The 67,825-nt window shown below is 39.4% G+C and overlaps 3 protein-coding genes and 1 long non-coding RNA gene across 6 annotated transcripts; all 4 read left to right on the top strand.

Moving 5' to 3' along the window:
- The first annotated feature begins 7,282 nt into the window (after nt 1-7,282).
- Nucleotides 7,283-19,135, top strand: LOC132110019 (stress-70 protein, mitochondrial-like). 2 transcript variants are annotated; one of them, XM_059516575.1, is made up of 18 exons: nt 7,283-7,529; nt 8,403-8,452; nt 8,525-8,612; nt 11,387-11,568; nt 11,895-12,019; nt 12,098-12,171; nt 12,248-12,354; nt 12,547-12,709; nt 13,249-13,341; nt 15,245-15,454; nt 15,679-15,906; nt 15,985-16,089; nt 16,167-16,284; nt 16,572-16,666; nt 16,740-16,832; nt 16,912-17,052; nt 18,410-18,441; nt 18,478-19,135. In XM_059516575.1, exons 1-18 carry the CDS (start codon nt 7,458-7,460, stop codon nt 18,551-18,553), a joined length of 2,052 nt encoding a protein of 683 aa, XP_059372558.1. In that variant the 5' UTR covers nt 7,283-7,457; the 3' UTR covers nt 18,554-19,135. The 2 variants fall into 2 exon arrangements, with proteins under 2 accessions (XP_059372558.1, XP_059372557.1); XM_059516574.1 differs by having other exon boundaries at nt 18,410-19,135.
- Nucleotides 19,136-20,236: 1,101 nt separating this feature from the next.
- On the top strand, nt 20,237-24,636 carry rhogd (ras homolog gene family, member Gd). 2 transcript variants are annotated; one of them, XM_059516576.1, is made up of 3 exons: nt 20,237-20,353; nt 20,971-21,103; nt 23,641-24,635. In XM_059516576.1, the coding sequence occupies exon 3, from the start codon at nt 23,665-23,667 to the stop codon at nt 24,238-24,240; it is 576 nt and encodes a 191-aa protein (XP_059372559.1). In that variant the 5' UTR covers nt 20,237-20,353; nt 20,971-21,103; nt 23,641-23,664; the 3' UTR covers nt 24,241-24,635. The 2 variants fall into 2 exon arrangements, with proteins under 2 accessions (XP_059372559.1, XP_059372560.1); XM_059516577.1 differs by lacking the exon at nt 20,971-21,103 and having other exon boundaries at nt 20,257-20,353; nt 23,641-24,636.
- Nucleotides 24,637-25,550: 914 nt separating this feature from the next.
- LOC132110231 (uncharacterized) lies at nt 25,551-26,001 on the top strand. Its single transcript, XR_009424625.1, has 2 exons — nt 25,551-25,695; nt 25,738-26,001. It is a non-coding gene; the product is annotated as an uncharacterized LOC132110231 (long non-coding RNA).
- Nucleotides 26,002-30,869: 4,868 nt separating this feature from the next.
- On the top strand, nt 30,870-32,212 carry kctd12b (potassium channel tetramerisation domain containing 12b). The gene is made up of 2 exons (XM_059516573.1): nt 30,870-31,024; nt 31,317-32,212. The coding sequence occupies exon 2, from the start codon at nt 31,328-31,330 to the stop codon at nt 32,150-32,152; it is 825 nt and encodes a 274-aa protein (XP_059372556.1). The 5' UTR covers nt 30,870-31,024; nt 31,317-31,327; the 3' UTR covers nt 32,153-32,212.
- Nucleotides 32,213-67,825: the final 35,613 nt, after the last annotated feature.

The raw sequence follows: 67,825 nt of genomic DNA, 5'->3' as shown, positions 1-67,825 counted from the left end.
CATGTGGCATATTCCGTCCGCGTTAGGCATTCCGTTTTTATGACTGGATTCTACGAACCAGACTGTATTTCCGCATCCGGAAATTATTAGGGCGGTATGTCTCAGAATAGTCAGTGCAATTTGGGAAAGAAATCAGTTAAATCTGTATGTGGATGTGTGTAAATATTCAAATGTAATCCCCTTTGTAATCGTAAAAAATTTCATAAGTAACTGTAATTTAATTACTCATTTTTTCTTAGTAACTGTAACTAATTACAGTTACAATAATTTTGTAATTAAATTACGTAACGCCGTTACATGTAACTAGTTACTCCCCAACACTGCTGGTTATCACCATGAGCAGGCGAGGCATAATTTGAGTCTTCTAAACACTTAAAGGGTTAGTTCACCCAAATAGCAAAATTATGTCATTAATGTTGCCCTGATGTTGTTCCAAACCCGTAAGACCTCTGTTTATTTTTGGAACACAGTTTAAGATGTTTTAGATTTAGTCCGAGAGCTCTCAGTCCCTCCATTGAAGCTGTGTGTACGGTCTACTGTCCATGTCCAGAAACGTAAGAAAAACATCACCAAAGTAGTCTATGTGACATCAGAGGATCAGTTAGAATTTTTGAAGCATCGAAAATACATTTTGGTCCAACAATAGCAAAACTACGACTTTATTCAGCATTGTCTTCTCTTCCGTGTCTGTTGTGAGAGAGTTCAAAACAAAGCAGTTTGTGATATCCGGTTCGTGAACTAATTATTCGATGTAACCGGATCCACCAAATCGAACTGAATCGTTTTAAACGGTTCGCGTCTCCAATACGCATTAATCCACAAATGACTTAAGCTGTTAACTTTTTTAATGTGGCTGACACTCCCTCTGAGTTCAAACAAACCAATAGGCTCCATGCACGACACAGTTCCGGGTTCACGTGTACTAGGCTACCAACTTCCGGTTCAACTTCCCGTTTATACACGGACAGATATGGCTCTTTTTATAGTCGCTGTCTTCAGGATTTACCCCGTCTCACAGTAAATGACATTAACCGACTCGTAACAACATCATGTGCCGCTCCCAACAGCAAGCGGGAAAAGGGATTTAAAATGTATATCGGCAGCTATATCGACAACTATGAGGGTAAGTAGCTAACTTATCATACTGCATTGTAATCAAGAACTGACGTGACTGAACTTGTTAACGTTAGCTATTTTCTTTCACAATACTCTACTATATTAAAAAAGACAAACAAGCACAGTGTAAGAGCGAGTGTAATCCAGTTTAGAAATGTATGTTCATCTTTTTCCGTAACAGTGTCAATGATAAACAAGGTGACAGGAGAGGTCAGCGTGAGGGCAGTCTGTCATAGATCCATGACGAAAAATGAAAAGCCACCTGAATTGAAAGTAGGGTGACTAGGGTCAATGTTAGGGTAATGGTTATGCCTGCTGATAAGTTGCCCAGCTGATAAATAACATTATCTAAATGTACATGGTAGGGCTGAACGATTATGACAAAAATCATAATAGTTGATTATTCCCTTGAAATTGTAATTGCAATTATAAATTACGATTAGCACAATTTACATTTCTTTTCTAAAGCATTAAGCCTAAAATATACATGGTTTCTTCACACACACACACACACACACACACACACACACACACACACACACACACACACACACACACATATGAGATGTAGAAAGAACAACACCACATCTTAAGCACATAGAATAATGTAAGTGAACTTACAATACAACCGTATCCTTTTATTGGTTATATATTTTTATTAGTTATATTTTTCTTTTGTTAACAGTTAAGCTCTTAAGGGGTATTACTCATCTAAGCTTCTATTTCTCCCTAGATGGTGTTAAAAGACTTGAAACCTGTCTTTTTGGTGAGCACCCACTGCTCCTGTGTGGCGGGGTGTGCTTTATGCAACCATTTGGTTGCACTACTATATCAAACACAGAAACGGAGCAGACCTGGCATAAGCCAAGGACCTTGGTAAGTCATCTGTCTGTCATGTGAATTGTACCTATGCACATGTAACTATAGTGATGCCATGTCAAAATGTCTCATTGCTGACAGGGATGTTAGGCCAGGTCCGGTGGGAGACATGGAGGTCCACAAACCCCAAAATTCTACCGCTGTTTGTGTGAGGTGAGACTATACTACCTTTAGTTTAAGCTATGTGTTGATGTGGTTAATATGTATGCAGTTAATATGTTGGAGTTTTTTTTTAAACATCTTTTTACTTCAACATTTTCAGAAGTTCTCTCTACAAAGCACTGGACGGGGCAATGCCAGATCTTGCCACATTGAGAGTGGCAGAAGTATAAAGGGACTTTCCCCCTTTGCTTGCACCTCTGGTGACCACCTCAGGCATTGTCAGCGGAAGTCCCATTAGTTCAGTCAGCTTTTGGGGCTGTCCAGGCTGGGAGTGTGCTGTCATTTCAGAAAAAAAAGCTCTACCTACTGAAGAGTTTGTGTTTAAGTCATTTCAGATTTCAGATGTTGCTTCATTTAATGACTGTGTGAATGTGGCGACATACCACTGGTGGTCTATTCAATTAACCTGAAATTATTTTACAGTATTATATTTATGGTTTATGGTATCTTATTTAAACGATATTTACATATATACACTCATGTAAATATATATATATATATATATATATATATATATATATATATATATATATATACAGTACAGACCAAAAGTTTGGAAACATTACTATTTTTAATGTTTTTGAAAGAAGTTTCTTCTGCTCATCAAGCCTGCATTTATTTGATCAAAAAAAAAAAAAAAAAAAACGTAATATTGTGAAATATTATTACAACTTAAAATAATAGTTTTCTATTTGAATATACTTAAAAAAAATAATTTATTCCTGTGATGCAAAGCTGAATTTCCAGCATCATTCCTCCAGCCTTCAGTGTCACATGTAACATCAGTCGATCACATGATCATTTAGAAATCATTCTAATATTCTGATTTATTATGATTGTTGGAAACAGTTCTGCTGTCTCATATATTTGATGAATAAAAGGTTAAAAAAAACTGCATTTATTCAAAATAAAAAAAAAAAATTCTAATAATATATATTCTAATAATATATTTTCTTTACTATCACTTTTTATCAATTTAACACATCCTTGCTGAATAAAAGTATTGATTTTATTTAAAAAAAGAAAGAAAAAAAATTACTGACCCCAAATTACTGACCGGTAGTGTATATTGTTATTACAAAAACATAGCTTTTTTATTTTCTTTTTTTACTTTTTATTCATCAAAGTATCCTAAAAAAGTATCACATGTTCTGAAAAAATATTAAGCAGGAGAACTGTTTCCAACTTTGATAATGAATCATCATATTAGAATGATTTTAAAGGAACATGTGATAATGATCCTAAAAATTCAGCTTTGCATCACAGAAATAAATGATAATTTAAAGTATAATACATTTAAAAACAATTATTTTAAATTGTAATAATATATCACAATATTACTGTTTGTCCTGTATTTTTGATCAAATAAATGCAGGCTTGATGAGCAGAAGAAACTTCTTTCAAAAACATTAAAAATAGTAATGTTTCCAAACTTTTGGTGTGTACTGTATATATATATATATATATATATATATATATATATACATATATATATATATATATATATATATATATATATATATATATATATATATATATATATATATATATATATATATATATATATAGATGTACATGAGTGTATATATGTAAATATCGTTTACATATATACATAGCTGCTCGCATAAAATTCAAGGCATTGATGTTTGCCTACAAAACTACCACTGGCTCCATTTACCTAAATTTGTTACTTCAGACTTATGTGCCTCTAGAAGCTTGTGTTCTGCAAGTGAACGTCGCTTGATTGTGCTATCCCAAAGAAGCACAGTCTCTTTTACAGACTTTTAAATTAAATGTTCCCTCATGGTGGAATGACCTCCCCAACTCAATCCGAGCAGCTGAGTCCTTAGCCATCTTCAAGAATCGGCTTAAAACACATCTCTTCCATCTTTATTTGACCCTCTAACTTTAACACTCACTATTCTAATTCTATTCTTAAAAAAATAATAATCTAACTACCTTTCTAATCTTTTTGTGTTCTATTTTCTTTTCATTAATTATGCAATTGTATGTGTGTGTGTGTATGTGTAAAGACCTCTAACACTAGCTTGCTCTATTCTTTTTTATTCTGTTTTCTTTTTATTTAAAGCATGTCTGTGTGTCTCAAAATTGTGATTAAAATCGAAATCGCAAAATTGATCAAAAAATCGTGATAGGTTTTTTTTGTCCATATCGCACAGCCCTAGTTTATATTTAGCTATGAAGCTATAGTTTATTGTCATACATATTAAACAAAATATTAAAGTTCTTCTGTAGTGAAAATCAAGTTTTTATGCAGTTTTTTGTCTTTGTGGTATTAAATATGGCTACATCACAATCCAATAACCAATCGCATCTAAGAATAATTTCCTATAGCATGCCAATACCAGCACACAAGCACAAAGCTAAAGATAAATCATAGCAAAAAAATAAATAAATAAAATACCCATTAAGTTGTAGTGTGAATTTAGAAAAAACATTTGACTACAGTGGACTTAGATTTTTTTTTTTACATGATATGAAATTTTCACCAGTCTGTTCAATGTGATAATGAGATTTTTGAAAGTGATTATCTTTAATAATTCAGATACCTGTTGAAATGCACATGTAATTATATTCTTGCTCGGATCTGGAATGTTGTGTTAATATAACATTATGTTGAAAGAGAATGTTGCAACAGTGCTAACCTGAAAATAACATTTTATTAAGCTACACTTTGTAATGTTAAAATGAAAGTTTATACAATGTTTTATTTTTAATAAAATGTAAGTGGCAAGAACATTGTAGGCACATTATGCTGACCATAAAATAAAGTTCCAACATTGTAACGTTCTTGGAATGTTCCAAATAAATGTTCATAGAATATTGTGTTTAAATGAAAATTAGGTTGAAGGAACGTTATGCTGACCATATTGTAAAATAACGTTCTAGCAACGTTAAGCAAACTGGACATTTTAACGTTATTGGAATGTTCAAAATAAATGTTCATAGAATGTTATATTTTATAAGAAATGTAAGTTTCAAGAACGTTGTAGGAACGTTATGCTGACCATAAAATAACATTCTGGGAACGTTAAGCAAACTGGACATTTCAACGTTTTTGGAACGTTCTAAATAAACGTTCGTAGAATGTTATATTTTTTATTAAATGTAGGTTTCTGGAACGTTGTAGGAATAAAATAACGTTCTAGGAACGTTAAGCAAACTGGACATTTTAATGTTTTTGGAACATTCTAAATGAACGTTTATAGAACGTTATATTTGTAATGAAATTTTGGTTTTAAGAACGTTGTAGGAACGTTATACTGACCATAAAATAACGTTCTGGGAACATTAAACAAACTGGACATTTCCACATTTTTGGAACGTTCAAAATAACGTTCACACAACCAAAAGGGAACATTAGCAAAACGTTCTCAGAACATAAATTTGTTAGCTGGGAAGTACTCAACACTAGCTTGCTCTATTCTTTTATTTATTCTATTTGTTTTCTTTTTATTTATTATATTATTTAAAAGCCCATGCTACGTGTATGATGTTAACCCAACTGAGACTTGTTATAGCACTTATATATCATTGCTCTTTTTGTTGTTTTTGATTGCTTCCACTGTCCTCATTTGTAAATCGCTTGTAAATGTGTGTGTGTGTATATATATATATATATATATAATCCATATACCTATCTATTATAACAATACACATGTATATATACATATATTTATTGTATTATTCAGTTTTTTACACTAAACAATATTTACATACACATACACTATATTTCTACAATATATACCTATTTATTATATTACAGTATATATAGTACACATTATCTTTATACAGCATTATATATATATATATATATATATATATATATATATATACACACACACACACACTATATTTATACAATGTATACCTATCTATTATACTACAGTACACATGTATATACTATATCTTTAGATTTTTATTGTTTTTTGTGTTGTGTATTATGGAATTATAATAACATATATGTACAAGGAAACACTGTCTTAGTTTTGTCTGTTGATCAGAGGTATGAATACAGAACAGAGTGTGAAATTCTGTTTGCTCCAACTGCTTCCGTACATCTTCTATCTCCCTTTTTAACTCCTCGTTTTCATGTAGAACCATGTCCACAGCTGCAGCTTCGGGAACTGAACAGTAATCGTGTCTAGTCCTCTCCACATCAAAGTCCATTATCTTCTTGGTCTACGTCCGAGTCAGGATCAGGGGTCAGCGGTCTCTCTCGACGTTGCCAAACTCTCCTGTTACCGGCTGCTCCTGGTAATGGTCCCACTCATTACCAACAGTGTAGGGAAAACACCTTTTTTTTCAGACAAGCCCCTTCCATAAAGTCATCAGGTCTGAAATGAACGCTACACTACTTTGTGTTTTTGTTGACTTGGAAGTCATCTCTCCTGATCTGAACGAGCCACTTTTTTCTGAGATCCTCTTCTCTCCATAAATAAATGTGCTCAATGCGATCAAAGGCTTTCTCTTAATCTAATGATATTAGCCCATAATCTAGATTTAGTCTCTTAGAGACATCAAGAAGATCACGAATCAGAAAAACATAATCAAAAATCGACCTCCTGGGGACGCAGTATGTCTGGTCAGGATGAATTACCTGGTCCATAGCCTCTACCAATCGATTTTATTCAACAATAAAATTTCAATACATAATTATACATAATGTGAAAAATTATAAACTACCATATATAAACAATAGCCTATATTAACACATAAAACATGAAGCCCCCAAAGTAGAGCTTATTAAATAACATTCAATAACATTATTTAATTAATGATAATAATAAAATATATTTTATTTTGTAGTACCTGAAACACAATGTAATAATAATAACAATTGCATGAGAGCGCTATCTGATGTAATAACTACCAAAGATTTTAGTATGATCCCTCCAGGATTGCACTCTTTGATGTCCACATACATGCTTTATTTGAATTTTGCCTCTCAAATATTATTTATTCCTATATTTTTCTCAGATTAATATAATAATAATAGCATAATACACAGTGAATAATTGCATTAAAAAACACTGCTATTTAAAAAGAAAGCGGAATGTTGTATTCTGTTCAGGCGCTCCGTGAGCTGCTATGGGGTCCTTCGGAACAACATGTGGTGTTGGATAATTCTAGAAGAGTGTCAGAAAGACTTCAGTTCTAGCGCTACTGACAGCACAGGGTCTGAGTTTGGCCACTAGAGCTCATTTAATTACCTCTAAGTGTCTAAACAAGAGCTGTCACTCAGCGTTCATCTGAATTTAGTGATACATAAGTCAGAGATGTTGTCAGCGGTGAGGAGTGTGTCGCGCGCTCAGAGGTCCTGCAGCGGTGTGTCTGATCTCATCCAGAAGGTGAGAGACTACTACACTAACTATTACTGAGTGCCCTTAAACAGTGCAGAGATCAGAGCAGTGGGTTTACTAGCAGGATCTGCGTGTGTGTGTGTGTGTGTGTGTGTGTGTGTGTGTGTGTGTCTCAGTGACCTTCATCAAGTGTCCTGAAGATCTGAGGAGCATCTCTGTATCTGTGTCTGTCTGATGAACGAGTTATTCATGAGTGTGATACTTACAGACTGCATTTTTTAAGCGATGTCGTCATCACAGCCAATTATTGTGACCCACGTGTTTCTGTTTGCGTCAACATGGCTTTAAGTTAATCCTCATGGTCAGAATTAACTGTGTCCTGGAGAATAACACAGTCTGGGGTGTGTAGAAATGGAACACAATACACTGTATGGGACAGCATGATAAATTTCTCTTTTATGCGAAAAATCATTTGGATGTTAAGTAAAGAACACGTTCCATGAAGATATTTAGTAAATTTCTTACTGTATATATACATAAACTTAGTTTTTGATTAGTAATATGCATTGCTAAGAACTTTACAGATGTTTAAACTTTAAAGATGATTTTCTCAATATTTAGATTGTTTTACGCCCTCAGATTCCAGATTTTCAAATAGTTGTATCTGAGACAAATATTGTCATCCTAGCAAACCACACATCAATGGAGAGATGATTTATTTAATAAAAATGACCCTTATGGTTTTGTGATCCTGGGTCTCAGTTCTGTCATTTTGCAGTGTAAAGTTATTCAGTGCACAGCTCGTATAGCCTTTACCCTCTTAGTATATTGCACATTGCTGCTGTTTTTCCTCACATAAAAAAAAAAAACATTTTGCAATTTTTATATTCTAATGACAGGTTTCTGAATGTGTGTTTTCAGGTGTGTTGGAGTGGGCCGAGTCTCCAGACGGCGTGCAGACGGTGTTATGCGTGAGTATGAGCTCTGTTCAGAGCGTCTGCTGATGATGGAAGGCTGTGTTTTGAGCTGTGATGGTGTTTCAGGTCCGAGACTATCCGAGGAGCGGTCATCGGCATTGACCTGGGGACCACCAACTCCTGCGTGGCTGTGATGGAGGGCAAACAAGCCAAGGTCAGCCCTAACTCCTGCTGCTCACAACTAGAGGGTTAAACCTAACCTGGTGAAAGAATGAACGTGTTCCGGATACACAAAATACAGCAGTCAACATCTGAAGTGTTTGTTCACTGCTTATTTATACTGAACACTTGAAAGGATTTCGCATTTGCTTTATTTTTGCAGTTCGTTTAAAATCTCCTGATCAGAGCTTTTTGCTCACAGTTTTTTTTTGACAACTTATTCTCCCCAAACTGGCAACCACTCTACATTAAGAAGAAAGTGCTGATATTCTGAAAACACAGGCAAACATTTTGAGATCTCCATTGAGATATTCTGCTCTAATAATTGTCGCACAGTTAAAAGTTGCATGGTTTGCTGGCAGATTTAGTCACAGCAAACAGCAGAAAGACAATACTGCGGCGACTAAATCTGCCAGCAAAGAAAGCATGCAGCGGTCTGTTGAGTTCTGTTTTTGTGACAGTGCTTTAATTCTGAGGAAAGGTAAAATAATGAAGCAGCCCTAGAAACTTTATTATTGCGGGTGGGTTATTTCTGTCTGGAGTGGAGCTCAGACTGGTGTTCAGTGACGGTGTTCAGACTGGTGTTCAGTGACGGTGTTCAGACTGGTGTTCAGTGACGGTGTTCAGACTGGTGTTCAGTGATGGTGTTCAGTGACGGTGTTCAGACTGGTGTTCAGTGACGGTGTTCAGACTGGTGTTCAGTGATGGTGTTCAGTGACTGTGTTCAGACTGGTGTTCAGTGGCGGTGTTCAGACTGGTGTTCAGACTGGTGTTCAGTGACGGTGTTCAGACTGGTGTTCAGTGACGGTGTTCAAACTGGTGTTCAGTGGCGGTGTCCAGACTGGTGTTCAGTGACTGTGTTCAGTGACGGTGTTCAGACTGGTGTTCAGACTGGTGTTCAGTGACGGTGTTCAGACTGGTGTTCAGTGACGGTGTTCAGACTGGTGTTCAGTGACGGTGTTCAGACTGGTGTTCAGTGACGGTGTTCAGACCGGTGTTCAGTGACGGTGTTCAGACCGGTGTTCAGTGGTGGTGTCCAGACTGGTGTTCAGTGGTGGTGTCCAGACTGATGTTCAGTGACGGTGTTCAGACTGGTGTTCAGTGGCGGTGTTCAGACTGGTGTTCAGACTGGTTTTCAGTGACGGTGTTCAGACTGGTGTTCAGTGACGGTGTTCAGACTGGTGTTCAGTGACGGTGTTCAGACTGGTGTTCAGTGACGGTGTTCAGACTGGTGTTCAGTGATCAGACTGGTGTTCAGTGACGGTGTTCAGACTGGTGTTCAGACTGGGGTTTAGTGACGGTGTTCAGTGACTGTGTTCAGACTGGTGTTCAGTGACGGTGTTCAGTGACGGTGTTCAGACTGGTGTTCAGACTGGTGTTCAGTGACGGTGTTCAGACTGGTTTTCAGTGACGGTGTTCAGACTGGTGTTCAGTGACGGTGTTCAGACTGGTGTTCAGTGACGGTCTTCAGACTGGTGTTAAGTGACGGTGTTCAGACTGGTGTTCAGTGACTGTGTTCAGACTGATGTTCAGTGACGGTGTCCAGACTGGTGTTCAGTGACGGTGTCCAGACTGGTGTTCAGTGACGGTGTCCAGACTGGTGTTCAGTGGCGGTGCTCAGACTGGTGTTCAGTGGCGGTGTTCAGACTGGTGTTCAGTGGCGGTGTTCAGACTGGTGTTCAGTGACGGTGTTCAGACTGGTGTTCAGTGACGGTGTTCAGACTGGTGTTCAGTGACGGTGTTCAGTGACGGTGTTCAGTGACTGTGTTCAGACTGGTGTTCAGTGACTGTGTTCAGACTGGTGTCCAGTGACGGTGTTCAGACTGGTGTTCAGTGACGGTGTTCAGACTGGTGTTCAGTGTTCAGACTGGTGTTCAGTGACGGTGTTCAAACTGGGGTTCAGTGACGGTGTTCAGACTGATGTTCAGACTGGGGTTTAGTGACATGTTCAGACTGGTGTTCAGACTGGGGTTCAGACTGGGGTTTAGTGACGTGTTCAGACTGGTGTTCAGACTGGTGTTCAGACTGGTGTTCAGTGACGGTGTTCAGACTGGTGTTCAGTGACGGTGTTCAGACTGGTGTTCAGTGACGGTGTTCAGACTGGTGTTCAGTGACGGTGTTCAGACTGGTGTTTAGTGACTGTGTTCAGACTGGTGTTCAGTGACTGTGTTCAGACTGGTGTTCAGTGACGGTGTTCAGACTAATGTTCAGACTGGTGTTCAGTGACTGTGTTCAGACTGGTGTTCAGTGACTGTGTACAGACTGGTGTTCAGTGACGGTGTTCAGACTGGTGTTCAGTGACGGTGTTCAGACTGGTGTTCAGTGACGGTGTTCAGACTGGTGTTCAGTGACAATTTTTAATTTAATTTAATTTAAAATGTAATTTTTAATTCAGTGACTGTGTTCAGACTGGTGTTCAATGACGGTGTTCAGACTGGTGTTCAGTGACCATTTTTAATTTAATTTAATTTCAAATGTAATTTTTAATTCAGTGACTGTGTTCAGACTGGTGTTCAGTGACGGTGTTCAGACTGGTGTTCAGTGACGGTGTTAAGTGACTGTGTTCAGACTGGTGTTCAGTGACTGTGTTCAGACTGGTGTTCAGTGACAATATTTAATTTATTTTCAAATGTAATTTTTAATTCAGTGACTGTGTTCAGTGACTGTGTTCAGACTGGTGTTCAGTGACAGTGTTCAGTGATGGTGTTCAGTGACGGTGTTAAGTGACTGTGTTCAGACTGGTGTTCAGTGATGGTGTGCTGGTGGCAGGTGCTGGAGAACGCAGAGGGAGCGAGGACCACGCCGTCAGTCGTGGCCTTCACAGCGGACGGAGAGAGACTCGTGGGAATGCCAGCCAAACGCCAGGCCGTCACCAACCCCAACAACACACTCTACGCCACCAAACGCCTGATCGGACGCCGCTACGACGACCCCGAAGTCCAGAAAGATCTGTGAGACTTTTGTTTTTATAGTTCAGCTAGCCGAAATGGTTTGAAGTCAGTCATTTCTATCTTTTGCTGTAGTGTCAGAAATATCGGTTTACATTTCCAAACACTCATTTGGCCATTAATGGTAATAATGCAGTGAGATTCACACAGAGATGTGATCTGATCATCATCAGTCTGTCTGGAGTGACCTGTAAAAATAATGTTTGGAAATGTAAACCCACTACAGCGAAAGATAGAAATATGAAATTGCTTCAAACCAGTTTTATCTGCTGAGTACACTAGAGTTCGCTGTACATGTGTATATTTCTGAATTGTGCGGTGATTGACAGGAAGAACGTGCCGTATAAGATCGTGCGAGCGTCTAACGGAGACGCCTGGCTGGAGGCGCAGGGTAAACTGTACTCGCCCAGTCAGGCCGGAGCCTTTGTCCTCATGAAGATGAAGGAGACCGCAGGTCAGTCCTCCTGCTGAGACACACACACACACACACACACACACAGCGCTCCATCACAGCACTGTTTGTGTGTTTCAGAGAGCTACCTGGGTCACGCGGTGAAGAACGCTGTTATCACTGTGCCTGCGTACTTCAACGACTCTCAGAGACAGGTGACCTCACGCTTCACACAGCTCTGATTCATGCTGCGTGTGAACTGACCGTCTCTAGTGTCTGCTGTGTTTACAGGCCACCAAAGACGCCGGACAGATCGCAGGTCTGAATGTGCTGCGTGTCATTAACGAGCCCACGGCTGCTGCTTTAGCCTACGGGCTGGACAAGACCCAGGACAAGATGTAAGCCTCACGTTCTCCTCCTTCATTACTTGATCATATGTGTGTCCCAGCATCTCTATATCATCACACACTCACACGGGGCCTGTGTCTTTAAATCATCCTGATTCATTCATCCACTGACACGTCTCTTTGGATGTTGTTATTTGTCATTGATCTGCTCTCTGATATGGTGCTCCTGATAACTCTTCCCAGAATTGCGGTGTATGATCTCGGCGGGGGCACGTTTGATATCTCTGTCCTGGAGATCCAGAAGGGTGTGTTCGAGGTGAAGTCCACTAATGGAGACACGTTCTTGGGCGGAGAAGACTTCGACCAGCATCTCCTCACACATATAGTGAAGGAGTTCAAGAGAGAGGTGTGTGTCCATCACTGAGATCAGCCCATGACCGCTGCTGGTGATTCATTATACATTCATTATAAATATGGTGATTAGACTCATGAAACAAACCCACATCTGTTCTGAAAGTTAATATTCTTCACCAAAATGCATCACACTGTAAAATCTGGACAGGTTACATTTTGCAAACACAACTAAAGTCACATTTTACCACGTGAGCTCAAACACAGCAGTGAAGAGAGAAATATCACATATTACATAATAGTAGAATAGATTAATAATAAAAGGCTGAGTTTGCACAGATTTGCGTAAATGGATCATTGATGCTTTCATAATTGAACTCTTATAATAGAATGTAGTAGTGGGTTGTTTTCAGGTAGAGTAGCAAGCACAACAGATATCTGGTTAATTTTATGACTGATCTGAATTCTGCTTAATTCTAATGATCTGTTGGATTAGCTGGTCTTGAAAGGCAGGAGTGGAGGGTCATGTGACTGCTCTGTGTCTAGCAGTGATGTGTGTGTGTGTGTGTGTGTGTGTGTGTGTGTGTGCTTCAGTCCGGCGTGGATCTGACTAAAGACAGCATGGCTCTGCAGCGGGTGCGAGAGGCAGCAGAGAAGGCCAAGTGTGAGCTGTCTTCCTCTCTGCAGGTGAGACACCACAAACACACACTCACATTTACACCAGATCTTCTGAATCTGATTTAATGGAACAAATTCATGGGAAATATATTACTTTTGCTTAGGGCTATAATATCAACATTTTAAGATACAGTATGAAGTCCTAGATACACTTTGAGAGTTCACAGTTCAGAGCTCGAACCCATGTTTCTTAACTGAGAAACAGTGAAGCGACTCGTAGCTGAACTTTAAAGAGGACTCGACCCTCTTTTTATTTGATATATTCTGTTTCAGTATAAATTACATTCACACTGGGGTTTGAGGAAGGCAAACATATCAGAATGTATTAGTAATAACAACACTGACGGTAATAGCCATATTAGAGATGAATTTGGACTGTGTTTACACCCCTCGCTGTCATCTATTCATGCTGCACTATAAGCTTTTATTCTGAAGGAAACAGACTTACAAAAACACACCTCGCTACAAATCTAGTCAATTTTAAGTACATTTTGTAAATATATTTTAAAAACTACACTTTTTGCCCAGAAGACCCATATGTGACCACGATAATATTGAGACGTGCCATCAGGATACTGAGGATATCGTTACAAAATAAGACAACGGGAGACCGGTCCAGCTCTGAGATCCTGAAAGCATCAGATCATGGGCTGCTTTAACACAATCACATGATTATATGATTACATCACAGCATTAGCATTTTAATGTGAACAAAATAGCTTTTATGAGATTAATAAATTTCACAGGAGTGCCCTGGCCATGAAAGAAATTCAGTGCCGTTAAAACAATCCATGCACGAAATAAAAGTGAAGATGGAGTATTTTGTAGTTTTAGTAATTGTTTAAAATCATTTAGCATGTTAAGAATCATGTTTCTTTATCAGGAGCGTTCACAGCCCTGTTCGTTACGGTGTTAAGTCTTGTCAAGCCGTATAATAAAGTTTGTTTGAGGAACAGGATTTAAAGGGATAGTCCACCCCAAAAAATTAGAACTTTTTTGAAAACGAACGGAAAAAAACTTCCTTAATCTTTGAAGAAAAAGTGTAATATGTTTGAAACTTAAAGATTCTGACATCTGCCATTTCATTTTTATGCAAATAAAACTGTAATTCTCAATAATCCTGTCTGTCACTGAAGATCTCAGTTTATAGAGAGATGTTTCTTCTGAACGCACCTCGTCTATATACGCAGTTTTACACGCACACATCAGGATTTATTAAAAAGTAAACTAGGATTGCTTGGCGCATGACAGTTCAGTTCTAAATAACAAAACTCATTGTCTGACCAAATACTTGTGTGTGTGTGTGTGTGTGAAGAATAAAGATCTGTCTTTGGTGTCTGATGGCTGTGGAACATACAGTATTGTGACAAACACCGTTGTATTTAAAAGAGAGAATCCGAAGGAAACTAAGATGTGTGGGTTTTATTTTAAAATGTTTTTCTCGTTGATGTGGTGAGTCAGACTGCCAAGAAAAACCACCTCTCTTTCCATTAAAATATGTTTACCTTATAAGTAAAAATGCATACGTTTAATTTGTTTAAAAAAAAATGTAAATACTATTTGGCCGGTGGAAAAGATCGAGAGCAATTCTGAAAACTCTCTGAAATTTTTTTTTTTTTTTTTTGTAAGGACACAGGATGGCAATATGATGTCTCAAAGCATTTATAGTCTGTATCTCGCACTGTCCTGATGTGTTGGACCCTTAACTGTGTTCAGCATGGTGTCATGGATGAATCTGCATTAGAATGACACTCGGGTGAAGTTATGTGTAGTAAATCTAGGTGTTGTTATCATCGTATGGTGATGTCTGTGAGAGATGGGGACTGGACTGGGGTATAGAGGGCTATGTGCAGGTTTCTATCATATAGCAGCTGGAGATGATATCACAGTGTGGTAACATCTGTGCACACAGACGGACATCAACCTGCCGTACCTGACGATGGACGCCTCTGGCCCCAAACACCTGAACATGAAGCTGAGCCGCTCTCAGTTCGAGGGCATCGTGGGGGATTTGATCCGCAGGACCGTGGCTCCCTGTCAGAAGGCCATGCAGGACGCAGAGGTCTCCAAGAGTGACATCGGAGAAGTGCTGCTGGTGGGAGGAATGAGCCGCATGCCCAAGGTGAGCTGGGAGAGAAACCACAAGTGCATCGTTATATTAGATCTGTGCATCAGCTCTTAAAGGGCCAGCGCTCTAATAATACCTGCTGCTGTCTTTAAGCTCTTCAAACAACAAAACACAGTTTTAACAAAGATGAGTCTATATTTAATTTCCATGCAGTGTTAATACGACGGACCGTGTTTTATTTGTACTCTCGTTGTGTTGTTTTCTTTCTCTGTCCTCAGGTGCAGCAGACGGTGCAGGATCTGTTCGGTCGTGCTCCCAGTAAGTCTGTGAACCCTGACGAAGCCGTGGCCATCGGAGCGGCCATCCAGGGAGGCGTTCTGGCCGGAGACGTGACCGACGTGCTGCTGCTGGACGTCACTCCTCTGTCTCTGGGCATCGAGACCCTGGGAGGAGTCTTCACCAAACTCATCAGCAGAAACACCACCATCCCCACCAAGAAGAGCCAGGTGTGCTGATGCCCTCTGACCTCGTCCTGGTGTTCCTCCGCTCTGCTGTGATCTCACCTGTGCTGATGTGCTCCTCAGGTGTTCTCCACCGCTGCTGATGGACAGACTCAAGTGGAGATCAAGGTGTGTCAGGGGGAGCGAGAGATGGCCACGGACAACAAGCTCCTGGGACAGTTCACCCTGGTGTGTGACACACACACACACGTCAGCAGAGCTCTAGATCAGGACGGTTTTCTCATGTGTTTGTGTGCTCTGAACAGGTGGGCATCCCTCCGGCTCCTCGAGGTGTTCCTCAGATTGAAGTCACCTTTGATATCGATGCTAACGGGATCGTGCACGTCTCAGCTAAAGACAAGGGCACTGGCAGAGAACAGCAGAGTGAGTCCACACACACACACACACACACACACACCAGTGATGCAAAGAAATCCAATTAATCTTTCACTGAAATTGAACTGCTTGCTCCACTTCTGGAGCGACTTTGACCCGGGTTATTAGTGGTGTTGGTTAATGTTTACCAGTTCTCGAATAAAAGATATGTTTATGTATATGTGTGTGTGTGTCTAATTATCAAACACATCGTATGGTTGATGTATATTTGTAGCTCTATGCCCAGCTCTTCCCAAACCTTGACCTGGTGTGTTGTTTTCTGCGTGGTCTTCCAGTTGTCATCCAGTCCTCCGGTGGCCTCAGCAAAGACGACATCGAGAACATGATCAAGAACGCGGAGAAGTATGCCGAGGAGGACCGCAGGAGGAAGGTGGGTCTCTAGTGAAGCTGGACACACTCAGACCGGTCTGATCTGATCTAAAGCGGCTGGTCTTGTTTCACAGGATCGTGTGGAGGCGGTCAACATGGCCGAGGGCATCGTTCACGACACCGAGTCGAAGATGGAGGAGTTTAAGGAGCAGCTGCCGGCGGATGAGGTGTGACTGCGATCTGACGGCCGTCTGAAGAGCTCTTCTGGAGCAGAGTAACGTCTCTCATCTCTCTCTCTGTCTGCAGTGTGATAAACTGAAGGAGGAGATCACTAAAGTACGAGAGCTGCTCTCGAGGAAGGACACTGAGACGGGAGAAAACATCAAGCAAGCAGCCACAAACCTGCAGCAGGCCTCGCTCAAACTCTTCGAGATGGCTTACAAGAAGGTCTGATCTCTCTCTCTCTCTCTCTCTCTCTCTATCTGTCTCTGTCTCTCTCTCTCTCTATCTGTCTCTCTGTCTGTCTCTCTCTGTCTCTCTATCTGTCTCTGTCTCTCTCTATCTGTCTCTGTCTCTGTCTATCTGTCTCTGTCTCTCTCTATATGTCTCTCTCTATATGTCTGTCTCTGTCTCTCTGTCTCTGTCTCTCTCTATCTGTCTCTCTCTATCTGTCTCTCTCTCGTTCTCTTTCTCTTTCTCTTTCTCTCTCTCTCTCTCTCTCTCTCTCTTATATTGAAGAAATTTAGATTCATTGTTTGTTAATCAAACATTTGCCTTTTACTGATAAACAGTTTGACTGTATATGTTAGCCAGCCATTAAAAACCATTTTACCCACTCCACAGTGCACCAAACGCAAATCAATTATAACACTAGACTATCGATGCAAATGTCCGTTGAGAGAATAATGTTAGAAATCAAACTTACCTTTCATCTCAATGATCCTAAAGGAACTAGTTTCTCAGCCGCTGCTCCGGTTAGTAATGATCAGTGTGCCAGCGGCAGGTAAATACACTTGCGTCATGTGTGGACCGGCTCACTCGGTTGCCTAGGTAATCAATATCACTCCGCTGCTGCTGTCGACAAGGCTTATGATTACAGAGAACAAATTATAACTAATGCAATGTGATGAAAGGTAAGTTTGATTTCTAACATTATTCTCTCAACGGACATTTGCATCGATAGTCTAGTGTTATAATTGATTTGTGTTTGGTGCACTGTGGAGCGGTTAAAACTGTTTTTAATGGCTGGCTAACATATACCCATTGACTCGCGCTAGCCTAGCATCGGCTATCTATCCAAATATAAAGACTGGATAATTTAAAAAAAAAAATGTCTCCACTAATGAATAACAACCAGGCTGACTTAAAAATGAGGTCCGATGTCAAAAATCCCGAACCACCCCTTTAAATTAATAATAATAATAATAATAATAACATTTTCAATTAAATTGACTTGGAAGAGCTTTATTTTTGGTAAAATGTAGTAATAATAATAATCATTAATTATAAAATTAAATCTAATAAGAAAAATAATATTATTCAAACAGTATTATTTTTAATAATAATATTTTTTGAATAAATTGGCTGTTTTTCAATCATTGGCCTGTTTTGGAAGAGCATTAGATATTTTAAAATATTATTATTATTATTATTATTATTATTATTATTCATAATGTTAACAGTGATCAGGTTTGGTATGTAGATTGTCTGAGTGTTAGCTGAAATACTGTCTTTCACACTTGATGTATTCCATTGTTTTTGTGCAGCTCTGTAATTATGATAATAATGTGTTTGTGTTTGTCAGATGGCGTCTGAGAGGGAAGGTGGCTCCGGCTCTGGCTCCGGCTCTGGCTCCGGCTCTGGCTCCGGCTCCGGCTCCGGCTCCGGCTCCAGCTCCAGCTCCAGCTCCGGGGGAGAGACCGGAGAGAAGAAGGAGGGCCAGCAGTGAAGCACAGCGCTGGAGTGAGTCTGGACTGAGTGGAGAGTGTTTCTCTGAGCAGCCCCTCTCTCACACACACACACACACACACACACACACGTGTTTCTGGCAGCACAGGCTCCTCAGAAGTTCAGACAGAGTTACTGAGTCTGCTGAAGATGAAGAAGTGTGTTTGATTTGTCATCCGGGGTTTAAGGTGATCATAGACACGACTCCAGTCATCCAGACACTCATTCCTGCCTGGTATCTTTGATAAAGATGTGATTTAATGCTTTGATTTGGGACTGAATGAGGCTGTCTGTAAGTATTTATAATATCAGGACACCAATGTTTTATGTTGAAATGTCATAGTATCTGTTCTGTCTGTGGGTTGAGCTGAGAGAAAAATATCTGATGTGGAGTTAATAGTTCAGTGTATTTGTCATATTATCCCTGTTATAATTTGCTGATCATACCAGCGTTGTGAATCAGGAGCGCATGTGTCTCCAGGACAGACTGAACACTGTTGAAGCAGACGTACAGACGGACCTTTACTGGAGTCTTCTGCTTGTTTTGTTAAATCAGTGATGTTGTGTGTGTGTGTGTGTGTGTGTGTCTCAGCAGGAGGACTGACCTGCAGTCTCCTTCATCTGTGTCTGTAACCACAGGAGCTCTGAACAAACACTGAGCTCCGAGGAAACTGACTGTTTATGAAGAAATTGAATGATTTAATAGGTTTAAAGAAAGAAATATTGCAATGCAGTCTTTTATAAATAAAATATTTTGAACTTGAAATGTTGAATGTTACTTTTTGTAATACTACAGTTGTACTTTTAAAATGATCTATTTTTTATCATCTAATTTTGTGATGCTCTTCACTTGAGTTGACTCTCATGGTGAATGCATGTCCACAGACAGATGGTAATGTAGTAATGTGACCCTGACACACACTGCTCCAGATCAACATGATGAACTGAGACACTGAACTACATAAGCTCGCTTCCTCCAAAGGATGATTAAAAACAAACACTTAAAAAGGGGAATTGTGACTGTCTCACAATTTGACACTTTTTTTCTTTTTTTTCACAAGTCGGTCATAATTTTTTATCTATTTGTTTATCAATTTATGTACGCATTCAGCAGAATAAAAAAGGTAATTGCTTTTTATTTCACAATCCTGAGTTTATATCTCTCAAGTGTGAGAATATATTTATTTTTTTCGCGAGTTTATATCACTTTCATTCTCAGAATAGCGAGTATATATCTAGCAATTATTTGTATTTATTTATATATTTTACTCGGAGTTATAAGTTGGGAAAAATAATTGTAAGATAGACAATCGCTATTATATATATATATATATATATATATATATATATATATATATATATATTATTTTATTTTTATCCGAAGGCAGAAACTATAGAAAGCTGTGCTATGGTGCTGCGCTTCACTCTTAAACACTTGCACTGAATATGTTTTCATTGATGAGAGCATTATATATATATATATATATATAAAGACATTATTAATCTGATTTCTTGAAAACTATTCCAATTAGTCCTATTAGATCTTGTAATATTGCCTAATTTACATACTGTAAGGGGTCAGTTCACCCGCTCATTTGTACAGAATGTCGTATACGTAAACCTTAATTATTCCTAACAAGGTTTCAAGATTAAAATAAAAATGAATAAATCTATCGCCGAGTTTTGACCTTTTATTTTGAAACGCGTTAGCTGCGTCTTCCGCGAGGTCACGGTGTCCGCGGTCACGCGCACGCACGGTGTTAAGCGCTAGGCGGAGAGGCGCGTGAGGACTTCAGAGCTGGTGAGAACTTCTTCAAACTCGTTTCATAAGTTTAATAATCATGTTATGGCATACATGAAAACTCGTGTTAGTTCTGAGGTTCACTTGTTGTGTGAAACATGTAATGGGTGTGAAAAATAATAATAATACAGGAAATACTTGTCATTGGGCGCGCGCAGCAACTCCATATCAACTGATCCTGAGCGCGTGAACGCGAGGCGTCTAAACTACACTGATGTTATTATTATTATTAAATGAAAACTTCAGTAGTGAAACTAAATACAGTATTGCGCGTAATGATAATAAGAAGAGTAGTTCCAGTGAAGTGTTCACACTCGTGAGTTATTGTTTGTGCTGTAAATGAAAGAGTCGTGTGAAGAGTAGAGACACAATCTCACATAAACCTGTTTCCAGAGTTAATCAAGTGTTCAAACCATTGACACGTCGTTCATGACGTGTGCTTCTGTTGTCATTAAAGTACTTAATGATCTATACGACTTGTTAGCGAACTTCAGAAATGTTTGATCGCTAATCCAGCGGCTAGCATTAGCAGCTTCCGGTCTGTCTGTCAGATTGTGACACTTGACTCACCTGAGAGTAAATCTGATCAGTTTCACAGATCCGGGTTCTGATTCCAGATTGAGACGGGGTTTCTACCGGAAACAGAAATCAGTTATATCTCGGAGTTCATCAAGACCGAACTATGATCGCAGCATCAGTGGAGATCCTGTAAACACTCATCCAGAATCACTTTCTCCTGAGAAACACAAGGTCAGTTTGATTCAAATCATTTAATTCTTCATAATAATGCTCAAACGCAGTTAGAACTGACTACAGCTCTTACAACAGTTCTCCCTCGTTTCTGCCTGGAAAAACATACTTATTCAGTTTATTGTTCGTAGGAAATTAATGTTTAATTTAGCTTAATGCTTAATTTAATTTAGTTTAATAAGCTTTCGGAACATTGTGATAATTTCCTTAACCCTCGTGTTGTGTTCATGTCATTTTGACCCAGAGAGGAGTTTCTTTTCCTGAAATTGCTGGTTAATGTTCATCACATCAGACTAGAGCACACTGACTTTACTCACAGAGGATATTAAAATGACCATGATGAATAAATCTCTCATTATGCTGTATTATTGTGAAATTCTCGATTCAATCTTTTTGTCAACTCGAATAAGGTGAATAAGCTTTATTGAACTTTTGTCATTTAAAAAAGGAGGCTTGTGTTCAAACAGCTCCAGAAAGAAACACAAAACCTGTGCTAATTGAAAGAAAAGGAGGTGACAAAGATTTAATCCAGAATATCATAATAATATAGCATAAAGAGAGATTTACTGCCATTATTAAAGGTTTTTTGACCTGGATAATCTCTTACATCTAGTTTCTGATGAGAGTTCAGGAGTCAGAGCTCAGCGAAGCCCCAGAGTCTCAGCGATGACTCATCTGAACACCTCTGATTGGCCGCTGCATTCATAAACTCAACATAATCCTGTGTGATTGGTTAAAAACATGAAAACAGAAATATAATGGATATTTATATCCATTCAAATAAGCCAGATAGTATTACTAGTCTAATAATAATAACAATAATAATAATTGTCTTGCTATGGTCAAAGGTAATATCTCTGACGATCATTGATACATGAAACTATCATTGATGGTAGTCAACAGTTTCATCATAACAATAACTATAGTAACTCTTCTGGTAGAAACGGTGGATTTAGACTTTAGTTCAGCTCAAGCACAAGATATCAGTGTCCCTGCAGCACAGAAGCAGTCATCACTGTCACAGACGTATATTTGTAGCAATAGACAACAATGCATTGTATGGGTCACAATTATACATTTCTCTTTTATGCCAAATATCATTAGGATATTGAGTAAAGATCATGTTCCACAAATATAATCAGTAAATTTCTTTCCGTAAATATATCAAAACTTAATTTTTGATTAGTAATATGAATTAGGGATGTAACAATCAAAATATCACGAAACGACAATACCGCGATATAAAGTCCACGATACGATATTTATTGCGATGTTTAAAAAAAATGAAAAATTGGAAAAAAAGTTAAAATATTTAATTAATTAATTATCAACTGCAAATGAAGAGCTTCATTCCATGATCTTAACTAAGAAAAGTCAAGTCAGAAAACAGTGCTGTCTAACGATTAATCACATCCAAAATAAAAACATTCACGGTTGGGCTCGATACATCACACTGGTTCAGTACGTGGTTATGTTGCAATGTTGGAAACATTTGAATGCGAGCCGATGGATGTCACACATAAGCAGCGTGCAAACTTTGCAGAAAGAGTTACGCCGGTGAACATCTTAATCTCAGTCAGCTCAATAAACAGAAAGTGAAAGTAAAAACAGTAATGATGGAGCTTTCTGCTTCTCTCAGACACGATCTACTTCAACATGCTATAGCTAGCGGTTTTCATGTATTCCCCTAATAACTCTAATAATAACAGTGTGAAAAAAATGAGAAGAAACATAGGCCTATTCTGTGTTAAATAGGTTGTTTTTGAAAGTTGGTGTTTGAAATAAAAGATTTTTATTTTGTAGATTTTTATTGATGACTGTAGTGGTAATATTTTAATTGTAGGCCTATTAATACTTGTATAATAGACCTTTTTTTAAATACCTTTTTTAAACATTTTAATTGAGGAGTAATTAGCATAATCTTTTGCAATCCTCGCAGCTCGTCAGTTATTTGGTAATTATTGTGGGGCAAATTAATTTTCATTTATTAATAAAAGTAGGCTAACTTCATAATAATAATAGGCCTAATATAAATGATACAGATTAATCAGTTTAAACTGAGAGTATTAATCTGTTATCTTTCTTTTCTTCGGTTAATGATTAAACAGTTAATATGAACATCACTAGTGTATCATTACACTCCTATTCATTATGTGTAGGCTATATATAAATACACATACATGCATTTATATATTTAAGAAAAATGTTATGTTTCTATATTAAATATTCATGTGTGTGTATTTGCATATACATCATAAATATACACAGTACACACGTATATTATGCAAACAAAAACTTTTATTTTAGATGAATATTTCATAGGTATATTATTTCTGCTTTACACTACAGCAGGGAATTTTTGTATTTATTTTTTGCTCCCTCAGATTCCAGATTTTCAAATAGTTGTATCTCAGACAGATATTGCTCTGTCCTAACAAACCACACATCAATGGAGAGTTGATCTACTCTGATGTCAGTCTCATGAGATGTGTGTGTGCAGGGTGCCGTGAGGCTCATTGTCCTGCTCTTGACCGCAGGTGCCGCTGCCGTGAGGACGCAGGATGCAGACCATTAAGTGTGTTGTGGTGGGCGACGGGGCGGTGGGGAAGACGTGCCTCCTCATCTCCTACACCACCAACGCCTTCCCCGAGGAGTACATCCCCACCGTGTTCGACAACTACAGCGCTCAGATGAGCGTGGACGGCCGTACGCTGAGCCTCAACCTGTGGGACACGGCGGGGCAGGAGGAGTACGACCGTCTGCGCACGCTCTCCTACCCACAGACCAACATCTTCATCATCTGCTTCTCCATCGGCAGCCCCTCGTCCTTCGCCAACGTGCGGCACAAGTGGCACCCGGAGGTGACCCACCACTGCCCCGGCGCTCCCATCCTGCTGGTGGGCACCAAGAGAGACCTGCGCTCGGACGCGGAGACGCTGAAGAAGCTGAAGGAGCAGGGCCTGGCTCCCACCTCGCACCAGCAGGGCGGCGCTCTGTCCAAGCAGATCGGAGCGGTCAAGTACCTGGAGTGCTCTGCGCTGCTGCAGGAGGGCGTGAGGGAGGTGTTCGTGGAGGCCGTGCGTGCCGTGCTCTACCCCGCTACCAAGAAAAACGGCAAGAAGTGTGTGCTCTTATAGTCGTGCGTGACGGAGATGAACTCGTGAACAAGCTGCACAGAGCCGTTCTCACGCTCTCGCTCTTTCTGATTGGGCTTCGCTGACTTCTTCATGTCTCTTTGTCTTGTAAATCTGTCTGTGGAAGTTGCTTGCTTTATTTGAGTTTTTATTGATCAATAACAGTTTGTTGCCAGTAGAGGTGTGATGATAAATCAATCCGATTCTGCATCGTGATTCTCTTCTGAATTGATTCTGATTGTTAGTTTTGAACAGCAGATGGCGCTGCATGCTTCAGAAACAGCCGTACTCCACTCACTTCCTGTTCCTCACGCACCACTTGAACTTAAAATAATCATTCAGAAAGGTCGAAAGGTTGAAGCGTATTACAAGAGTGTTCACAGTGTCATAAAAGAACGTTTCAGCACTTACTAGATGAAAGCACAAGCGCTCTTCTTCATGAGCGTTTGAGTGTGCGGTTAAAAACTAGAGTAGAGCGCCATCTGCTGTTAGAAACTCAGCTCATCCTGAAAGTCTCCGAATCGATCTATGAATGTATTTATGGTGTCAGCCCTAGTTTCTGGGTCCATTAGATACATCAGACTAGTGATGTCTGTGTGGAGCTTCTCCCTGTGCTCGTAGAGACATGTGCAATATAATGAAGACTGAACCAGGTCCACTCACAGACTTACGTTTGGAGATATCCCTGCCAAAGCTTCCATGTGCCTTCAGGATGATTTTCAACAGCAGTATTTCCATAGGGTGTGTAAAACAGATGGTGTGGGGTGCACTGTGTGAGTCTCATGTAGAAAACTGCAGGAAATATCTTAAACCAAAGTCAGAAAAGTATATAATTTCCATAAAGAAATTAAATCTTTTTTTTTTTTAATGCAGCCCCTCACAAAGAAAGTAACTTCTCCAGAAACAATTACAGATTTTTTATATTATTTTATACATATATATATATTAGTACTACAAATACTGTAATGCTGTACATTTCCAGTTACAAATGCCAAATGTCTTAATAGTCCAAAACTAGATATTTGTAATGCTGAATATATTTTCTTAGCTGTGATTTTGTGGTTGAATCATCCTGAGAATCGTGCCTCGTGTGCTGTTTTCTGAAGGGCTGTGTCCCGCTGCTAAACTAGTGTTGGTTCTGTTAGTTAGTGTGTTCATCCAGCCCCAGTCTAATGGTCCAGAGCACTCCCTGCCAGCATCTCACCTCATCTCAATATCCTTCTCTCACGTGCGTCAGCAGTTTAAGATTTTACAGCGCTAGCATGTGTGTGACTTAGCTTTCTGAACTGGAAGTCGTGGTTAAACATTCAAAACTGACATGTGTGGAAACCTGGGACTAGACAGCCAATGTTTTATAACTGCAGCTTTTTATTTTTTAATTGCCTTGTGTTTTTAACTTCTTGCTTTCTCTGAACTGTCTGCCAGACTTGACCAAAGAGTGCCTTTGGCTACACGGATGTTAACTGGACTGGTGTTTGTTCACCTGTGAGTCAATCACAGTGTTTCTGTTGTCGAATCATTCCTTCCTTTGAGTTCATTGCCAGACTGGATGTAAGAGAAGTGAATCTGTGCAGACGCTGACGTCAGGATCAGGTTTATGCGAGTGATTCTGTTTCGTCTGTGTGTCTATGGTGTGTGGTACTACATGTATACACTGGGAACTCCATTTTTTGTCCAAATTGCTTTTTTATAACCAAAATAAATTGTATAAATGAACTAACGGTGAGATGATTTTAAATTATGCCAAATAAAAGTTGAGACTCTTTGTCAGATGTGTGTGTGTTGTGTGTTTGGCTCTGTCCTGTGTCTCTGACTCCGAGCGGGACGATGCTGAAGAGCTGCACATCTCTTTCTTCAGATTGTTTCCGCTGTGCACGAGCCACAACAAAGAGCAGACGACTGCTGGCAGCTCCAGATCTCGAGAGCATGTGCAGGCCGCCTTCAGAGGTTTCACACTTCACACACGCTGCGTCTGCCTTTTATTCTCTTGTAGTTTGGGAAGTACATTCAAGTGATCTAAAGCTCTGAGAGGACGTTCACATTCATCCAGTCAGAGCTCAAGCGTTAGAGATGCTTGCTCTCAGTGAAAAAGAGTAACTAAACCAGTGAAATACACCTGACTCGCCAGCTAAACCTGCTTCATTCTACAGCAGGTGTCAACTCTGTGATGTCATTTCCTGTTTTCTTTCAAATGTATGGGAACAGCTTTGTGCAACAGGCATAAATAGCAAAACTTTTAAATATTAAAGCACTGCTAGATTATTATTATTATATATTGTTTATTTCACCCTTTGCGTGATCACAGAATTCTTAAATTACCTTAATATTCTTTAATGTGTGTATATGTATATATATACAGTAAATGTATATATAGTGCTTTTGAACTATTAATTTTGATTAATCTTATCCAATATAAAACTTTTTAACTAATATATGTGTGTACTGTGTATATTTATTGTGTATATATAAATACAGCACATGCATGTATATAATTAAGAAAAAATGTTTCTATGAATATAAATATGTACATATGTAAATATTTTAAATATATATGCTGTATGTGTGTGTCTTTATATGCATGTAATTAATATTCACAGTACACAAACACACATTATGTAAACAAACAGGTGTATTTTGTGTGTGATTACCTGTGTGACAGCACTGTGGTTCAATAGAAAGGCAGTATTCAGCAGTATTACTGGATGAACGATTGTCTTCTGTGGAGCTGCTTTATAGCCAGATCAGACTCATTCATAATTCATGAATACAGAGGTATTAAACTGAACTGAATAATGACACTGTCTTCTTATGCATTATATAAATCACTAAAAACAAAGGTGACTGAAACACATCCACACCACTGAGACGTGTGTGAGGCTCCTGAAGGTTGTGCAGTTGTCTGTTTTGTTTTCCTCACAGCCGTCCAGATGGAAGACTTGTGTGTCATGTTTGAATTGTTGGAGGCTGCGTCTGACAGATGAATCTGACTCAATAATAACCCTGATGCAGAGCTGCTAGAGTCAACACAGCTGTCCACACTGCAGCACACACTATCAGTGTTACTCCACTTAATCCACTTACATGACACGTGACGTGTGTAAAAACAAACTGAATGTTTGCAGTGTATTCATAAGGCTCTCTTGCATTGTGTTGCTTGCTTTGTGAGTCGTGTCTTTATCTTTAGGACGGCTTTGTGGGCATCTGTGAGATCCGACTGGAGATTTGTGGAGTTATTTAGCAGTATTGCTAAACTTCCTTAATGATTACAATGTCCTGAGCCCGAGTCAGATTGACTTCCTTCCAAACCACATTTACACCCTACGTACACACCCTAATCAATTAACACATAAAACAGACCAAAAATGGAACAATATTTGCATGCTTTGTCGATTTCAAAAAGCATTTGATTCTATTTGGCACGACGGATTATATTAGTGCAATCCGAACTGGCAGCAAACATACAGAATTCTTCACCCAGAAAGGAGGAGTGCAGCAGGGCTGTAGTTTGAGTCCAACGCTGTTCAACATCTACATCAATGAGTTAGCGGTGCAGTTGGCACAGTCTACAGCCCCTGGACTCTCTCTACAAGACAAGAACATCAAGCTCTTGCTGTACGCAGATGATCTGGTGCTGCTGTCCTCCACCCCACAGGGACTACAGCAGCAGCTGGAGATCGAGACTGCACTGTCAGAAATACATGTCCATACCAGACCTCTACTTCAACAAATTCACCACGCTAGGACACATTTCTCAATACTTAGGTCACTTTTGTAAAACTCTTCACACAGTTCTCCTAACCAACTTTCAGCTTGGCAAAGCAGTTCATTTCACATTCAGAATGCTCTACAACTACCAAAACACTTTCTTCAGGTCTCAAATCAGCTCATTCTTCCAGAACACTAGCAAAGGATGACGGCCGACAGACACAGTTCACATATCATCATACACACAGGCACCAACGACTTGAGAAGGGAACAGGAGAGAGTTGGACAGCTGATCTGCAGAGTAGCAGAGAAGGCTACAGAGATCTACCCCAACACAAAGATCACCACTCAAACACTGAATTCCAGAAGAGCATCAAAGAGATGGATACTATAATCCTACAGAAGACATGGAGCAGGGCAGACACACAAGGGAGCAAATACATCAACAACAAACTGACTGTTATTAATAACACATTCTCCCATATCCACAGAGATAACCGTGATCACATAGTAAATAAGAATGGGAAAGACCTCCTGCAGCTCTGTCGAAGCCTGGGTCTGTATATCATCAACGGTAGGTTACGAGGAGACACTTTAGGGAGATTCATGTTTTGCTCACCTCTTGGGAATAGCACAGTTGACTATATGATAACAGACATAGATCCTTCATCTCTCAGATCATTCACTGTTAGAGAACTAACCCCTCTGTCCGATCACTGTCAAATCACTGTGTATCTCAAAAAGACTGAAAATAACATTAACACAAAGCCCAGTAAACTGTACAACATCAGAAAACCATACAGATGTGCTGAAAAGAGCGCTGAAGAATATCAGAAAGCACTTAGCAGCCAAAAAATACAAGCACTGATAGATAACTTTCTAAATAACATCTATGCTCACACCAATGAAGGTGTCGATCTTGCGGTCAAAGATTTAAATTACATATTTGAAAAATCAGCAAAACAATCCAAATTGAAAACAAAATCTGGAAAAAATCTAATACCCAAAAATGACAAAAATTGGTTTGATCAGGACTGCCAAACTACTCGCAAAAAACTGAGAACACTGTCAAATCAGAAACACAGAGATCCAAATAATACAGAGATCCGGCTTCTTTACTGTGCAACACTAAAACAATACAAACATACACATGCACAATACACCCAAAACCGACTCACAATAATTGAGAAGTCGGTGAACACAAACCAGTTTTGGAATAACTGGAACAATCTGAAAAAAACTGATCATGAAGAATTGGCAATCCAAAATGTAGAAATATGGGAAAGTCATTTCCAAACACTGTTTAATAAAGTACAAACAGACACAAACTGTAAACAAAACCAAACAATCAACCAATTGGGAAAACTAGAATTAGCAATCAAAGATAACCAAAACCCATTAGATTTCCCAATAACTGATAAAGAACTTAAAGAAAATATCAAAAACCTCAAAAAAGCATCTGGACCTGATGGGATATTAAATGAAATGATAAAACACACAAGCAGTAAATTTCAATTGGCCATTCTAAAACTATTCAATGAGATTCTAAGTGTAGGTCACTTCCCTGATGACCCAGATCCAGAGCTTCAGTCCTGATGCTTCACTAACATCTACTGTTGCTCTGAATCACATCAGAATCAATCAGATTACTGCACTAATCAAACAGAATTACAAACCCAAACAGATCAACAGTCAAATGCGATGCTATCTGACTCTAAAGTGTAAGTACAGTATGGCAGAGTATCTGTACACAGTGTCAGATCAGAAACTGAGAAGCACGCTGACCAGATACAGACTCAGCGGACACAAGCTGATGATAGAGACGGGCAGACACAGAAAAACATGGCTGCCAGCGGAGCAGAGACTGTGTTCACAATGTGATCTGAATCAGATGGATACAGAAGTGCACTTCCTAACAGAATGCCCCAAATACACGGACACACGGACAGTGTTCTGTGATTAAATACAGCAGATCCATCAGACATTTAAAACTCTTCCAAAGCAGGAGAAACTGGCGTATCTGTTCGGAGAACACAAGAACTGCTGTGTGTTTGCTGCTCAATATGTGTCTGCCTGTCATGATGTTAGAGAAAACACTCAACCTGCCCTGACCTGATGTTTCCAGCACATGTAGATTATGTTATGCCATATTACTGTATTGTATTACTTAGATGTACATTTTAACTCTGTAAATCTAATACCATATTCTATTTTATTTTATTTCTAACTTATACATTCACATACACTAATTCACTTTGCACTACATGGTTAATACTTTTAATATATTTTATTATTACTATTATTCTTTTTCTGTCTGTAAATACATATGTGCACTATTTGTAAGCAGCCCAGCTGCAACTGCTTTGGAAATACACATGTACAGTTTTTTCATGTCAATAAAGCACACCTAAATTGAAATTGAAATTGAAATTGAGTGTGTGTGTGTGTGTGTGTGTGAGAGAGAGAGAGAGAGAGAGAGAGAGAGTGTGTGTGTGTGTGTGTGTGTGTGTGTGAGAGAGAGAGAGAGAGAGAGAGAGAGAGAGAGAGAGTGATTCTGAAACATCAGATTATAGTTTTTTTATCCACTAGATGTCAGTGTTACATTCTATTTTAATATTTTTTTTAACTCGATTTTATGGGTAGGCTACTTTCTAAACCTAGCAATCTGAATGTTGTTTAGGAAATTCATTGTTGAAAATCATGTAACAGAAATAAACGCCAAAACATGCAACCAACTGAATAAGACAGTAACAACAATAATTATGTTAAAAGTAGATAAATAATGAGATTGACAGTAAAACATATATATATATATATATATATACTTAGTGCAGAAACGAATTTCATGAAGTATGTGCTGACGGCGCGGGGGCGGGGTTAGCGCCGATGACGTCGCAGCGCAGGGGCGTGGAATATTATGGTCCTGTTCCAGAGCGCTCGGTGAGAGAAAGAGAAAGAGCGAGAGCAATCACATCATGACGCTTTATCATACACATCTATTTCCCCAACTGACGCTGTCGTGATAACATCGGACATTTACTGACAGACGGCTCTTTAGATGGCTCCGTAGGTACTACTAACGGTAGGTTTATGTGAATTGGACGTTCTCTAAATGTTTGGGACCTTCAATAAAGGACACATGAAAGGGACATCATCTGAAAACTCAGTTTTTGTTTGGCAGCGTTTGACACCAGTGAGCTTCTCTGAGCCACGTGTGCTAATTTACATGCTTAAAACTCATTACTGACGGATTATTATGCGTAAATCGTGTGAACTGGACACTTCTGACTCCACAATCTTGATATTTTATACTCGGGTGTAAATTTCAGTTCCTATATTGACCTTTTTAAAAAAAAAAAAAATCTTTCTCCAAGTATTCTGAAACATGGCTTTACCTGACAATGCTATTAGCCGTCCTGTCGAGGACCTGTCCTTCCCTGAAATCATTGAGCTGAACGTGGGGGGTCAGGTGTATATCACACGCGTCTCGACTCTGACCAGCGTGCCGGACTCGCTCCTGTGGGAGATGTTCAGTCAGAAGAGCACCAGCAGCCTGGCGCGAGACACCAAAGGTCGCTTCTTCGTGGACCGAGACGGATTCCTGTTCCGTTATATTCTGGACTACATGCGAGACGGTCAGCTGGTGCTCCCGGAGCACTTCCCCGAGCGAGGCCGTCTGCAGCGAGAGGCCGAGTTCTTCAACCTCCCCGAGCTGGTGAAGCTGCTGGCCCCCAAGCTCACGAAGCAGAGCTCTCTGGGGGACGAGGGCTGTCAGAGCGACCCCGAGGATCCCTCGCCCGGGGCCGACGTCGCCCGCAGCCTCGGGGCCGCTCCCTGCTCCAGCGACGGAAAGTGCTCCGGCTTCATCACCATCGGCTACCGGGGCTCCTACACGCTCGGCCGAGACAGCCAAACAGACGCCAAGTTCAGACGCGTGGCTCGGATCATGGTGTGTGGGAAGACCTCTCTCGCTAAGGAGGTTTTCGGGGAAACGCTGAACGAGAGTCGCGACCCCGATCGCCCTCCAGAGCGCTACACGGCACGCTTTTACCTAAAGTTTACTTTCCTGGAGCAGGCTTTTGACCGGTTGGCGGATGCCGGCTTCCACATGGTGGCCTGTAACTCCACAGGGACCTGCGCCTTCGCTCACGAGCAGACTGACGACAAAATCTGGACCAGCTACACCGAATACGTATTCTTCCGTGAGTGATCTTAACCCCTGCCTCCCGAGCCAGAGATCATGTAGAAGCTTCTAGATCACGTCCATCAGACCTTCCCTCATCAGAGCCCTTAATGCGCTCCAGTGACCTGTCCTCCCTCCAAACCATCCCTGTTGATCTTCCCCTCACCGAGAGACTGCCTTCCCCTTCTCTCAGCTCCTGAGAAGCGCAGCGTTGTGCCGTTGTTGATGTGTTTTGTCGAGCTAACACTTGTTAGAGTGAACTGCTAAACTAGGCTTGAGCCATTTGAAAGGGCTTCTCTTATGACACTCAAATGATAAAGCTTTTGAGTTGTTCATGTTGCGAAATAGAGATGTAATAGATTTAAATCATTTGGGTCATTATGAACCCTTTAAAAGGGGCCAAAGGAAAGAGAATCCATCTTTATGGATAGATGCAGTCACTGAGAGACCAAAAGATGAAACGTGTCAAACTATTTTTAACTAGCATTTCTGAATCGTGTCAAAGCAGGTTTGGATTAAGTAATTGCACAGAATGGTATAATGCCACCTGAAAGTGCGATGAGCTGTGTTATTAAGCTTTCTGTGTTTTACTAGTCGAAACGTCGTGCTCCGAACACTCAAGTTTCTCGTTCAGTTGAACCATAGCTATACTGTGTCTTGTTGTTGCCTGCCATTTGTGCCAATTCTTTCATATGCTTATATTATCGTTGTTTATTAAGTTAAACGCTTCACATATTTAAGATACATTTATTTAAATTAATTATTCAAGTGCATTTAGTAATTGATGTTTGCATATATCTTAAGCCATAGCCTGTTATGAAACACCGTATGTTTTTAATCATGCAACTGATATTAGTTAAGTAGATATTTTCTTCTTCATTAAATGCAGTGCCATTGTTCGAAGGTGAATTTTAGAGCTTTAAATTTCAGGTATTTCCATTGTAACCTCAGGCCAGAATTGCCATTAACTCAAACACAAAATCTCACTATGAGATGTCATTTGAGATGATGCATATCAACCAGTAATTTATTTTACGTCAATCAGAACTGAACTTAATCCCTTAATCGTAATTTCCTGATAGTGTTTTAAAGGTCATGTGTGGGCATTGTTTAAAGTGAAGTGCTAGCCTCAAAGTGTCTTTATGAAAGCATGAATAAAAATGAGTATATTGTCCTAAATATCAAACAAATGTATGAATTCAATGCATTTGCACATAATCAAAACCAAAATGATATCCAAACTTTGCCTGTTCTATCAGTGAAATGAAATCAAACTGAAATGAAAGCAACAGTTAATGCTCTATTTAGACAAGCCATTCTTTCATATCTCAGTTTCAGTGCTTCATTCACCAGAGAAATCTCTCTATTGAAGACCATTTTTGCAAGCATAAAAAAAATCAGGACTACACTGTAAAAAATAAAATAACAGAAAAAGTACTTGCAGCCATTAAACACATTTGTTAACCCTAAAACACAATGCAATGAAGTGTAAAATACTAAATAATGGTAAAACCAATAAATATGTTAGGTATGAATATTGATACTGGGTAGATCTGCATTGCTCAGGGAAAGTTAAAGAGGAAAGGGAAGCATTACATCAGATTATTAAATCTTTCTCCCCTCAAGTCTCTTCTCCACCAAATCCTCTGTTATCACGCTGCTTCCCAATATCTCTTTTTCATTTTGCTCTGGCGTTTCAAGACTTCAAAGCATGAACATAGGCAAGGCCAGAATGAAAACCAGGACAAACCTATAACCAGCTCAGTCAAAGCAGATTACCCAACCAGCCTTTGTGTTTCTGTGTCTAATCTATCTAATTAACTCTGCGCTGGCACACTGAGCAGCTCCAGACAGGAACTAGGGAGAGACATATTCAGATATCTTTTCATAGAGATGATTCAAACAGACAAACTGAGATCTCTGATACAAGGGCTGAACTGATCCAGATGTCTGAAACATTAACATCCCTTGTTATCTGATATATGATGAGAGACGGTGAAACACAGATGGATGTAGATCCTGTGCAAAACACTGCTGCATGCACTTATTTGAGTGTTTGTAGATGTATATCACAGCAGGTGGGTTTTAAAAACATCTAAGCTTGGTGCAATAGCTAGATGAAGTGATTTGTGAGCGTAAACCGTCGATCCTTCAGTCTGCCCAGCGGGATAATTGTTGCAGTGTGTGCTGATGTTATTTTATAGGGTTCAGGCACAGCTATTAAGCAGTACTGCAGTAATTCTGCCTCCCTATAACTCATAATCATAATAGACAGTAAGGGGGATATATCCCCCAAATCATAATAGGGTTTTTCATTGACCGATTATTGGATTTTTCAGTTTATTGGAATCATTAATATCTTGGGTCGAAGGCACACAGCTGTTGATGTGTGGAGGGGGTGATGATGCCTCCATTGATCAGCTTTACTAATTAAAAGAGGCAGTGAGGGAGAAGGAAACGTATCTGCTGATGTTGAGAAAGAGGCAGAACCTCATTAGCCCCTGAACTGATAACCTCTTCTGTTCTGTCGTTGTATCTTTTCTGTTTTAAATGTGATCATTTCCTGCTTTTCTGGGTTTGCTCCAGAGTAAAACAGACTAGGTCTCAAACCGAGTTCATTTTGTAATAATTCATTTCGGACACTTGTCATCAAATTCAAATTCAAAATGATCTGAGCTACTAGTTCGATAATCCCCAAGGAATGTAAAGATTGCTATTACAATAGGTCATAAATTGGAAACGACAATCCACAGGGACCCTAATGGTGTCCTCTCAAACTGAAATCATTCTTTTTCAGTGCAACAGAATCTTTATTTATTTGTAGCTTATGATTGGAGGAACCTTTGGCTCTATATTGTGATTGAAATTGCATTAACATTCCTGTATATTGCCTTCTCTGTTGCTGCATGTCAAAATTGTCTCTTTTGTCTTCAGTTTAAGGCACTGTCACACTGGAGATGTCATTGCAGAATCAGAGATCAGTTAGCAGGGTCGGTGTGAAAGAGTTTTTCCACTAGGAATCAGGAAATATTGGAGTACAGTTCAGCTGGTATGGTTCACAGTTGAAATCAATCCTAACTTGATTGATGATGTATACTTTTCATTTTGCAATCATTGCATGTTCCCAGTTACATTATATAAAACTGTAATATAATCCAAGTATGATGCATTCCTCCTGTTGCTTGTCTATAAATAAATTGCTTTCAGAGTACCTCACGTTCTTTGGATCTCTTGCATCCACTGATCTTTGCAAATAATTCACAAATACTTCAATAATACAGTGACCTTGGTGTCTTTGCCTTCTGAGATACAGTAGTAAAGAGTTGCAGCAACATGCTCATGATGATGATGCAAAAACACCACAGTTAACAACACGATAACATACAATGAAAGAAGACCTGTGGGGGCAGAGGGATGTGGGTGGATTGAACTCTGGTTCAGACTGAGCAACTGAACCGTAAAGAAAATAGCACTTTAAACCATTTTAGGTGAAACACAGACAAGACTGTTAAATGTCTCAGTTACAAACATAACCCAAATCCACTGAGTAGAGAATGAGACATATGGTAGTATGGCAGAGCTTTCCTCTCCACAAATTTTCCTGAACCCTTAGATGATGCTTGTAGAAGTGTGACACTGAATGCCAAGAGGCAAAATTAACACACATGCCTCATGAACAAGAGAAATCACATTCTTCACCAAGTGCACCATTTTTTGTTTCCTAGCAGCAACGCCCCTGTGGCGGCCATCAAAGCAAGCAAACAGCTGATCGTATTTATGCCACTGGTTTGTGCATTCAATGTAAATTCATAACGCCTTTAGAGGAAAAAGCCAATGCAGCATTTCAGTCTTCTGCGACTCAAAAGGAGGAGAAACACTACAACCTCAGAGTCAAATAAAGTGAACTGACCTTAGGTAAGTAACCTATGTTGGTTGCAACAAAACCTTCATCAGACCAGGACCAAAATCCATATAGGATGGGCCAACCAATCAACCCTCTTAAGGGATGTCAAGGCCAACAACAAGACCATCTTATAAATCAGAATTATTTCCGAGCCTGACTCAAGTGCTTCAATAGCAGCCTCTGTTAAACCTATTAATAATAATAATTAAAAAAAGCAATCATTCCCTGCAACATACATCTTAAGAGTAGCTGGGGCCATGTCAGCATAAACATGTTCCTGAAGATAACACCAGTGTTAAACCAACAGGGTGGTGACAAAAGACCAGATCTAATCAAAAAGCATTGTTCAAGGGTTGAATCTATTGTTTCCACATTTCTGGCCAGGGATAGCACCCAATGCCCAGAGCCTGGGAAAGTAGATCTTTACATTTAATAATTTAGCAGACGCTTTTATCCAAAGCGACTTACAAATGAGAACAATAGAAGCAATCAGACCAACAAGAGAACAACAACAACAGTATACAAGTGCCACGACAAATCTCAGTTAGTCAAAGAAAGCATTCAAAGCGCTAACAAAAATCCCAGACTGAGAAACAGGAGCATACAGCAGGAAAGCCTTCTGCTTTTTCCTGACATCTGTAAGGTTTAACCACTGATGTGTCTCCATTGCCACCAACCCTGCCATGGAGCAGCTGGTCACATAAACTATGTTTGGTTGCATAAAACACCAACTCACTCCTCTAAGCTCTTTGACAGCATCTGCACCCATCTGACTGGGAGCCACATAGGACTTGCCAATCAAGGCCAAAGTCATCCAAACAGGTTTAGACAGAAGGGTAGGGAAAGACTTTTAAAAAGAAAGTGAAGATGTTGACAAATAGGCTGCAAGCAACTCTTCAGCCACCAACATTTTAGCACAGGGGTGCCCAATCCTGTTCCTGGAGATCTGCCTTCGATCAAACCCTGATCAAACACATCTGTCTGCATCTATCAAGTGCTTCTGAAGATCTTAATTATTTGGTTCAGATGTGTTTGCTGGTTTTAGCTGGTCATGTGCTGGTCTTGAGCTGGAGCTAGTTGCTTAAGACCAGATCATGACCAGTTAAGGTAGGGCTGGGCATTGTGGCCAAAAAAAAAAAAATCTTGATTTTTATTTGACCAATTCTTGATTTTTAACTAGTCAACTTGAAAATGTAACTACAACATAATTCAAGTACCTTTTTGACCTCTATTAACTTCTACTTGAATAAAGTATTTCTTTACAGGTTTTTTATTAGATTGCGCTGCCTTTTCATAGGTTTTTCTATGTAAGCATACACGCATAAGCATGTAAGCATAGTTTGTTGCGTTAGTGTCTCTTGCAGCATCTCATGCATGAAACAGCATTTTAAAAATGCGTCTCTCTAGTTATTAAAAGACGAAAAACTCCAAACTTTTTGCATTTTTTCCTATACCACTGCCCGCGTCGCATCTCTGCACAAAAGTGCATTCTGTGTGAACGGTCCCTAGCGATATATATTCTGCTTATGGTCCTTCACAGAGCATGTTAAATTGAGGATCATTCTTTTCTCTTGACTTTTATTGTCAAAGTGTCGATTTATATAAAAAAGAAAAGAAAAATTAAATTGTGGCAAAACATTAAATTCTAATTAATTGATCAAATCAGACAAAAATCCCAGCCCTAAGCTAAGGACCAGTTTAAACCAGCTCAAACCAGCAGCCATGCTTTAAACCATACCTAACCAGCATATGCTTTTATGCTTTCAGCTGAACTTTAAGTCGTCTAGTTCTACTCACCACGCTCTGATTTGAACCGGTGTATCACTAACTATGACGATAAGGACCACAGGATCTAGCCTCAGTCTTTAGTGCACCTCTTGAGATCAGGAGAGTGAGGTTTACCCACACAGCTCTTACCAGCTGGCCTCCATTACTACTCCGTCAGGTAGGTTAGTCTCCAGGAACAGGACTGGGCACCCCCATTCTAGCATATCTCTGCTCCACCAAGCTAGAAAAGGTCTATCAGGAGATCCTTAAAAAATGGTGAGGCAAATGGTCAATTTGACTGTCCGAGAAGCATTAGACAACTGGCTCCTGCGTAAGCCAGAGAGGGAAGCACTTTCACTTTTGCATACCTTGGTGAGTGGTGTTTGCGGCATCGGCCAGTGAATTGCTGTAATTCTACACCGGCTTCAGGGGGTTTGCCCATAGTTGAGTGAACCTAATACAGGAGCTGAAGTGAAGACAGTGTTTCTATTCCTTAACTAGACGCAAGTGTGCTGGGAATCACCTCAACCATCTGAAGCCTTGAGTCTTTAATCTGCCCTCTAATAGTCAATAATCTCCAGAAATCTCAATCCTCAGTAGTCCAACCCAAAGAGATTTACAAGGATGGACGCTTACCTCTGACTGAAATGCTGTGCCACTTGTGCAACTTCACAGCTTTATCCTGTGCAGTCCTGTTACTTGCAGATTGGAAATGCTTTCGAAATTGGATTATAGCTACAGTAGGCCACTGTTTATTTTCATCACTCTGTTTAGATCGATCCATAACTGTTGCTTACATTCACACACATAGTGTGAGTCAGATTGAGGCTGGCATGTGTGTAATGCGTTAAGAATATGGAACAGGCAGCTGTCACTGCAGATAAACAAGAGACTATGGGAGAAAGTTCAAAGAGAATCTAAAGACAAATATTGACACAGTGGGATTAATTACAGCCCGCGTCTGCATTGTTCAGAAACACTCGAGGGAGTGGAGATGAGAATTTCACAGATGGAGGAACATGTACAGCAATACAATGATACTTCACCCATGCCAGTTAGTTTTCAGTTTCTTGTTTGATCTCTCTACGCTGTCCTTCAACCCCAAATATGTACATTAGAACATTTGAATGAATCTTCCAGCATGACAAATCCACACAAAATGGTAACTGACCTCTGACACCAGTTCTGACAAATTTAAATAAGTCTTTTATTTAAATACACGATTTAACCTTTTTTGATAGAAAAACGTCAACATTCATTGTATTATACACAAGTGCAAATTTGACTAAATATGGGTCTTTGTGAGCTTCAGTGTTTTTAATGTTATCTCTACTGCAGAACTCACTGAATCAATACAATAAATGACATTTATTAATGATTTTTAGAGGTCATAACAATGGAGCTGTAGGCCTCTATGCATTTTCGGGGTTCAATGAGGTAAAATAGTCTTCCAGGGTATTCCAAGAATATTCCTTGGCCTTCATATCGCCATCTGTTGTTAAAACATAAATCTGCATGTCACTCTTCACACCCCGTTCTTTAGCACTGCTTTTCCGGTGAAACGCAGGTGAATCTGTTGGTTTGAGGAGTCTTCATGGTTACAGGTGATCACCACCATCAGTTGAAAAAAAAATTCATATGAATAAGTAAATATCATATCTATCACTGTAATTTGGATTTTGTCTTGGCACAGGCTTTCTCTTAGAACAGGCCATGATAAACGCTGACTAGTTCATATTTTATACAATAACACTATGTATTCTAGCAAAAACCTATAACTGCTCCTTGGCAGCCACACAAACAATAATTTATTGGGTAGACACAAATGGTTCACAGCTAAACTTCTTTTTATGGAGGAATTTTTCACCTTTATTCACATAGTACAATACAGAGTGGATATAAAGCTATGTATTTGGTGTGAGAGAGGGATGGGTTCGGAAAGGGTTGCAAAAAGGTGGAACATTTCCATTTTGGAAACATTCCAAATTGCTATATTTTCAGGATTGTTTGGAATCTTCCAGGGATTTCTGCAAATTTACTGTTAATTTTCCACCCCTTTGCAACCCTAAGCACAAGCCTCAAACTTTAGGTCACCCAAAATGCAATCATGCCATGTTGTGCTGAAGCCCTGCCGAAGAGGCTGTTGGCTTTGACCAAAGCTGCTAATGTTGTGTTTGTTTCTGTCTCTCACTGCACTCTATAATGTGTGGCTGGTGGTGTGTGTTGTCTCAACTCTGTATGTTTACACTAAGCACTTTACACCACAGCATTTATCCTCAGTCTGTGTTTGGAAGCATTGCAGTTTCTTTCATCTAGAAACAGCGTGTCTAGACTTTGTTCCACTGATAGCTTCTCTGTTTGGTTCAGAAGATTGCAGATGCATGGCTTGGTTGTGTCTATAGAAGAGATTCAGTATGTAGTGTGTTATATTGTTTGGTTTGCTTAGGTTGTTTAGATGTACTTTAATGCTGTTTTGTAGTTGACATTTCTAGTCATGATATGGAAACATGGAGGTAACCATGATGAGGTGATGAAGATTAAAAATAATCTTTAAAATTCTGAATTTTTGCAACTTTGAAAGCTCAGGGTTCCACGTTTTAGGCTTTCTTTCACTTTTTATTGGGACAAAATTACAACAAAATAACACCATGAATATCTAGGGGGGTAGTAAATATGCATTTAGGATAGAAGATCAGCTGTATTATTGTGTATTGAACAAATATTGAGATTAGTCGGTTTTAAATCCAAATCCATTAAAGTGCCCTCTGGAGGAGATGTGACTGCATCATAAAGCCATTATGAGCCGTAACCATAGACACAATGTGCATTTGTGTGTTTGAAAAGCATCTCACGGCCCACTCGAGGCTAGATCACAGGCTCTTAACCAGCACTGGGTGAACACGAGAGAACAGACACTCAAGACAACGACTGACTGTTTTCTTGTCCGTAAGTAGTGTTTACAGTCTGCGTGTTGGAAAGTGTTGTGCCCTTGTGTGAAATATGAAATTTCTAGCAGTAAACCACCTTGAAAAAGATATCTGTAATCCGTAAATTCATTAGAAAAAAGCCTGTTGAAAAATGTCTACTGACTGATAATTAATACAGAAAATACATTTGACTCATTCCTCAAATTGTAAAAAAAAATAAAAACATGTTTAAATTATTACTTTTTAACATGTTTTATATGTTTAACTAATGCAGTTAAGCCTATAGCACAGTGTGGCATTCTATATTGTCAAAATATGAGGCATTTTTAGGCACATTATGAAACAGAAGCGTGACTATATTCACCGTAAGGCACAGGCTTGATATCCTTATTTCTTTTATAAAATGGTAACTAGCCTATATGATACATTTTTTAAAATGTTTTAACATTTTCCTGAAAGAAGATTCATTTATTTATTGCATTTATTGATCCGTATTGTAGAAATAGTGATAGAGTGGTGATATTGATTTTGTACCGGTATGTATAACAAATTAAAGGGTAAGAATGTTAAATAACATCTTGAACTGAAGTGTTGTTTCATGAGCATGTTTGTGTTGATGATTTTCACAATCATGGCTGCACACACACACACACACACACACACACTTGTTAATGAGAGCCGTGTTCTCATAACACTGATAACGCTGATGATGGTGCTGTAAGAATGTGCCACCGACAGCAGATGGACTGCCTGGAAATGAGCTGAGGAAAAGATATTTAAACCTACTCGCAGATCTTTCCAGAACGGCGATGAAAGGAAGCAGCCTTTCACAGGTTCACTCGAAGCGACCGATGACCGTCTGAAGCCTGTAGATTCACAGCGGTTCACAAACACTGGCATCTGAGTCATGAAAGAACGTGTATGTGCCATCATCACTCCTCAGATTTCTCTCCTTCTCCTGTGTGCAATGCTTGGGCATTCTTCATGGTTGAACTATTCTTACTTTGATATTTTATAAATATATTATATATTGAGTGCACCTGCCACATATTTTTCTCTGATCACTCTTTGATAACACACACTTATGAACTTCATCACACCTGGACGGTGTTCACATCGCATCAGCTACTGACAGAATCTCGTTCCCTACTCAGGTTACATACAGAACCAAGACAACAACTTCTTCCAGTAAATCTAAAGGCCACATTTCACCCCAAAATCAAAAGAAAAAACTGCATTAAAAAAATTAAGGTATGCCTATTTATTTATTCGTAATTCTTATAATTCTAAATACTGATTATTTCTGTGCTATTTATACTGTATATATAAAAAAAGAATAATATTAATATTTTAAAACTTATGTTTTGTGGATTTAAATCTGTACAAAATACCAGTAATACAACAAACAATACTAATGATGGATAAATATTTTACAAATGAAATAATTAATCATTATTTTTTTCACATAACATTAACAAAATAACATTTTATCTTTGGTTTTGGGCTACAAATATGACCTGGGCATTTATATGCATGAACTTCCGTTTTCAGGAAATGGTGTCACTGTCATTCAAGTACACCCTCAAAAATATTAATAAAAAAACCCAACAAAAACAAAAACACTTGTCCTCATTTTGTGACTCCGTAAAGTGACATGTTTGAGAACATCTAAATCTTGAGTGATGACAGTGGCTCTATATTTATTCATCCATTAAGAAGATTCGAGAAACTCATGAGAGCTGCTTGCACATTTTCTCTCCCACACTTCCAAATCTCACAAAACACACCATCCCACATTATATGGACACTCATTTACACACACACACTGGTAGAGCAGACTTCTCGCGGCAGCACTGGAACAGTTGTTTTGGGGTTATGTAAGCCGGTTTCAGTGCTGATGAGCCTGTGGCTGAATGAGTGAGTTTATGTATGTGATTGGAAGCAGATGAAATGATGCCAGAGCTCGAACACAAGTGAAAGCCAGGGGCATTTTCTCATCGTCGTACACAGCTGATCATTTTCTCTCACTTTGCACCGCTGATATAACAAACAAACATCAGGAGACACAGAACAGATCTGGCAGCATGTCCATTCCCATATAAACCCCAGGCACCTGGTCAGCTGTTTTCACCTGTACTCTCGTGATCTGTACATCCTCCATACATGTGGTCAGTGCAGGAGCAGATGTCAGGCATGAAGTTACTTGACTTACTTGACACTTATATCACACTTACTGTAATTATGTCTGAATGGCGTGATTTTTCTCCCAACCTCACAGTTGATTTCATCGGTCAGCTCAATCACACAGTCCTTTATTAACAAACATTCAGACTTCATGGGTTCAGTTTAGAGAACAGGAGAATCGTAATGTAGGGTGACCATATGAGCCATTTTCCCAGGACACGTCCTTGCCCGGATTTTTATATTGCCTAAAATATCCAGATTTTGGCTGTTTGTGTTGTGCAGATCGATCATTGTATGACATTCATAAGAGCTATAGAGAGCAGAGCAGACGGCTCCTTATGCATTAAAATCCCTCTCTTGGTACTGTGGTGTCATACAATGATTGGTGCACAGCGACGCTTCAAGTTGAATGAACGAACAAACACCTAACATGTACGTGTATTTGCATTGCTTTGATCGTTCTCTGTAGATCTCACCTTATCACACGCCACGATTGGTTGATTATGTACCATACCTGCATATTATTGGTCAAACTACTTTGGATGTTTTAGGCAATACAGAAATCCTGGCAAAGACGCGTCCTGGGAAAATGGCTCATATGGTCACCCTATCATAATGGATTAAATCATACCAAACAGTAATGCTATCTGATTAGCAAGTAACTAGCATGTCACTAGCATGTTTCCAGCATGTTGTTAGCATGATTAGCAAGTGACTAGTATGGTTCTAGAATGATTAACAAAGTGACTAGCATGTCACTAGCATGTTTTAGGATGATTAGCAAGTGACTAGCATGTTGCTAGTGTGATTAGGGTTAGGGGGACTCAGGAGGCCTTGGCTGGCTTATATAATATAATATAATATAATATAATATAATATAATATAATATAATATAATATAATATAATATAATATAATATAATATAATATGCAGTGAACTGCATTAAAATATTTTAATCGTGTTATTTTTTTTATAACTAATTAAGTTAACTTGTTAAACTGACAGCTCTAAAATTTTCCTTTGATTATATCCTTGTTTCATTAAGCAGTTGGGCAAGAAGTAACATCACAAGCTAATGTCTGAGGCCTTCTTGTGGTTTTGTAGCACACCTGCACCACCTTAGGGGTCCAGACATTTTGAAGTACGGCGGCATGGGTATTCTCATTCCCAATGCGCTGAGCAGTGCAGCATCTCGTTCTGCTTTCTCAGGGAACAAGGTTACAGTTAAGTAACCAGGAACGTTCCCTTTCGAAAGCTACAGTCGATGCTGCACTGCTCAGCGCATTGGGAATGAGAATACCCATGCCGCCATACTTCAAAATGTCTGGACCCCTAAGGTGGTGCAGGTGTGCTACAAAACCACAAGAAGGCCTCAGACATTAGCTTGTGATGTTGACTCAAGGACATGAGAGCCCGGAGTAGCATGAACATCCAAACTATAAAATCTTATGAATGTGTGCGGAGAGGACCAACCTGCCGCATCCCAAACCTGTTGTAAGGGGGCACCCCTTGCTAAAGCACTAGAGGAGGCGACCCTCCTGGTGGAGTGAGCTCCAAGACCTATAGGCAAAGCTTTGAACGCGTGCCTCATAAGCAAGAGCAATAGCATCCCTGACCCAATGAGACATAGTCTGCTTGGTGGCAGCTGCTCCTCTTTTACCCCCACCATAATAGGTGAACAGCAGTGGCGGACTCGGACAGTAAATCAGGCCGGGAATTTGACTCCACCCCAGGCCACCTCTGTTGCTGCACATGAATTGACTGCTCTGACTCAAAAGTCTTTTTCAACAGCATGCGCACTTGCAGCACTAGTGCTACTGTTTCCTTCGTCACCATCAAAATAAATAAATAAGCATTGTACACTAGGCTACATATAGTAAGCTAGAAATGGAAAATCAACATTTCTGGTCAAATTTGCCACTAGAAAAATTATTTATCCCCATATGTAAAACAGTGTGCTAGTTTGTCATTAAGATGATCTTTTAAAACTTCTATGATTATATATATTTGTAATATATATATATATATATATATATATATATATATATATATATATATATATATATATATATATATATATATATATATATATTATAATAGAATTTATCTATTGTAAGTCGTTTTGAATGAAAGCGTCCATCTGCCAAATGATTACGTAAATATTAGGGTGGAACAGTTCAACTTTTTCACAGTTTGGCTTGTTTTAAGGTTTTAGAATCACGGTTTCGGTACCGTTGTACGTGCTATGTTTATGGAAAAACTAAACTTTCAAAAAAATTATTTTAAAAAATTACATTTATATTATTAAGAATATTCTAACAACAAGCAACAGCACAAATAAATACAATAGAGTAAAGATACAAATAAAATAAACTGACTTTCAGGCTTTTTTAGGGAGGTCTAGCATTAGTTTTTAGGTACGGAAAATGAATAAAGTAATCAAATGTAAAACAGCATTACATTTTGGACTATAAATTAAAGATTATTCTTTATTAAAGTTACAAAAGCTTTTCAATCAAGATCAGTGAGTGATGTCTTTGTTGTTGCTGTTCGATTAATATAAAGACTGTCACTTTAAGAGAAGGCACCGATCCAGTGTTCGTATTAGTACTGAACAAGAGTGAATGATTTGTCCATTTTTTTTTCTTTCAACGCTATTGTTGTAATGTCTGGGAACCCAGAATGCTCATCCATCAACAGAAACATATATTATCTGAACTATTTACGTGCTATTTATAGTAAACCATATTACAGATGCTTTGTCAGATTTAAGCTGAACCGCATCCCAGTGCGTGCCAAACCGTGTGTGGAGAACCGAGCGGTTTGGTTTTTCAGTGAACTGTCCCATCCCTAGTAAATATAAATGTAATTATGACCGACCTGCTCCCTTACTGGCGAATATGGTTGGGATTTTGCAACAACTTGCTGCGTCTGTGGCCAGGGCTTTTCGTTCCCTCTCTGCTCCTCCTTTGCATTTACGCTCCATTTTTTGTGCGATTTTCTAAGATAAAGCCTGCCTCTGGATATAGCCAATTAGTCAGTGCTTCGCTGATGTGTAGTCGTGTTGTGGTGTCATTTTCACTCCGCGATCGCCTGATTCGTAGATTCATAAATCCGTCAATTAATTTGCAGTTGCATACCAGCCTATTGCACGTCAGCCTGATGGACTGCACAGCGGCAGCCGGCAGGCCAGAATGACCGTCAGGCTAATGGGAAATGTCCCGGTGCTCCCGATGGCCAGTCCGCCCCTGGTGAACAGTTGCTCTGACACGCCACTGGTTAGTGCGGTGGATGTAAGTCTGAAGAGCACGGACTGGACACAGTCTAAGATTTCTCCTGCTCCAGCGTTGTGAAGGGCAGCGGTGGAGGGCAGAAGGCCTCTAGAATGACCAGATGTATAGCCGAAAACGGAACCTTAGGCAGGTAATCAAGATGAGGATGCAAAATCACTTTAACCATTCCTGGTGCAAAGTCTAAACATGATGGCGAGATAGACAGGGCCTGCATATCCCCAATTCTCTTTAAAGAAGTTATTGCCATGAGAAAAACCATTTTTAGAGTCAGAAGTTTATCAGACGCTGATTCTAAAGGTTCAAAGGGGGTTTCAACCAGACCCTCGAGAACTATAGCTAAGTCCCAAGAAGGCATCTTGGTTTTTGCTGTAGGCCTCAGTCGCCTGGCTCCATGAAGGAAGCGAGAGAGCAGAGGGTGTCTCAATGGTCTCAATAACATACGGTGAAAGCCCTGTGTTTCTCAATTGGTACCCATCAGGGGCCAAGAATGACGATTCCACAGGTCGGGCCTGGGATGGAATATCGTGCCCTCTGCCTGAGACAGAAGGTCCTTTCTCTCCAGAACTGCCCATGTCGAGCCATCGAGGAGAGATATTATCTCCGAGAACCACACTCTGTTCGGCCAACGTGGTGCTAAAAAAAGCAAGAGGCAATACCCTTGTTGGTGAACTCTGGCTAGAACTTCCGGGAGCAGAGATACTAGAGGAAACGCATACAGGCGCATTTTGCGCATGTGTGCGCCATCGCATCCAGAACCGGGGTGGGAATGAGTGTCCCAGAGAGAAGTAGAGGGGACATTGCACTGTCTGTTGGGAGGCGAAGAGGTCCACCACTGCTTTGTAAAATTTTTCCAAATCTGTTTAACTACTTTTCCCCCGCCGGTAGTAGAAATACGGCCATCAGCTTGCTGCAATTGATGTGCCAATCAAGCTTATGACCCTCCCATTTCCCTTGAGCTGGATGGCCAACAAAGACCGCTCCCCAGCCCATCAGGGAGGCATCTGTTGTTAGCAGTCTGCAACAACACAGTGCCCCTAGAGTGGGACCCAAGGCAAGGACCCAAGTGGGACCCAAGTCCAAGGTCTGAGCCACAGAGATAGTGTACGAAGCCTGTGGCGCATTACTTTTATTTGCTTTTGAGGATTGGCTCTTGGATGAAATCCTCCAGCTTTTAGCCACAACTGAAATGGTCTCATGTGCAACAGCCCCAGAGGAATCACCACAGATGCTGAAGCCATGAAACCTAACATCATTTGGTACTGATGAACAGTGCGATCTTGGCCTAGCCTGACCTCGCTCATGGTCTGCCGAATCGTCTCGATCCGAGCGGGAGACAGTTGTGCCTGCATCGTGATCGAATCCCAAACGATCCCGACATAAGTCGTTCTCTAAAGAACACTTTTCTTGGTGTTAAGTCTCAACCCAAAAGAAACTAGATGAGCTAACACGATGTCTCTGTGCTGTAGTGTCATCTCTTGCGATTGTGCTAGTATTAACCTATCGTTGATGTAATTCAAAATGCAAATGCTCTGGAGTCATAACGGAGCCAGCGCTGCATCCATGCATTTTGTGTACGTGTGGGGTGATAAGGCTAGGCCAAATGGAAGAACCCAAAATTGGTACTCTTTGTTGTGGCAAAATTACTATGTGAACATATGCACCCTTCAGATCGATCGTGATGAACCAATCGTGATGGATTCGCGACACGACTGTCTTGACGGTTAACATCTTGAACTTGAGTGCTTTGACTGTATGGTTTAAGCCTCGAAGATCTAAGATTGGACGCACTCCCCCACCCTTTTTTGGGAACCAGGAAGTATCTACTGTAATAGCCCGATTCACTCCTCGGAAGAGGAACATGTTTTATGGCCTCTTTGCTCAGAAGAGTTTGCAGCTCTTGTGACAATAGGTGCATCAGCTCCGGTTTCATGGAAGTAGAGACCACGCCGTTGAAACGTAGAGGACAACGAATAAATTGGATCCTGTACCCTATCTGTACTGTGTTTAATACCCATGCAGAAATGCCTGGCAGAAGTTTCCACGCTGTCAGACTCTCTGAGAGTGATAACAATTTTAACACTTCCTTTTAAGGGGATGTTAGATGTTCCGTGTCCTGAATGACGGAAACACTGCAACATCTAATATTTCGCTGGAAACCACTGACCCCCGAAGCACGAGAGGTGGCGGGGATGGAGGGGTTTTGTAAGGGTAACAGGAAGGGGCAAACACTTCCTTGTGCGCCAAGAGCCACTTGCTCGGTGCCCTGAAGCAGCGGACCAGCAGGGGACGACTGTACTAGCTGCTCTAGAGACCTCCGTAGAGGTAGCAAGCCTCTTAGCACTGCTACGTTTCCGGGCAGTAACTGAGAGAAGCGCTCGCCGGAGATCGCTGCGCCCTGGTAGGGTTGGCCGAATGATCTCCTGAGGGCACTGAGGAGAGACAAGCACCGTGTAATGTGGTGTACACCGTTCTTCCCCAGAGATTGTCTACTGCCCACACTCTAGTCCTTCAACAGGTCAGCCTGGTATGCCTGTAACACTGCCATAGTGTGCAGCGCAGCACCAGCCTGACCTGCAGCCTGGTAAGCCCAAGAGGTATATAATCCCCCTCGTGAACTGAAGAAGCACTGGAGCACGCTTCAAGATCACGGGAAGGGATGTGTGGATCAGGTGATGCAGCAAGTAAAGGGACGGACCCGCTCGCTTCTCACGCAGATCCCTAAGAGAGCCCTACGATGATAATGTGGGTGTGGTCTGGAAATAGTTCAGACAAGCAAAGCATTTTCTTCACTGTGAACAGTTCACAATGCTCGGACTCGCCTTTCTCTACAGCCAGAACCACGTGCTCTTCCCCAACAAACAAAACAGTAATCGTGTGTATCTAGCTCAGACATGGAAAGGGAGCATGGAGGAACACAACACTTACTGTTTCATTGTCTCCTCAGGAATTTTCCTGACACACATGCACAGAATGATCTGACGACAAAAGCCTGTTGATGCACCTGTGGCTTATCTATTTATAGCTCCGTGTTGCGCGTGCGCTCTGATGACGTCATCAACCGAGGCTATATAACACCTGGGTCAATTCTATCGACGTGTTACACACATTATTCACAGCTGGTCACGATTAAGACGTTGCCCAATGCGCTGAGCAGTGCTGCATCGACTGTAGCTTTCGAAAGGGAACAGCCAGGATTATTCTACTCTGTTAATTAAAAGGCTGTTAATATACATATTTCTTTCTTTCTTTCTTTATGAGAAGCATTCAAGCAATTATCTGAACATGTACATATATTATATAGTTTAATTAATGACACTTAGCCTGCATTTTAAAATCTTTATTTGAATATGCTATTAACATTTTTATTTTTAGATATTTATTTGAATATGGCAACATAACACTGTGCTCTGCAATATTTCTATGAATAAATCCATAGCAACGAACTCGACCCCTCCCCCTTACTCTGAGTTTAAGACTTCTATCTATTTTTTAGCAGAAGTTTGTCTTAGCAACTTTGTGAATAGGTTTTAAGAGAAACCTCTTTGTTAAAAACTTTTACTGCTATTTTTATAATATCTCTGTGTGGAGCACTGGCTGCTGTCAGACAAACGTCTCACTGGATTATTACAATTAATGGCAAATGGAATGTTTGAAAATGTAAACTGATATTGCCTACTGACACACTACCACAAAACATAGAAACAACTGACTTACTACAGGCCAAAGACTTTTGCACAGTGGTGTATATTTAGCATATATTAATAAAAAAAAATCACGTTAGGAAGGCAATCAGCACTAACATGACCAATGAAGTCTTGAGAATCACTGGTGGAGCACTCAACTGGTTCAGAGAAAGAAAAAAAACAGTCATTGCATTAGATAACGAAATATCAAGCATGTGACATTTTAAAGAAAGTAGCACAATCACTTTTGTCAAGTAAAGTATTTCACAACATGCAAAGAAACAATTTGAAACAAAATGATCAAAATAATAGACATAAGGTTAGAAATGGGACAGGTATCAGCTCTTTGTGCTAGTGAAGAATTAGTGATCATAGTTAATGTAATGAGCAACATCTATGTGAAGTTGAGGAGAACTGCTTTCATACATCCACTAAAACTAAACACCAGCTGATTAGAAGTCACTGCAGAAATGTCTTCGGGAAGTGGTGCCAGTTCTGAGAAAGCACAGATAACGTTAGTTTTGATATTTTGTTTATAATGCAATGACATCCAGACATTTTAGAGAGTGACTCAAGTGTCCAAATCCATTTTCAAAGCATAGCCAACACTTTGCAAATGCAAACAGAAAAAAGGGAGATGTAATTGGACATTCTGTGTGAAGTCTCTTCATGAGGAGCTCAGAAGCAGATGGACCTCTAGCAGGATTACCTGAGCAGTGTTTAGAGTCCAGAACTCCAGACAGAATTTACCTGTTTCCTGGTTTATGTGGTTTTATATGCTAAAGCCAATTTGTAAGGGAATGATTTGAGTAAAGTTTGCGTTTGAGCTGTCTGTGATTTGTTTCACTTTTTTTACACTCTATTTTGATAGTCCACTTTAGACATTCTGCTAGCTATAAGTAACCTTGCAAATACATGTCAACTAAATGCAGGGGCGTAGATTACGCGGGGGACGTGTCCCCCCCACTTTTAATATCATGGAAATTCGTCCCCCGCACTTTTTCGGTCAAGTTTGTTCTCATAGAGGTTTTCAAGAGTTGGTGTGAATAAATATAGATTTAAACTCAAATAGACGGGATAGTCTGCATATGATTTGATATTTAATTCGGACCCAGAATACAGCGAGATGGACATCACAGAGCGCAAACTCTCCTGCAGCGTGTGTTTCATTCATCCTCGAAGCCGGAGCGCGCTCTCGCGCAGAAAGTCATTTCAGGAAATTCCTAATATGGGCAAAAGCGTCCAGCTATCGCTGTATGAAAACAGTTTTTACACAGAAAAAAAGCCCAGAAACTTTTGCAAACACGAAGACATTAAACATACGATTGCAACAATATATGGTTTTTCAAGTAATCTCCAGCAGGTGATAAATATAGTATGAACAATGCAGTACCAATTGACATAGCATTATTACAGAAACTATTCTGCCTTATTATGTGATAAAAAAAAATAGTTTGTAGTATATAAACAAATCATTATTATTTGTTATTGTCAAGCAGTTATAGATTTCTAAGCCATTTAAAAACTAGAAATTTGAGAAAAATTTAAGTTGCCTATAGTATCCACTACCAGTCAACAGTTTTTGAACAGTAGGCTTGTTTTTTTAAATAAGTCTCTTCTGTTCACCAAGCCTGCATTTATTTGATCCAAAGTACAGCAAAACAGAAAAATTTAGAAATATTTTTACTAACCTATTTAAATTAACTGTTTTCTATTTGGATATATTTCAAAATGTAATTTATTGAGATTTCAAAGCTGAATTTTTAGTATCATTACTCCAGTCACACGATAATTCTGATATTATGATTTACTTCTCAAAAAAAAAAAACCACATTATGATAATGTTGAAACCAGCAGAGTCTAATTTTTTTCAGGTTTCTTTGATCAATAGAAAGTTCAGAAGAACAGCATTTATTTTGAAATATTTTGAAAAACTACTTTATCATCACTTTTGATCAATTCAAAGTGAAGTGAAGTGACATACAGCCAAGTTTGGTGACCCATACTCAGAATTCGTGCTCTGCATTTAACCCATCCGAAGTGCACACACACAGAGCAGTGAACACAAACACAGCAGTGAACACAAACACAGCAGTGAACACACACACAGCAGTGAACACACACACAGCAGTGAACACACACACAGAGCAGTGGTCATCATTTATGCTGCGGTGCCCGGGGAGCAGTGGTGTTGCTGGCCTGAGACTCAAACCCACAAAAGAGTCCTTGCTAAATATAGTGTTCATTTCTTTAATTTATGTTCCAAAAAACAAAAATTATATTGACTCTAAGCTTTTGAATGATATAGTTTATTATGTTGCAAAAGCTTTTTATTTCACATAAATGCTGATCTTTGGGTCCTTATATTCATCAAAGAATACTGAAAAAACTCATGTTTTAAATATTGATAATCAGCAAATCAGCATATGAGAATGATTTCTGAAGGATGTGACACTGAAGACTGGAGTAATGATGCTGAAAATACAGCTTTGATCACAGGAATAAATTACATTTTAAAATATATTCAAATAGGGAAAAAAGTTATTTTAAATATAAAAATATTTCACAATGTTACTGTTTTTGCTGTACATTGGATCAAATAAATGCAGGCTTGGTGAGCAGATGAGACTTCTTTAAAAACAAAATATCTTACAGTTCAAAAACTGTTGATTGGTAGGCTATATAAGTTACAGAAATGTTTTATACACATATATATAAATATATATATATATAATTTCTGTCCCCCTCACTTCTGAAAAGATGGCTACGCCCCTGACTAAATAACATTAGAGTATTAGTAGATACAATAAAAGTTTTTGTTTACATAATATATGTGTGTTTGCTATGTACATTTATTATGTATAATATAAAGACACACATACAGCATATATTTTTAACGATGCAAATTTTTAAGGATTTTTTTTTCTTAAATATCAAACAGCAACTTTTTTGCATTCTTTAGTATTTTAAAACAATTCCTAATTTATAACTAGTTGAATTCAATTTAATATAATTGTCAACTGGTGTGCAACAGAATATTTCGTCACCAATCTGGGGTGTTGCTAATAAATGTTGTTTTGTTTTTTCTAATGACAGGAGGCAAAGCATCCACGTCGCCGCACTTCAGTGAACCTGACAGAGCAGTGGAGGAGGCCATATATAACCCACATATATCCAACGTTTGCAGCCAGGATGACACAAGCATTGCTCTTGACCTGGACAATGAGTCTCTTTCGGAGCCCCTTCCTCCTCTCCCTGCACCCCTGGACAGCCCTGAGCCGCCCCTGCCCCGCGAGCCGAGTCCCCCTCTGCTGACCGCGGTCAGTCCGGCACGACCCACCACCCTGTCTCTGAAAACACTGCCCCGACCCACACCCAGCACCATCACCAGGGAGAACGGAGGACCGCTGAGCAAAGACCCTGAAGAAGAGGAGAAGAAGCTGATGGAGGAAGAGCTGAAGAAATGCATCGAGGATTTCAGGAAAATCCGCATCCCAAAACTTTTCCCAGACCGCAAGAGACACTGGCAGAGTGATCTGCTCAAAAAATACAATGCGTAATACAGATAAACCCTAAAACCTAGCATTTTTTGGGTCCTGTCTGCACCAGCTATACTCTAACTAAATGACTTTGTCTAGTTGTGGCATAAAGCAAGCACTGCAGTTCACACATTGTGTGATTAAACGACTCGTTAGAGACTCTTCAGAGCGGGATCCTGATCTAAATGACGCACCTGTGTGGTTCACTCAGTGTTATGAATGCCAAAAAAAAACCTAAATGAATTTTTTTTTTGTCAGTATTTATTGCTCCTTAATAATTTCAAATATAGTTCTTGAATGCTACTTAATTACCTGTTATATTATTTTCTGATTAAAACTGCCGTCCGTACGTTTTGTCTCTTTGTCGCCATCTCTGTTTGAAAGCTGCAGTTGCAGTTATTTGTGGAGTTATCTTCCTTGTGTGGGTCGTGCAGCGGATGAATCACATGTTTTGAGGAGTATGTGTGCCTGTCAGACACCACACCAGTGTGAATCCTGTACTCACGAATCACAGAGTCTACGTCTTGGAAGTATGACCCAAATTTATATGTCATATTATATAATATATAATATATAATAATATACGTATATCATATTTTTTATATGATTTATTTTATTTTGACTGGAGTAGAATTGCCTTGATTGATGATGTGGAATTAGCCCTGACTTTTTTTCAAAACAGTTTTCTTGATATCCTGAACAGACATGCACCTATTCGTAAATTTAGAATTAAGGGTCGGGACAATCCCGGGTTTACTCCTGAGATTTCTAATTTGCTCCACGAAAGAACTGTAGCCTGGGCAAAAGCAAGGAGTACGGATACTGATGCTGACTGGGTTGTGTTCAGATGGTTGCGAAACAGTTTCACTTCACTTTTCAGAATGTTATGCTAAATCTATAGAACATGAGTCCATCTATATTAAGTAATGTCATTTTTATTTAACTGAAATGTACTGGAGTAGTCATTTTGCCTTTTTTGTGATTGTTTTGTGATTGTGTGATCTCATTTGTTCTGCTATCTTGGCCAGGTCTCTCTTGGAAAAGAGTTTCTATATCTCAAAGAGACTAACCTGGTTAAATAAAGGCTAAATTTAAAAAAAAAAAAAAAAAAAAAGAATTTTCAACAGAAAATTTAATCATAAATAATATGTCTGCCACTTTTGTTCTGACCAACGCTATAACGCTGATACATTACCCTATCAATGGTGATTAGCCTAAATCCAATGATCGCATAGCACATATCACATCAAACATGCAAATTATTATTGTTATGCTTTGTTCTCAGAATGTTAATGTTAACAACATAAGCATTGCATTGCTACATGTATTTAATGTGGATTTGCATTAACTGTGGACTACAGGTGCCTTCAAAATAAGTTTAATTATTCCAGCTGCTGTGAGAAAAGGCTATTAATGATCCGCCACCTGCAGCATCCTCACATGTGATATACTGTAGCCTACCAGTCCCATTCAGTATAGAAAGCAGTATTATAAGCTTACCGTCATGAGTCAGACTAAAGTAAGGAGATGGAGAGGAACAATGGCTGGTAATATAACTGCCCCAAAATTCATTATGGATAGTTTTTAACCAAAAAAGTGCTTTACATACTAATGACTTCAGAGAGCTTCCAAATTGCTGATTACATTTAATTTAGTGTTGTCTTTTCATCATTACAATTGTGAAAATTTACTTTGGACAACATCACAATGCATTACAGAGCAGTTGTGTGTCTTTTATTGAGTCCAGAGACTATTAACAGTTTAGTAACAACAAATCTTTCTTAAAACTGGTTGGTTTAGAAAATTATAAAAAATAAAAAATAAAAAAAATTAGTTTATGCTCTAATGCTTATTATTAACTAGTTTCATTCATTCATCCAGTAACATGCATATGGCACAGTTTTATAATCACTGAGGTACCGAATGTGAGGTATTTAGGGGGGTTCGGGGGCATGCTCCCCCGAGAAAATTTTGATTTCTCTGATCTACATATGTGCATTTTAAGATGTTTTGAAGGCCTAAAAAAATTGGATGACAATAGCTTTAAAACCATGTGCGGGCAGCTGTTTTTTTTCTCACCTCATCAGCATCACACTCTTTTTCTCTTGGTTTTTATCTTGCTCTGTCTTTTCCCTCGTAAAGCTGAGCTTTGACTGATATAGGCTTTTTATTTTTGTCAGTGAAGAAAGTAAACATAGGGTCAACTGATAGGTTGATTTATGAATCATTTTCTCAGACAAAGCTACCAGGAAAGCTAGGTAACTAAGTCCATCAACAATGAAATATAAATTATTTAATTTTTTAAGCTTTTTAGCCTTTGTAATCAACAATACGGTTGGTTATTCACCAAGTCACCCCGTGAAAATCTATTTAATTTCAAATCATATAACTAACCAGCTAAACGTGTATTAATGTAACTGTCTATTGGCAATATGATTAATCTGTTCTATATTTATTTCTATTTATTAAAAATAACAACATGAATTATCAATTTGCCACTTCTATAAATCAAGTACTTAAAAGAAAATCACAAATCCCTTTTACTCTTACTCTAATATATGTATGTACACTCCTCCTGATTCATTATTACTTAATACAAAACTATATTTATTAATACAAAACAAAAAAACTCCAAAATAATAATGATGTTCTCTCTCTGGGCCATCTAGTGCTTTCAGATAATGATGTGTGTCTTTAATCATTTCTGTGCATGGCAGCATAATGTAATGCCAAAATACAAAATAATATGTTTTAAAGTTTAAAAAGTAAATAAATAAAATAAATCATGATCGTTTTCTAAAGTATGTTTTCATGGGTGTTAATCGCTTCATTTTTGTAGGAATAAAAAACAACTATCACACTGTGATAGGGCTGAAGGTGAACGCAGCGAAACGTATTGGTATTGGATGAGAAACCGAGCCGTCCCGTGTGCTCCCAATGCTCCAGTAACATTACATTATGTAAACTGCAATGCATTTATGACAAAGAACTGCACCGATGCAGATGTAATATCATAGCATTAGCAATCTATCAATAAATGCACGCACACACGACACACACCTTGTGCTCTCTGATGTTCGCTCTGCTCGGCGCCCCTGCAGAATGAAAAATGCGCTAAATCCAAGCAGACTCAGATAAGGGGAGGAGCCGAAACTTGACGCAGCTTGCCGCCGTTTCAAATGAGTTATTTAGTTATTATTGGGGACTGAAGCGATAAAAAATGTATTAATCAAATATTTTTTTAGGGGGGCTGGGCAGAAGTTTAGGGGGGCTGAAGCCCCCCTAAAAAGGGCCTAGTGACGCCCCTGATTTCAGGTAGGGTTTGGTTTTTGAATGTGTTGGTTTTTTTAGTTTTTCAAGACTTTGATAGTTTAAGATTAAAAACATTTTTTTTTACGTCATTAACAGAGTATGATCATTTGTGTAGACAGAAAACATTCTTGTATCATGAATTAATTATGGTAAAATACATTTATTGGTTAATTTAATAGTATGGACCATTAATATATATAACCAAATAGTTCCTGCTAATTTCTGTTATAGTAAATAAAGCAATAATATCTTAAAGTCGAAGTGTGTCATTTCTGTCAGGATACTCAAACAAACAGTGCTCAAATAAATGTTTTATTTGTGTCATTTCTTTACACATTAAATGGAATCAAACGTCTGCTTTTTTGCTTAAAAAGTTGCTTAAATCTTTCTTCACAATGATGCCACAGAAGAACCATTTTTGTCTCCACAAAGAACCATTCAGTCAAAGGTTCTTTAAAGAACCATCTCTTTATTAACTTTTTATAATCTGAAGAACCTTCTTTCTCCAAAAAATTACTTTTGTGAAACAGAAAGGTTCTTCAGATGTTAAAGGTTATTCATGGAACCATTTAGACACAAAGGTTCTTCTATGGCGTCGTGAAGCACCTTTATTTTTAAGATGGAAGTTGCCCCAAGTAGCCTGGGGTTGCTCGAGGACACAATAGTAGTGACTCTATCTCTACCGCTATCTAGATCTAGATCAAACGTACAGCCCTGAGCCTTAATTGCTACCCCACACCACCCACATAGACTGTGATAATGCACTGAAGTAAGCTCCCGAATCTGAAAAACGCTTACTGAATAAAATGAGCAGAGAACTACAACCCGAATTCCGGAAAAGTTGGGACGTTTTTTAAATTTTAATAAAATGAAAACTAAAGGAATTTCAAATCACATGAGCCAATATTTTATTCACAATAGAACATAGATAATGTAGCAAATGTTTAAACGGAGAAATTTTACAATTTTATCCACTTAATTAGCTCATTTAAAATTTAATGCCTGCTACAGGTCTCAAAAAAGTTGGCACGGGGGCAACAAATGGCTAAAAAAGCAAGCAGTTTTGAAAAGATTCAGCTGGGAGAACATCTAGTGATTAATTAAGTTAATTGATATCAGGTCTGTAACATGATTAGCTATAAAAGCTTTGTCTTAGAGAAGCAGAGTCTCTCAGAAGTAAAGATGGGCAGAGGCTCTCCAATCTGTGAAAGACTGCGTATGATTGTGTCAATGACATTACTAAATGGGCCCAGGAATACTTTCAGAAACCACTGTCGGTAAACACAATCCGCCGTGCCATCAGCAGATGCCAACTAAAGCTCTATCATGCAAAAAGGAAGCCATATGTGAACATGGTCCAGAAGCGCCGTCGTGTCCTGTGGGCCAAGGCTCATTTAAAATGGACTATTTCAAAGTGGAATAGTGTTTTATGGTCAGATGAGTCCAAATTTGACATTCTTGTTGGAAATCACGGACGCCGTGTCCTCCGGGCTAAAGAGGAGGGAGACCTTCCAGCATGTTATCAGCGTTCAGTTCAAAAGCCAGCATCTCTGATGGTATGGGGGTGCATAAGTGCATACGGTATGGGCAGCTTGCATGTTTTGGAAGGCTCTGTGAATGCTGAAAGGTATATAAAGGTTTTAGAGCAACATATGCTTCCCTCCAAACAACGTCTATTTCAGGGAAGGCCTTGTTTATTTCAGCAGGACAATGCAAAACCACATACTGCAGCTATAACAACAGCATGGCTTCGTCGTAGAAGAGTCCGGGTGCTAACCTGGCCTGCCTGCAGTCCAGATCTTTCACCTATAGAGAACATTTGGCGCATCATTAAACGAAAAATACGTCAAAGACGACCACGAACTCTTCAGCAGCTGGAAATCTATATAAGGCAAGAATGGGACCAAATTCCAACAGCAAAACTCCAGCAACTCATAGCCTCAATGCCCAGACGTCTTAAAACTGTTTTGAAAAGAAAAGGAGATGCTACACCATGGTAAACATGCCCCGTCCCAACTATTTTGAGACCTGTAGCAGAAATCAAAATTGAAATGAGCTCATTTTGTGCATAAAATTGTAAACTTTCTCAGTTTAAACATTTGCTATGTTATCTATGTTCTATTGTGAATAAAATATTGGCTCATGTGATTTGAAAGTCTTTTAGTTTTCATTTTATTAAAATTTAAAAAACGTCCCAACTTTTCCGGAATTCGGGTTGTAGGTCTAAGTTGTGATTCCTGCATTAGAATGCAAAAGCCCCGTTCAAAGGCCATACCCAAAGTTTCCACATCTTTGGCTGAGGGTGCACACACTGCCCGAGTCGAAGCAGATTGGTTCTGAGCTGAATTTCCCAAGGAAACCCCTGAAGGAGAGATATTATATCCAAGAACCGTATGGACAGAATGGTGCCACCGTCAGATGAGAACATGCTTTTTGAATAAGCAAATCAAAGTGACATCAGAAGTTTGACATGACATTATTTTGAGGTAGATTTAATGTCAGACATATTGGCCTACATATATATTAAACCAATTTCATTGTTGGATGAACTTCCTATTTTCACCCAATTACCACTGGAAGAAACTGGCATCCAAATGAATTTAAAAGGATATTACAGCATCTTGAACAAGCCTTATGTGACATCAAATTGATATCAAGTAAGTAAAGTTTATTTATATAGCACATTTATCTCAGCAAAGCTGGCCAAAGTGCTGAACAGAATCAAAGGGTTAAAACATAAAACAAGCAAGACAAGCCCTAAAACAGTAAAACAATAAAAACATAGATAAAATCCCATTAGGATGCTTGGGAGTAAAGATAGGTTTTCAACAGTGTTTTAAAAGCTAACTTGGTGGATGTCCAGTGGCAGCTGATTCCAGCCAATGAATCTGGTTTCTCTATGGGCTTCAGACAATCGTCACACAACTATAGATGGAGCACATGGTAAACCTGAAAGGGAACTCATTAATGTGCCTCCGGACTGGATTACTGTAATGCACTTCTCAGTGGATGCCCTGCAGACTCAATACATAAGCTTTAGATGGTTTTAAACTGTAAATGTAATATATGTAAACAGAAATGCTGTTACCCACTTTATAGAGTCACTCTGTCAAAATAACCAAATGTAAGTTGTTCTTGCATATTCACTTCACTTGTCCTGAGGGTTCATGAGCCAGCCAGATCCATCTGATCGTGATGCACCACAGATTCAAGGCTGAACAACATTTGAAGGAGCTATAGTGAAAGGGAAGATTTCAATATTCATTTTTGACTGTTAATTCATAAAAAGGTGTCATGAGATTTGGAGTATGACTCAAAATCGGAGCATAACTGGTGCGTTTATGTTCCTTTTCTACACTGACAGTTCATTACACAGTATTTGATGTACGGAAAAGAGCTGCTTGGACAGTCTGCTTAAATGTTGTGTTTTACTGAAGAAAAAAAACATAAAGGTTCGGAAAGACATGAGTTAGTAAGGGATCATATCATTTCTATTAAACTATTTAACTATTCTTTTAAGAACTTGAGGATTTCCCTTCAGTCAATCTATAATTTGGCAGAGCAATGCTGCCCCCTCAATATCAATAATAAAATAACCATTTGCCAATAAGTCCTTCATCCTTACAATCCCTTCACAAAACAGCCAACTCAGCTCAACTGAATGTATGAGTACAGAATATCTTTGTTTTTGATGTTGTTTTTATTGTCTTCTGATTTTGTTCTTCATCTCAGTAAAAAGAAATCAAATGATTTTGTATATGTGTAGGTTCAACAAACACATGTGCAAAATAAATAGACCAAACCAAATATATATATATACTGTAAATATACTGCCAATTTGTAGGGCGAGTAAGTCAAAGTTATGTGCTGCATTATACAGTGACTGTATGTACTAGAAGTTCAAACTAGGCCTGTGTTAGACACCAAAAAAGTGAATCCTGTATAGTTTTCACAGTGATATAGTGTTATAAACACTCAGTAAACAGAGCTGTACACTGTGTTGGGATGCTCAAACAAACCAGTTCTACTGTACTACAGAGACAGAAGGTCAAAGAAATGTGTGGTGGAGGTTAGATTGTTTTCAGGAAAATGTGCTATAGGCTAAATGTTATAAATAACACTCCATGTATTTCAAGGCATGACATTTTTCCATTATAAAAGTGAATCTGTCCTAGTTTGATGTTGTAGCTCATCAGGGTTTATTTCCTTATCAGCTCATTTCCCTGTAATTGTCCTCTGGCTGTAGGTAGGAGAAAGGGCTGTCAGTCAAAGCCCTGATAACAGCTGCCTTTCATTCTCATTTCCCCACACATGTAGTCACACAGAGACATGATTGTCAGATGTTTAATATATGCACACTGCAACCACGATTTCCAACATAAATATGCACGAAAGACCTTATATAATTTAGAAACTGAGGTTATTAACATTCATTTATTCAGAATTTCCAAATGAAAAAAAACAACAAAACAAAAAATAGAATGCTTGACATCAGACATCGAAGAACTAGCAAAAGCAGACTTGCTAATGTTTACTAATTTTGATGGCTGCAACACACTCCAAGAAGTTGGGACAGAGGCGTGTTTACCAGTCTGTCACATCAACTGTCTTTTAAATTACAATGTTTAATCATTTGAGTATTGAGGATACTAACTGTTTTTGTCCAATCTTGCTTGATATAAGACTTTAGCTGCTCATCAGTCCGTAGTCATTATTGTCTGATTCTCCGTTTCATGATGGGTCACAGATTTCCAATAGGAGTCAGATCTGCTGGCCAGTCAGTCACACCCTTGGCACACGTCAGTCACCAGACACATGTCTGTTTGCTCTGCTGCAAATTCTTTAATAATATTTTGATTTGAATGGCTGCAACATACTCCAAAAAAGTTGAGACAGAGGCAAAAATAAAAGAGAAAAGGTTATAGAATATCCACATTAAACAGTTTTTAAACACTTCACAGTAAGCAGGTGAATTGGAAATAGGTGAGGGTCTCATGTTTGTTCATGACTCATCTCTTTGTGCCATTATAAATAAAAGAATTTAGGTCTTTCAGCAACTACCATACTCAAGATTCAAGATTTTATTTTATATGACATACAAGTAGTGAAATGTAGGTCTGGCTCTTTTTAGACTGTGCAAAAAAAATAAGACAAAACAATATACTTTCAATATCAATATTGTACAATATACTTTCTATAGCCCCGATATAGAAAGTTTTCAGGATTTCCTGTGGAAACCTTGAATTTTCTCAGGAGTCTCAGATGGTACAGTCATTGTCTGGCTTTTTTAACTTGAGTTTGAATGTGATTGGTCCAGGTCAGGTCCTCGGAAATGAAGCTGCTCACTCTCTCCACTGGGGTTCTGTTAATGATGAGTGGGGTGTAGATCATGAAGTCCACAACCAGATCCTTGGGTTTACTGACATTCAGAAAGAGACAGTTGGTTTGGCACCATGATGTCAGACTCTATACCTCATCAAGGTAGGCAGCCTCATTGTTGATGGAGATGAGGCCCATCACCACAGTATCATCCGCAAACTTGATGACAGAAGTGGAGGTGTGTGTGGACACACAGTCATATGTGTAGAGCGAGTAGAGCAGCGGGCTCAAAATATGTCATATGTAATATTGTGAAAAGATTGAGGGAATCCAGAGAAATCACAGTACATGTATAGCAAGGCAGGAAACCACAGTTGAATGTGCTTGACCTTTGATCCCTCAGATAGCATTTCATAAGAAACCGTCATGCTGCGGTGTTAAATATAGCCACATGGGCTCAGGAGTACTTCAGAAAACCACTGTCATTTACCACAGTCTGCTGCTGCATCAAGAAATGCATCTTGAATCTCTGTAACTCTAGGAGAAAGCTATACATCAGTTCTATGCAGCGATGAGTTCTCTGGGCCAGAGCTCATCTCAGATAGTCAAAAACACAGTTAAAATATTTGCAGTACTCAGATGAGTCCACATTTCAATTTGTTTCAGGGAAAAATGGACATCCAGTTCAAAGTCCCAAAGGTACTATTGACATGGAGTCATATATTGGGATTATACAGAGATATTTACGTCTTTCATGGGATGTCCATGGTTATTAGATTAAAACAGTGCTAGATCTCCTTCTACATGTGCTGCAACAGTGTGGTTTCTTAGAGACAGAGTGAATGTGTTAGACGATCTGACTCATATTTAAAATGTATGACCAGTCAGGAAAAGGAGAATCAGACAATGACAATCACAGACTGCTGAGCTTCTCAAGTCTTTTATTAAGTGAGACTGGACAAAAATTTAGCTTGCAAAACTTTAACAATTAGTATCCTCAATTCCCAAACAATGAAACATTGTAATTAAAAAATGAAAGTTGATATGACACAGTGTTTTTGGAGTGTGTTGCAGGCATCAAAATCAAAACAACTCCTCAGTCATGTTCAGTGCTTTGGTCAGTGACCCTGATTGTTTGTCCCTGATTGATTGGCCTACTTCCTGCTTCCTGTCGTGTGAGTGAAAGCACAGAACAGGCTTGAATGAGGAGTTGTTTTTAAGGACTTACCATTCCAACATTGGATTGTATATACACCGGTGGACACTTTTACACATTGGGACGTACAGCATGCTGGATTTCTTAAAGACTAATGGTACTTAATAGTATGGAACTGAAAGACTTTGTGTTTTTAACAGCCTAAAATTTTATTGTGTTGTTTTAAGCTCCTGTGTAAATACTTTATTCATTCTACTTTTGTCGTTTTCTCATCTTTTTAAAACACATATTTTCCCTTACACTGTTTAATCTGACCCAATTTCAAACCCATGCAATTTGGCCGATAAGGCTGATCGTTACATATTAAACATCTGTCACGGAGTGACTTTGTAAGGGCGGAACTAAAAGGACGGAGATTGGTTCCGCCCGGACCATAATTCCTCAAACACCGGTTACTTCCGGGAACTCCGGGGAAGGAAATTAGGGTTTCATTGATCGCAGGTGGCTAGATGAACGGGGCGATCGCGGATTGGGCAGTGTGGAGAGAGGGAGTAGTATAAAGAGGGCCTCAGAAACTGCAGAGAGGAGTTGTTTTATTCCAGCCAATATGGCGAGTGAGTTGTAGTGTTTGGGCAAGGGCAGCGGAAAGAAGGCGGAGGAATATTGTTGGCTGGGCGAAGACGGAGACAAGGGTTTGGCAGAAACAGAAACCGGGCTGAGTATATTGGGATGTCTATCTAACTGTGAAATGCTCTATGGACATGTGTAACGAATTCTGAGTGGTTGAGAACAGGAAGACTCACCGGAAATATCGCTGAAGGAGGCCCTTTTTGGACAGGTCATGTGGCAGCAGGAGAAGTATCCAGGAGCTGGAAAGAAGAGGGAAAAGAGACCTCGTGTTAGTAACGGTGTGAGTACTCCAAACCATCGTACAGCAGCATAATTATCTGGAGTGAACTATCTGTGAGCCTTTTTGTGAGTTTTTGGCATAGTAAGTGAGCGGCCCCACCGTGGAGGAGGATTGTGGGTGAGCCGGGACCAGGAGTGAGAAAAGACGTTGGGGTGTCGTGGCGGCGACGTTCAAATCTGAATATTCTTTGCATCAGTGTTCTCACGATTTCCAGGACAAGTCTTTGGTCAGACGGGGGGTTTGACCCTAAATTCACCAAGAGTGTGTGGAGTGCAGTGGGTGAGCCTTTGTCCTTTGCTGTGAGTGTATACACTTGAAAATTGCAGTGTTGTGCTGTATTTGTGTCGTCAAAAACCACCCTTTAAGGCCCGACGAAAATCCTGTGGAGGAAGTACTGAGGCGGGCGAAGAAAACAACATCTCTAATTAGATGCCGTCGATGAGATCCTGACCCTTCTACCCCACGTAACGGAGGTGGGAAACAAATTCAAGTAAGAACAGTGTGGATATAGTGGGAAGTCGTGGCCTAATGGTCAGAGAGTCGGACTCCCAATCGAAAGGTTGTGAGTTCGAGTCCCGGGCCGGCAGGAATTGTGGGTAGGGGGAGTGCATGTACAGTTCTCTCTCCACCTTCAATACCACGACTTAGGTCCGCTGATGAGCAAGGCATCGAACCCCTAACTGCTCCCCGGGCGCCGCAGCATAAATGGCTGCCCACTGCTCCGGGTGTGTGTTCACCGCTCTGTGTGTGTGCATTTCGGATGGGTTAAATGCAGAGCACAAATATTGAGTATGGGTCACCATACTTGGCTGAATGTCACTTCACTCACTCACTCTTAATGGTGAGGAGTTTTGCTGCTTGAGGAGGAAATCAGCTGTGCGTGTATTATTACCTGCTGTGGAGTTCTTCAAAGGTTCGCCCCTGTCTAGAAGACTCACCCTGTTGGTTGGCAGAAAGGAGAGGGAAGCGTCCGACCCACCAAGTGTAGCACACCCTGGGTGAAACAACTTACCTGTGTGTGACTGAGTGAAGGACTTACCGAGATCTCCCGTGACGGAGTCTAAGAGATTTGAGATTGGTACTCCCCCCCCCCCCCCCCCCCACACCCCCCCCCCCCCCCCCCCCAATTGGAGAGTTGGATTTTAGCTTCCTTCCCTATACCTTTTTTTTTTTTTTTTTTTTTTAGTAATTTAATAAAGCTGTTTTAAAATTTACTTACTGTCTCTCGTGTGTCTGGTCATTGGGGTGTTCTTGGGACCTCCTCGAGGTGGAAACTAGGGAGGGGCGTGACTCACTACACCTGTGACACATCCATATGTTCATTGGACGCAGCCACAAACTAGCAGATGTCCAAAGGAGTCAGCGAGTGGATATTGCATGCATCCAGGAAACAAAATGAAAGGGAACCAAAGACAGGAAAGACAAGGGATATAAGATAATCAAATATGGCACATAGACGACCCAAAATGACATAGCTGTAGTCATGAGCCAGCAACTTCAGGACAGCTATGTTGAGGTCTACAACATCTCTGACCGTCTGATCTCAAAGTTCAATTTGGGCTCAACCTTTACTCAAATAATATCGACAGCCAAAGTCAATTCCTGGCTCCACTCTAGAATCTGATGATCTCTATATTGCCACAAATTATTCTCAAGTTTTCAGTCCATTTCTCTCAGAATTTTTCTCATGTCTCATTAGTCATTAGTCTCATAAGTAAATTTAGGAGAAAAAAATAAGACCGTTTAAACAAAAACAAACAAAAAAGACAGATTCGAGTATCACCACTAGTCTCCTTAAGATAATTAGCCTCTGAGCATTACATGTTTCCTCTGGGTAGTGTGTATAAAACTTGCTCGGTGATCTTCTCTGTTTAATAACATATGTTATTCATGAAGACCAGGAATCCAACCCACAATCACAAAATTGTGCTGTTAACATTTTCAAGTGAATTTGGCACAGCTGTGAAATAGACACTCTGACTAAGCAGATAATTGTGGGTCGTTTCGCTTATTTTCTGCTGACGCAGGAGAAGAGCTGCACTTTAATCAGAAAGCTCTTTTTTTACCCAGTGCTCACATTTATTAATGGCCAACTCTCTCTCAGCTTAACTTGATTGTTTTTTGGTAGTCTGTTCTTAGACTGCCTTTCAGAGAGAGCACAGCTGAATCTTCTTGAAATGTACCAAAAGTGTCCCAAAAGCTAATGGCTTCTCAGATTTCCCTGTCATGGGGGTCTAACAGGGTGTATAAAGCCCTAAAAACACTGCAGGATATTCGGCTCTTATACTTTATTGACAGTATTTTTGAATTAATCTCAGTATTTTTGTCTTGTTTTCCAATACAAATATTTAAACTTCCTTACATAAATATAATCTACATTTACTTGGGAATCAAAGTGAAGATATTTGGTCTTATGGAAAAGAACAAAATGAAGTTCTGACTTCATAAACTCAATTCATTTGGATAAATTTCTTAGAAAACAAGATCTTTAGTCATTTTTGCATCTCCAGTGAATCTGTCTTGATTTAATAATCTTTAGATATTCGCAAAGTAAAACAAGACAAAACTGTAAGGAAGAAGAGTTTTTTGCAGTGTATTTATTTAAAAATTCTTGTCAGAGAAGATTTTCCAGCCTGTTTTCTTTTCTGTTAACACAAAAGCGTATTGTTAAATGTTATAGTTATATCAGTGTGTAAGACATGCAGTCACACCACATATTTTAGCGTTTATTACCTGCTGACTCAATCAATAATGAAACAAAGGTGTGAACCAAAAAAAAAAAAAAACGCAGGCACCCTACTGTGTTTAGCTCTTATCGCATCTTATTTGCATAAAACTGAGAAAGTCTCTGATTTTTCTCACAGCTTGCTCTGCTCCCACAATCCCCTGCACATCATTTGATTTAATACAGACTAAACTGAAAATCATGCTAAAATCAGAGACCTCAGAGAGGACTATAAACCATCAATGAAAGTGTGTCAGTGAGTGGAGAGATCAACGGCATTAACTTTTCCATTTGCATCATTAAAACCCAAGAACTAATCCAGTCCTGCTGCTTTAATCTCCTTATTCTCCTCGTTCTCACTCTCACTCTGTCACTTCCATCATCTGACTCCAGTCTGACTCTCTCTGTTTCCTCCTGAGTTCTCTCACTCAGTATCAGCCACACACACTCACACACAGGTGTTACTACTGCTAATGCTCATATAGAGGACCCGGTCTCTGAACAAACCCTTAGTCTAAAGTCGTGAAGGACAGCTCAATTCATGTATCTGCACCCATAAAGAATGATAACAATAAAGATAAAAGTTCTAAAAAAAAAACCTCAATATTAATAGCAGTCCACACCACTTTCAGAACTTCATTCAGAGACTCTTATTTTGATATTCTATTATTTTGGTTTTCTTGTTTCATGTGTTTAGTTCCTGTTTCTGAATGTCCTGATTGGTTTTTGTAACTGATTATGTTCACCTGTTTCTTGTTTCATGTGTTTAGTTCCTGTTTCTTTGGTTGCCCAGGTTTCTGAATGTCCTGATTGGTTTTTGTAACTGATTATGTTCACCTGTTCCTTGTTTAGTTCCTCATTTAGTCTGTGTGTTTATAACCGTGGGTTTCATTTGTTATTTGTGTGTTGTTTGTCTTCACGTTGGTTGATTTTCCCAGTATTTCCCAGTATGTTTCGTATTGGATTATTATAGTTTTTTTG

This window comes from Carassius carassius, chromosome 29 (assembly GCF_963082965.1).
Source record: "Carassius carassius chromosome 29, fCarCar2.1, whole genome shotgun sequence".
Lineage (NCBI taxonomy): Eukaryota > Metazoa > Chordata > Actinopteri > Cypriniformes > Cyprinidae > Carassius > Carassius carassius.
The sequence above is the reverse complement of the archived record's forward strand: the minus strand, read 5'-3'. Positions and strand labels throughout refer to the sequence as shown.

Coding starts and splice junctions, on each gene's coding strand:
- LOC132110019 (XM_059516574.1), top strand. CDS start 7,458: ATGTTGTCAGCGGTGAGGAGTGTGTCGCGCGCTCAGAGGTCCTGCAGC. Junction 12,020..12,097: donor GAAGATGAAGGAGACCGCAG/GTCAGTCCTCCT, acceptor TGTGTGTTTCAG/AGAGCTACCTGGGTCACGCG. Junction 12,172..12,247: donor TCAACGACTCTCAGAGACAG/GTGACCTCACGC, acceptor CTGTGTTTACAG/GCCACCAAAGACGCCGGACA.
- rhogd (XM_059516577.1), top strand. CDS start 23,665: ATGCAGACCATTAAGTGTGTTGTGGTGGGCGACGGGGCGGTGGGGAAG.
- kctd12b (XM_059516573.1), top strand. CDS start 31,328: ATGGCTTTACCTGACAATGCTATTAGCCGTCCTGTCGAGGACCTGTCC.